General features: G+C 31.4%; 6 protein-coding genes across 8 annotated transcripts in view; all 6 read right to left on the bottom strand.

Moving 5' to 3' along the window:
• Positions 1-8,812: 8,812 nt before the first annotated feature.
• LOC146530067 (proton channel OtopLc-like) lies at positions 8,813-20,068 on the bottom strand. The gene is made up of 15 exons (XM_085201079.1): positions 19,809-20,068; positions 18,528-18,698; positions 14,863-14,935; positions 14,499-14,567; positions 14,220-14,370; positions 13,777-13,882; positions 13,546-13,695; positions 13,233-13,386; positions 12,498-12,694; positions 12,024-12,174; positions 11,526-11,657; positions 11,004-11,100; positions 10,434-10,589; positions 10,052-10,301; positions 8,813-9,941 (listed from the first exon to the last, which is right to left on the bottom strand). The coding sequence occupies exons 1-15, from the start codon at positions 19,971-19,973 to the stop codon at positions 9,621-9,623; spliced, it is 2,343 nt and encodes a 780-aa protein (XP_085057205.1). The 5' UTR covers positions 19,974-20,068; the 3' UTR covers positions 8,813-9,620.
• A 1,887-nt stretch (positions 20,069-21,955) lies between these two features.
• Positions 21,956-25,647, bottom strand: LOC146530066 (uncharacterized). Its single transcript, XM_085200979.1, has 8 exons — positions 25,425-25,647; positions 24,917-25,084; positions 23,812-24,122; positions 23,464-23,635; positions 23,263-23,358; positions 23,009-23,107; positions 22,715-22,926; positions 21,956-22,182 (listed from the first exon to the last, which is right to left on the bottom strand). The coding sequence occupies exons 1-8, from the start codon at positions 25,578-25,580 to the stop codon at positions 21,957-21,959; spliced, it is 1,440 nt and encodes a 479-aa protein (XP_085057105.1). The 5' UTR covers positions 25,581-25,647; the 3' UTR covers position 21,956.
• A 1,145-nt stretch (positions 25,648-26,792) lies between these two features.
• LOC146530065 (solute carrier family 22 member 3-like) lies at positions 26,793-28,933 on the bottom strand. Its single transcript, XM_085200587.1, has 2 exons — positions 28,816-28,933; positions 26,793-28,587 (listed from the first exon to the last, which is right to left on the bottom strand). The coding sequence occupies exon 2, from the start codon at positions 28,491-28,493 to the stop codon at positions 26,868-26,870; it is 1,626 nt and encodes a 541-aa protein (XP_085056713.1). The 5' UTR covers positions 28,494-28,587; positions 28,816-28,933; the 3' UTR covers positions 26,793-26,867.
• Positions 28,934-29,550: 617 nt separating this feature from the next.
• On the bottom strand, positions 29,551-33,997 carry LOC146530064 (uncharacterized). The gene is made up of 8 exons (XM_085200738.1): positions 33,696-33,997; positions 32,963-33,086; positions 32,503-32,608; positions 31,246-31,390; positions 30,885-30,977; positions 30,700-30,798; positions 30,329-30,543; positions 29,551-29,826 (listed from the first exon to the last, which is right to left on the bottom strand). The coding sequence occupies exons 1-8, from the start codon at positions 33,846-33,848 to the stop codon at positions 29,601-29,603; spliced, it is 1,161 nt and encodes a 386-aa protein (XP_085056864.1). The 5' UTR covers positions 33,849-33,997; the 3' UTR covers positions 29,551-29,600.
• Positions 33,998-37,541: 3,544 nt separating this feature from the next.
• LOC146530063 (uncharacterized) lies at positions 37,542-39,458 on the bottom strand. Its single transcript, XM_085200328.1, has one exon. It carries the CDS (start codon positions 39,456-39,458, stop codon positions 37,542-37,544), a length of 1,917 nt encoding a protein of 638 aa, XP_085056454.1.
• A 10,063-nt stretch (positions 39,459-49,521) lies between these two features.
• LOC146530062 (delta-sarcoglycan-like) overlaps positions 49,522-60,948 on the bottom strand; it is a 25,600-nt gene continuing 14,173 nt past the window's right edge. For all 3 annotated transcript variants that reach the window (XM_085200978.1, XM_085200977.1, XM_085200976.1), the window contains 5 exons: positions 52,866-53,091; positions 52,297-52,486; positions 51,739-51,931; positions 51,403-51,526; positions 49,522-51,119 (listed from right to left, as the gene is read on the bottom strand). In XM_085200978.1, coding sequence (XP_085057104.1) covers positions 50,925-51,119; positions 51,403-51,526; positions 51,739-51,931; positions 52,297-52,486; positions 52,866-53,091 — 928 coding nt within the window. In that variant the 3' untranslated portion in view covers positions 49,522-50,924. The remainder of the gene's footprint in view (positions 51,120-51,402; positions 51,527-51,738; positions 51,932-52,296; positions 52,487-52,865; positions 53,092-60,948) is intronic.

Raw genomic sequence — 60,948 nt, 5'->3', positions numbered from 1 at the left:
TTGTTTATGTACTGTTATTTTACAATATTTACTTTCCTTTAGAAAGCATATGATGGCCACGATATTTCCAAGCGTAGGTTTGTGCAAACACTTAATACGAGGTCGAAAGTCTATCAACGGGCGAGCAGTACGCGGAGACAGTGCGCTCTTCGTGCCTCGTTTACTATTATTGCACCATTAGAATCGGCTGGCTTTGCGGAGATTGAAAAACATTTAAGAGATTCAATTACAAACAATAGCAGATAAAAACATTTATTTTTACTTAATATAAATGGATTTTGAGATATTAAAATATTTCTTTTTATTCCTATTACTTATTGGATATTATTTTTTTAAAACATTTTGTAAAAGTGTATAATATTATTAATATTTAAAGTTAGTAGTACTGATAAATTGATAGGATCGTATCAAATTTTAATTTTAATTGTAACCTGTTTTAAAGCAGTTAGATCTAAGAAGTATACACTTCTTGAGTACAGATACTTTCGTAATAAGAATTTTTTACTCATTTTTCCAACTTGGATGACATTAAAATAAATTAATATATGATATTTCATCATTAATTTACTGTAGTCGTCGGGTACTCACACTTTATCTATATATATAAAAGAACTTGTCCTCACTGACTGAGGTAAGACGCACGCACAGCCGTAACCGCTGATGGTAGAAACGTGAAATTTGGACAGATGTTTACTATCGTAATCTGGACATCCACTAAGAAGGGATTTTGAAAAATTTTAACGCTAAAGCGGTGAAATAGGGGTTGAAAGGTTGTATAGAAAAAAAATTAAATCGGCACCGATTTTTATAAAATTTTAAATTTAGATTTTTAAAAGTATTTAATTGAACACGTATTTCATCGTTTTCTAGAATTCACCCCCTAAGGGTGCAAATAAGGGGTTGAAAGTTTGTATGGAAAAATCTGTAAATCGCCACCGATTTTTATAAAATTTGAAATTTAGACTCTTAAAAATATTTCATTGAATACGTGTTTCATGGTTTATTAGAATTCACCCTTAAATAAGCAAGCGAAGCTGCGCGCGTCCGCTAGTATACAAATAAGTATTATAGATAAAAATAAAATAGGATTAAAAATAATTTTAAGAATTGCTTAGACTCCGTTCTCATTAAGACACTTCCGTTCTCCATATTCCGTTGAATTCTGGAGGCATTGCGTAAATATTTACCATATAAATATTTATTACAAAAATCCAAACAAATTATATAAATATGTTAAATGTTATAAAAATGTATAATTATAATTTTTAATTAAACAAAAAATATTTTACAACCGTACTTTGCATTTGTTTAAGAAATAAATAAAATTGAATTGCTATTAATTTAAAAGTAAAAATACAAAAAAAAATATTACAAATATTACTAATTAAATTCTCCATATTAATATCAGATTATCACATCTAAAATTTTATTAGAAAAACACAAATAACAAATAAAAACGTCGAAGTAGTCACTATCAAAGTAAAGTGCAGTGGGACGACAAAACGGTGCCGAACACGCCCGGAAGCGCCGTTAAAGGCATTATTATCCGGACGGTCGCGCTGCAAATAAATCGTCTGCCGCTCTTTCGATTATCCTCAAATCTTCATTACACCGACATATGCTCTCGCCTTATAGCTAGCTCTCCAGCTTACTTTACACTGTTTTTTATTCGTGGAACGTTTTCAGTCTGTTATTACACAATTTTTGAAGAAAAACACTATAATAGCTTTGTAATTTTTACTCATAACTATCTATTGTATTATCTAAACTATTGAGAGAAACAAAAAAGTACTTAATTGGAATTTGTTACATAAAAACATCATAAGTTCTTTAAAATCTTATTAATCTTATTAGTTACTTTAATATTGGTTCCATGTTACAGTTTGAACGTTGAAAAGAAATTTTGCCAATATCGGGTATATGAATCACGGAAACTTCTGTTGCGTACGAAACTTTTAATGAAATACAGTCGATGATGTTATTTAAAAATAATATACGTACTTAATATTACCCCAAATATGGCTTTATATTTAATTTTCAGGGTAAATAAATAATTTAATTTCTTAATTTTATTTTAATTTAATTTTCTCAATAATATGTATAACATAAACATTACAGAAAGTGTATTCATTGAACAAACTATACCTAGAACTGCATTTTAGATAGCAGCAACGAGGGAAAACTATTTAGGACTATGTGGAACTTGAGGTCGTAGTTAGTGCGATATAGTTAGAGTTTTATTCAAATGGAGGCAAAAGCTTGTGACAACCGCGCCCACCGGATATTGATTTACTGGAGCCAATGGAGCTCGGTTCCGTTGCAGCCTCTGATACACCACGTAAGCTTTGTGCCGCGTTGTGGGTAATTAATTTTCACGAGGTCGCCGCTAATACGATCACGTGATGTACTTAAAATATTCTATTATTATATGTCGCTGTCATTTTTTTGTGGTATATTTAATGAACGTGTAATTTTATATATTTTTTACATATATAAAAATATAATAAAGTCATAAATGGCGTTAAACAAAACATTATCATATGATCAACATGACTTACTGTGATTTAAAAAAAATAACTTCATAAAGGCCATCGTGGCGCAGCGGCACAAGGGTGTGTGTTCCGTGCACAGCAGGGTAGGCAGAAGAAACCCAGTGTTAAGACACTCCGTTCGTTATTTTTCTGTACTAAATTTAATGATTATCTTATGAACACATTTACTATCTATGTTTATTTTGTATGCTGTGATCAACAAATGAATTAGTGTAATGCTTCCTAAACGTTTGATATGGTATGAATAACATCAGAGGGTGATACGAATGGATGAGCCGCGCGGGACACCAACGCCGGTGTCGCCTTTATACCTTACAAATACATGGATGTGGTACTTTATGCATTCTAAAATTTAATTTAGAGATTTTAAGCTTTCAAAAGTTTAAAAAGGCTTAAGAATGTTTCGTTAAGCTTAAGTTATACATTTTATAAGGTCCCACTACTTATAAAGTCCGGTTAATGCCGCAATACAGGTATCCTAGTACGGCAACAGTGGCACCCATTATAATTGTACGAAATGTATAGTTTAGCTATAAATTACCATGTATTTTAGAAAATGTAAATGGTGATAAATAAAGTTATTATTATTATTATCGTAACTAATTAATGAAAACAAAAGTTAAATGTAATTCATGTTTACTAAAAATAACTATTACTGAGATTTATACTTATTCAACTTATTTGGGACCAGTCATAGTGCAGGGGCACAAGTATCTGACTAAAAATGCTACTGGGTTCTCCCTAATTGAGGAAATGAAATATTTAGATATTTCTTCGCTCTGGTGTCGAGACAAACTGAGGCGCTGAATTTCGCCTATCAGCGCACAATTCCTTGGAATTGTTTCAATTCAAATTGTCGTAGTGTCTTAACACTCTGTTCCTTCTGCCTACTTGCTGTGTGTGGGATACAATGTGAAGCTGATTGAATTTGATTTAAAGGTAGTACATCGAAAGCCACAATAACTTTTATAATATCAAAACAGTTTCCTCTTTTGTAGTATAGCGACGATTATCAGTGGGAATCGGGTCGGATGGGGACGGGGCGCGATTCTCTCACTCGAGAGATCACCTGAAAGTGTACCACTTAATAACTCACATCCTCTCTCGGTTCACTGGGCATCCGCTGGATCGTCACATATCTCTAAATATGAGCGGCGGAGCGTGCTACGGTACAGCGCATGCCGTCGCTCGCGCTTAGCAGACGAATTAATTATTTTTTATTAACAATATTATAATTATTATGTTGTTATAGATGTTATATATTTTGGAAGGTAAAAAACATTTTTTGGATTTATTTAAAGTGTTATTCCATACAAAATTAACTAGAATTATAGTAAACATAGAATTGTTAACGTAGCGGTAAAGTATTTTAGGTAACAAACAGAACAAACATTGCGACTAAACTATCTATTGTTAATACAACATATATTCACAATAGGTAATTTATTAAAGGAAATGAGCGCGCAGCTACGGGCTACAATTGTAAATTTATTTTTCAGCTTCACGCTCTTTCCCGCATGTTGCTACAAGGTAGGTAAGGGGAGCGCAGTGTTAACACACTCCGCACTACACTTTCCGCCTAATTTTGGAATATTGCTTATTCAACTAAATATATCAAAATATAAACCATTACATTTCCTCGAGTGGAAATCGAACCCACGACCTGTCGCGTTTACAATCACTTCCTTGTGCTCCTACGCCACGACTGGCCTTTTAATCGTATATTGTAAATTGAAGGCATAAGACAATAATTAGCTGTACGTCATAGTAGTCTTAGTAAATAAAACATGTTGGATCTATTTAAAAATTAGCATAACATTTTTTATAATATAAAATATAGCATCGCGTGAATTTGTCAACTATTTCCCAGTTCGTTCAGATTGTGCTTACACAATGTTTTCTTAACAAGAATAAACTACGTGGAACTATTGGAGAGTTTAATAATATTCATTGGGTTCTGGCAATTTTACGGACGAGCGGCGGCGCGTCTTTGATCAGCTTCGACTAGCTCGAGAAGTCAAATTGACGAAGCTGCAGCTTAACAAATCCTAAGAGCTGTTGCCTATGTATCTCGTCTAATTTGATTTCTTTATATTATATATTTTTCTTGAAATGTATTCAAAGAAAATTGTGACATGGGAAATTGTAATAAGCTACGCAATTTTCCTAATAACATTTTACCTCTTGTCACTTTGTCGCAAGCCTGTTTTTATATAGTTTTTATTGAACTCACTCGTAACTCAATTTTTCACCCCAAATTTATCGATATAAAAACACGTATATTCTGATAATTGTATTGCTCTTCCAAAGGGAAATAAGAAACTTTTAGTGTTTAGTTGACGAAATCATATCGTTCAATAGATATTTCTTTTTGACGGTAATTAATCATGTATGTATATGCAATATTTATTTATTAAATAATCTAATTTAATATATTACGTTTGACTTTATAAAAATAAATGATAAAAAGCAACTAGAGTTTACATTAAACATATATATTCTATTGTCATTTTCTTATACAAATTCTTATAGAATAAAGCAAAATTTTACCAAATCAAATAAGTAAGTAAAATGTTTTTCTTACTTTTCCCTAAAAGCAAAGAAAACATTGTTGATTAGACAGCTTGAATGAACACTTACCTTTCAATAACGTCAGAACAAGAAGCTAAACGATTGCCTTTCCACGTCAATCGTAGTTCAGGAGAGCACTAATGCTTACTAATAGTGATATATATATTAGTTCAAATTAAGATATAGAAAATGAACACTATTTTTTTGTGAAGTACACTTATTATTTTTTTTAAATTCACTATATATTATTTTTAATCGCGTGTGTCATAGGTGGCTAACAATGCGCGTGTGCGCTTGTCACGGGTCGCAGGGGCGATGTTGTCGCGCTCTTCCGGTGCGCGGGCGCAGCTGAAGCGCCCACCGTGACTGTATGTAGAGTAGCATGCTCTAATAAATGGTCACTTTAACATTAATTTGTGATACCGTTACTATTTTGATGAGTTTCATGTTTAATCAACTGTTATACTAAAATAATCATTATTGGTATTTAATTAAAATTTATGTATTTAACTTTTGATATTTCTTTATATTATCGTTTATAAAAAAAAAAATATATAATATAAATCATGTATAATAATAATAATAATAGAGTAACTGTATATTCATTATGAAGTATAAAATTAAAAGGTTCATTTTATAAACTAACTAATTAGTAGATAGTACATGCTGGAGCGGCTTTTATGATGCAATTAATGGATACAGTTTAAGTGTTGTGAAAAACAAACGGGGTATTAATTTAATAGTGACATGCTAATGGAGGACAGCCACCTGAGCTTTTGCTTTAAAATGTTTTCATTATAAAGTTTACTGATACAGGAAAATGTTTATAATATGGTTTATCCCATTTCACTTTTGAACCTTTTAATGGTAGGATTACCTAGTACCTGATTTTAAATAGATAGAAAACGTTATGGTAAGATGGTATACATACCTTCTATATACTTAGTACCTATACTTACCTTAGAAATTTAAAAAATAACTATGAAGTTTTTCTTTTTTTGCTTCTCGCAGTATCCCGCAGATAGCAGGCTAGGCAGAGGGAGCCTAGTGTAAAGATATTCCCCATTTCCGCGGAATCCTGGAGGCATTGAGTGTTGAGTCGCAAAATTCAGTACCGCCCTTTGCCTCGGTAACAGAGCGGGGACATAAAAATAGTAAGTCATTTCCTCAAGTGTGAATTGAACCCACAGCCGGTCGCGTTTACAGTCATTTTACCTAGTATTTCTTAGGTCATCATATCGCAGGGGGACGTGAGTTCGATTTCCACTCGGGTGCATGATTATTATATTCAAATTCTTGTTATTCCTGAAGTTGCGGCAACTAATTATAATAAATGTGTATATTTATGCTCGTAAAGATAGATTATATACTCGTATGTATTTTCATAGGGATTAACAGAAATACCTATAAAATTACATTAAATTGAAGTAGCTCTTAAGAATTAAGTAGGTACACTGATTAAAGGATATAGTGAAGTGAGCACATTAAAGTAGCATTTGTGATAGTTTCATTAAATTATGTGAAGCTATAGAAAATGCAATGAATTGTGTTGTATTGTTTTTCTATAATATGTATTTTAAAAAAATAATTAACTTAAAACTTACTCGTATATGTTTATAAGCTTATAAGAAGGATTAGTAATAGATTTTTTTTGTGGCAGGGAATGATTGATATCTATTATTTAATTATTATATTATGCATTTATGTTTTATGTTATTCTAATAATTTATGATATTTAAAAATATGTATATTCTTGTATTCACACGTACATTTATAGGATTTTTTAAAAATTATATTCGCCTAAATGCTAATTAATATTCTTAATAATCTATACAAATAATAAAACTGTAACTGTTCGGCGTGTGTTCATTGATGATATATGAGAAAAACAATGATTGGAGGCATGTATCAATAAAGTAGAACTCAAAACAATTCTTTCTCAAAATTTTATCTATTTGTCAATTTGTCTGCTTATGGGTTAACGTGTACAACGCACGCTAATCTCAAAAACGGCTTGACCAAAATAAATGAATTTTAATAAAATCATTTAAAAAAATACTTCACTTTAATTATGCATTAAATGTAATATTAAAATATTTACATACGATTCAACAAAAAATTGTTCACCAAGGGGATCGTTGGAGCAATCGGACATATTTTTCGATCGCCATTCATAAATGCTCGAATTTTGTCAATTCAACGCTGGCAGTGGTTATGTAGAGAAGATCGGAAACAATTAGACAACTGTGGCATTGGTCAGCCGAGCGCATATCCGCGCTGGCGTTCTGCCCTACTGATACAGTGAGCCTCACCTCCGCGATCGCACTAATAATACCTTATTATGGCAACACACAAAGTTCACATTAGTATAAACGAATGGATAAAATGTCCTATCGCGATTTTTTTTCTCATTTCAAGTAAAGAGAAAATATTTGAGCGCTCATCATTTTTTATTCGCTTAATTGTGTTGAGCTATAATGGAAATTTTATATCTATTAGAAATTTTATTTAAATTTTTATATTTGTGTTGTATTTTACGTATATATGTAGTTTTATTTATAATATTTTTGTAATATATATTATGTGAAATAGAAACAGTTAACATAAAATCGTATGTTTATAACAGACACCATAGTGTATATTTAGCTATAATATAGCTTCTAGATGTCTTAAATACATTATTTACAATACTGTGGCAAAGAGCTTTGACTTCCTATATACAATGCTTCTTCAAAATAAACAAAAAATATATTAATTTCTATTATTAAAAAATTGATGTTTCAAAAAAACATTTATTGGCATTTTCATCTTAACAGTGCAAAAGCATCAGTGCAAAATGTATATATACAAGTAAAATGATTCTAAAATCTAAATTGACCAGATAATATTTATTGAACATCTAAAAATAATTTTAATAGCTTTCAGTATACCGCATGAACTATATTAGTTTGTAAATTGTGTAGGCAGGAGACGATGTATGTCCCGAGGTTGTTCAAGTAACTAGTTTGTATCTCCGCTAAGTGCGTCCTGCCGGACCGTACTACTTAACCTAATATTCGGTAATTGTGTTAAAGGGCAGAATTAATTAACTGCCTCTTGGACTTGGTTAGCTAAGACGCCGTGATGATACGTGCATTGTATGCAACGTATATACATGCATATGTATGTCTTAGCCTAATAAAGTTGCATAGACTATAATATATTTGTTAGAAATTCTCCGTACACAATTTAATTGTTCTCAATTCAATGTTCGGATATTTTTTTATATTGTAATACTGATTTTATATTCTTGAAAAAATGGGGAAGAAGATTAGGATTTGGCCGATCACTTATTCTAACTGATCTTGGTCTGAGAAGGTAAGTCGCGATACTCAGGGCGGGTTGGTGAAGGTAACCCAATACCCTCGACTCCGTATCGGTCCTAGCTGGCTTCCGCCGCCGGGTGCTACGGAAATATCCTTTAGCATCCTTCGATCGGTCAAAGAGGAGTACCGTTTTAGTGGTTAATATGGAAAATAATGGATGGAAAATGACTATAATAATGCATGAGTTCTACATAGCCCGCAGTAGTTTCCACTGGAGTAGTGTAAGAAGACTAAAGTTTTAGAAAATTTTCGAATACGATTTAATAACTTGGTAAAGGCAGGTTTTTAGGTATAGAAATAAAGACAATAAATAAAATAAGCACATTCCTATTAATAATTATTATTTATCTATCTATTCTTAATATACAACATTATGAAATATTTATACGATAACAATTTTCTATTTATCATTTCTAATTAATAAATAGTTTTATCTACTACTTAAATGAATAAACACAAATAAAACGAATTAAATAATTGTCTTTATAAAAGATAATATTTAAGTGTCTTTAAATATATTCTAAAACACTTCTTAAATCTAGAAATAAATGCGACCTATCGTTGTACAATTTTTACAAATCTCTTTTAGTAACAGTGAGTGAGAAACCTACTTATATTTTACTAAAATATACCTATTAATTTTTTTTATTATTATTGTTCTCGAATTTCATATAAATAAATTGCTTACAAAAATTGACTTATTTATAGTGATATTTGGTGATAGTAAAAATAATATTTTAATTATCTTAAAGTAAAGAAAATTGAAAAACGAAACTATTCTTATATTATTTTTGTTTTGTAAACCATAATTTTTCTAGTTTCTACCAATTTGGCTAACCTTTTTTAAATTAATTTTATTATGTTTAAAAATATCCTGTATCCCGCACACAGCAGGGTAGGCACAGGGAACCTACTGTTCAGACACTCCGTTCCCCACTTTCTGCCGAATTCTGGAGGCATTGCGTGTTTAGTGGCAGAACTCAACGCCGCGCTTTGCCTCGACACAGAGCGAAGAAATGGAAATATAAACGTAAATACAAACGTAAATAAAAATATAAATTATTATCTTTGTTACCTATAAATGCTATTTCTGCCTTACATGGTACTAAGTAACAAGTCGCTATTTATTATATTAATGATCTGAACCAGGTTTATATGCAGCATCCCAAATATCAGCAAAGCAAACGCTCGAATGGAACCTATAAAACATTATGAGAGGTAGACTGATATGACCTAATATACTCCATACCACTTTACCATAAAACTCATATCTTTCATCAAGGCTTTCTGGAGATTTGTAAGAGAATGTATTAAACAGCCACATGGCCACATTACTTATTATAAGGAACATCAGGACCTCACGTCCTGGTTTCGTCCGTCTAAGTTTTCGACTGTTACTGCATCGCCGAAGTCCGTCCACTAGCAATGCTGTCTGTAATATAACTTGTATGACCTGCAAATTAATATTATTTTAAATATTTTAGCTATAAAATGTTTGTATATGTGTTTGATGGTTAAATTATTTATATAAATAATATATAACTATAATAGAACTATAATTACCATTAAAGCAACATCTATTGTTTTTACAATGTTCAATATGCTAATGGTTGCTATCATAGAAAATACTGTTTCCATGAAAAAGGCCGGCAGACATATAAATAGCAGTATATCATCTAAAAGAGAGATAGGGTGTTCATTGATATCTAATTTCCTCGTTTGATTGTATGCAATCACTACTGAGATGAGCAATATAGCATGCAAACCCAGTTTCGTACAGGAATTCAAGAGGTAGCTCAGTTCTTGGAAGTCCCTGAAAAAAAAATGCATTTAATTTATAACTGAAAACATGAATAAGAAACTTTTATATATTTTTTTCAAAAATGCCCAAATTAGCATGAAATAAATGTTATATCATTATAAGTATATATAATTTTTCACGTACTTGCCAACACCATTAAAAACGAAGCCCAATATTAATATACCAGCTGTTAAAACAGTCAATATCATCCCCAGGAACAGCCCCCTGTTAGATGCGTGACAATCTGCATAAATTACTATATTACTTGTATAGTCATTGTCTTCACTGGCTGTTGGTATTCTGTAATAAATATATATATATATATATATATATATATATATATATGTATATCTTAACTTGGCTGTCGAGTCACAGTATTATGTTATTCACGAAAGTGAATTATTTAACATTTTCATTTACTCAATTTGGTAAAAAGGCAAAGCACGGCGTTGAATTCCGCCATCGTGAAAATTCAGCGGAAAGTAACGAATGGAGTGGTTTACTAGGCACCCTCTACCTATAGTGCTATCAAGTGGTGTTCAGTAATAGAATTCCACACACATTTACTTATAAGTTATACCCGAGCGGGAAAAAATAAGTCATTCCACCGAATGGAGATTGAACCCACAATCTTTGCGTTTTACCGTCAGATATAGTTTTAATGGACCTCATATTTATAACTGAAGGTAGGTATATATTATTTGTTCAACATACTTGCAAACAGTATTATTGTCTTCTAAGCTAGACGTGCCGTCGGACTCTGTGTTCGAACACGATCCAATATGGCTCCAGATAATGTAGTATACAGCAACTACAAGTAAAATCAATTTTATGAATGGGCATAGTAAAATTAATTTAAAATATTATAATTTTCATATATAATATTACATATATGAAAAAAAATATATTTATAATGAAAGTATTCTTAGTAAGTAGTATGTAAACATAATAAAATTTATTTGTCAATAAAAATATACGACTAAACGTTATCATTTAATTATAAAACAATTGAACAGAGCATAGTGACATTCCTAAAATATTCGTTAAACAGCTTGGTTTATCAGAGGTTGTTTTATCAAACACCGAATTCCGTTAATATCAGTTAATTATTTACTTTGATAATAATTATTAATAAAATTTACTTTATTTATTTAATTTACAGATTTTTTAAATAACGAAGGACAAATTGGCAAAAGAATTACTTATAATACTTTTTTAAAAATTTGAATTCCTTACCTATAAGAATGTTGAATTCGACACCAAAAGGATATAAATATGGTGAAAGATTTTCAACGATGGTAGTGATCGTCGCTGGACCTTTGCAATTTTCATTATAAAGTCCACTTATATTCAAAAAACTGCGTGTTTCTTAAAACAAAAAGTGTTAATATTAGAGTAATATACCGGCAAGTGCGAGTCGTATTATCGATAGTTCCGTTTCAATTTCAGAATTGTTTGTCAACGGGAAGTATAACTTCTAAAAGTTGACAAACTTAAGTTTGCACTAATTTTGTATGAAATGAATTACTATTAAAATAATTAATAAAATAAATAAATATAATAATTAAAGTTTACATTTATTTGTATAGCAAGTTTTCAGTTTCTGCCAAATTTCATAATTGTAGGTCTTTGATTACGCGGCTAAAAAATCTTTTTCTAACTTATAAGTTCGTGCGCGCTATATAATCATAGATACATATGTACTTATTTAAAATAGTACATTATAATACTTACCAGTTTCAGAATAAGTTTCCGTTTTATTCCTATTACCGTATATTGAGTTTGCATAAATAGTTAAGGCTAAAATTATTTCACGAACAATAGTAGATATCCAGAAACATAAGCTGCTCCCAATCATGTGCATGAAGCCGAAGTGAGCTAAGCCCTGTTTACAATAACCATTTAGTTACAATTTAGTGGTGGTAAAAAAATAAAAAAATCAACTTTAGGCTGTACCTATCTCGCACACAGCAGGGTAGGCAGAGGGAACCTAGTGTTAAGACACTCTGTTACCCACTTTTTGCCAATTTCTGGAGACATTGCGTGTTGAGTGGCAGAGCTCTACGCCGCGCTTTACCTCGACACCAGAGCGAAGAAATGGAAATATAAATTTAAATAAATATTTTATCTCTTCGAGTGGGGATCGAACCCACAACCAGTCGGTTTTACTACTATAAAACTAAAATAAAAATAAAAAAGAAAACGTACCTGAGCTCGTAATATAAGAACATTTGAATATTTGAATATGAAGTAAAGTTGTAAAAAACAATATAGTGGATTGCACACGTCGAGTATAACTTGCGCTATGTCGATACAATCCTCATTATTAATATCGTCATCAAAAATATAACTTATTTCTACCGCGATCAGTAGAACCGAGTGTACTAAGTGTCCTAGTGCGAAACCTGAAAAGTATTGTCAAATTTTAATATTAGACTGATGGGAATATTCCTTCAGGCTATCCTCATGCAGTAGGTTAGTGTGTCTTATTTCAAACGCGATGGTTGTGGTTGTAGAAATGAATTATTTACATTTTCCCGTAAACGCAATGCGATGCTGAAATTCGCTTCTTAACCCGCTCAATTTCGGCTTTGCTAACGCAGAACAGTGTCTAAACACTAGTTTATCAAATAAGCTACGAAAAAAAAAACATTTAAGTGGTTAGTATTAGGTTTAGTTTAAGGATAGTGGATTCTATTTCAGTTCAGAACAGTTTCTGTGTTAAATATATATCCATGTTTTGTAATTTTATCATTTGAAGAATGTAACTAATTATAATTAACAATACAATAATTATTTAATATGATTATTTATAACTCTATAGTCTCTACAAGTTTGTGATTTCAATGTTGTTAAGAGATTAAGAATAAATGTCTGGTGACGACTTCAGTGACATTATTATTTTTAAGCTTATTAGAAACTCAAATCTAGATCTTCACTCACCAGCGGCCCCCAATTTTAAGTAAAAACTTCCAGAATGCCTTCCGGTGCTAAAGCAGTAATCGTGTCTTAAAGGTATTAGGACTGCCGACGGAAACCCACGTGACAATGTGCTCTGTGGTGTGCGATCACCCGTGCCGTTGATGTTGTACTCTTCCTGTGTTTTTTTAAATAACTTGTATCAGTAAAATAAATCTTTAACTTATTCATAATTAATTTATTTTTCTCTTTCATCACTATCAATTATGTTTTAGTTACAGTAACTCGGCCATGATATGACAATATTGTAAAAATATGTATAATATAGGTAATTTACCTCTTGTTTCCGGAAAAATTCCGCCAACTTATCATTATGGATACCTTTTATCTTTTGATTCTTCAAAGCAATTGCTTTATATCTATTAATGTCTATTATTAAATATAATAAATATAGAAATCCGACAGCGAGTAATACGATAGAATAAATCTGAAAAATAAGCAATATATTACTGCTAAAAAATATTTGCTCATAAGTTTAAGATATGGTGAGAATCCAGAAAATAATTACCCTGGACGGTGCGAAGCTTATGAATGGATCAGATACGTGTATTATAATTCCAAGAGTCACCAATAACACTGCGTACATACAGCTTACCATCATTGTAAAATATTTACTGGAAAAAAAGATAAAAAAATCTGTGTAATTATATAATTTTGAAGACATACATTATATTAAATATACATAAATATCAATTTTCTGCAATAAAAAAAATATCGATTTATTTGACAAAAAACTAAAACTCAAATAGTAGTATGTACTCTAATAAAATATTTCGATAAGCTAGTATGATTGTCGCGAGCGCCATACTTGAATTAGATATACTCGAAAGATATGAGTATATTTTTAATGCAAGTTTAATAGAAGACAATAAGCGATTTATTATTAGCATTAATATAAAATTAAATATTGGTATAGTAAAATTAATAAAAATATAGTATTTAACTAATTACGTGGTGAGACGTGCGTTCTCTTTGGGGCTGGTGGGGGGAGGCGTCTGGGTATCCACAGAGCGAATAGACTGTGCATCCATTGTCGTCACTGATCTCTTCCTGGGGGTCGATCCACCACGTAAATCAATAGCTGCTTGGAGACGGTAATTGTCTGTAATAACAAAAAATATATAAGGTATGATAATGTTGAAAATATACTTCATTCAAAAACATTTAGAATTTTTAGTAACTATTTTGGCAATACTAATTTTTAAAATTTATAAAATAATGTAAACTTACTGTTCGATTTGATATCTCCATTTCTATAGATTCCATTATAAAAAATAGGACTCGGTGTAGTTTCAGCAGCTGTAAGTGTTGATAAATACAATTAAGTTTATGTTTTACCACTTTTTTTGATAAATTTGACAATAAGTGATCGTGCCAGTAAAAATAATCTAATCGATATAATAAATGTTCTATAAATAAGAATTTTCAAATGTAAAAAAATATATGTGTCATTGTAAACTTTTTATGCCGAGATATTATTATTTATAGCTTTTGTTTATGCTACATATATTATAAACTAACATATTATATACTAACATCACGATGAAAATAATTGTATATGATTATAAATATATAGAAATGTATTTATACGTACTGAGTTGTGTGGGTGCAATTGGATAATCATCTCTATTAGCTAGCGTGAGGTTTGGCAATCTGTCCGGAGAATCCTGTAATCAAAAACTCTATAAGAGAGAGGCCAGTTGTGGCGCAGGGGCCAATGTGTGGTTTTAAACTGGTTGTGGGTTCGATCCCCGCTCGAGGTTATAAAATATTTACTTTAATTTATATTTTCTTACGTTCTAGTAACGAAGCAATCGGCATTGAGTTCCGCCACTCAACACGCAATGCCTCCAGAATTTGGCGGAAAATGGTGAACGGAGTGTCTTAACACTAGGTTAGCGTGAAGTTGGTGGTGGTGAAGTTCATTTAATTTTTAAAAACTCTACAAGTCGTAAAGAACGGTCCTCTGCAACTCATAGCTTATATTTACATCAAAAATCTATACTAAAAATGGTGCGTGAATGTCGAAAGCCGTACAAAATCGGATTAATAACTTCATTAGTCGCTTGTTTCTCTCGATCGACAACACCCCGTATTTCACTATAATCCCATTACAGTGTTCCTCGTTTTTGAAACAAATTTTTGGTCGTCCACTGTCAGTTGTAAAACGGTCTGTGCGATGACATTTCAAAATATCTTTTTTTTTATTTTGTTCTTATGCAACATTATATTATTCATAATATTAAAGTATCAACGTTCTTCATATAATAATAATGCCTTGAAATTTTAAGCATTGATGGCATTTTTCTGTGCACCAAACATTTTGAACATGATATGAGGTAATTTCTATTAAAAATAAATATTTCCATTCATTTAAATGCATGCTTTGAACATTTGAGTAGTTTTAGATTTACTTAAAGAATTGTTAAAAAAAGTTTATTTACTTTGCAATGAGTGCTACAAATACAATAGCGGGACATAATTAAAAATCTCATTTGATATCAAAGATATTGACATAGCTTTATTTTATTATACTATTAAAATATAATTAGATGAAATAAGACCTCACACGGAAAAATAAATCAGAGTCCATTGCTAAAATAAAAAAAAAATAGACGAACGCGAGTGGCCGCGATGCCATTAATGAACATTTCTACTGAGCATTTATGACGCAGCCAGTTAACTGGTTGAAAAAAAAAAAAAATATAGAGATTGAATTTTCATTAGGCGAGGCGTTGGGGCGGCACGATGTGTCCGCAGTCGGTATTTACAGCGGGGTGCAGGTGGAGGGCGTAGGGCGAGGGTGGCGAGCGGCTGGACTCAAAAGGTTTACAGTTGGCTGCGCGAGAGTGACCCGCCTCACAAACACGGGCCGCGCTCGCCGCTATGGAACTGTGCGGCTCCTTTATAACAAATCCCGCACATTTTATTTTTACACTTTTAACTATGTTTTTCTTTCTTTTTTTTTTTAATATGGAGTAAGCTTAAATGTTTATTATGTAAATCTTTTCCAAAAGTGAAATCTGTTATACCTACATAAATACAAACTGATAATATTTCTTCTTACTACTACTACTTAGTAATAAGACATTCCGTTCCCCACTTTCGGTTTTCGGAGGTATTGTGTGCTGACTCGTGAACAACGCTCCGCTTTTGCCTTGGTACAAGAGCAAAGGAATTATTATCGGCCTCAATATTTACATTTATACGTAATGTATTGAAGTCAAATTTTTATTTTAAATTGTATAAAATCTTTAGAGTTCATATAACTACAAGTTATAATTTTATGTTTCTTCTTCTATTTATATTCGTATAATATTACGTATTTTTTCTACATATAATAACTACAGCATAATGGACTTATTTATTAATACTGGTAAAATGTAAACTAACAATATTTACAGTAAAGCGAACATATCCACATTATTCTCGTGGAAAAATCATTACAACCCATTGCGTCCATATATATGAATTCGCTGTTTAAACTACGGGCGGCGCTTAAAATAAATTTACTTTGAAAACAGGACAAAACGACATATTTGAAACAATTTTAAAATAAACTTTCAAAGTACAAATTACTCAATAATTATTTCATGCAAAAAAAATAGTGATTAATCACTGTCAGACTTACGTAGTCACGAGTTGATATACGTTATAAGGTAATTATTATTAGTTTTTAGATTTATATGATTAGAATCAATGTCATGTCGTCATCGGGTTTTTACTATTTAAAAGATTTTTCACAGATAATTAAGGCAAAAATAGATTTTGCTAATAAAATTATGTATAAATCTATATTTCAGTGAAAATATTTTTTTATTTGACAGATTTTGTGTGTTTTTAAAATTAAAAAGAATATTACAATCTTTTATTACATAAGGTAAAATTATAAATTATTAACACCTTTCGTTCGGTCTCAGTAAAGATTACGCAAATAAACATACTTAATCTTTTAATCCTGAGTTTAATGCCACTAGATAGCACGCCGAATTTTATAATCAAAATTAGCGCTTCCGTTATTATTCCCTCATTTGAAATAAAAAAAGTTTAGTGAAATAAATTTTATTATTATTATAATATTATTTCTTATAGATTCAAGGGGTTTTTGTATCCATACTACTACTACTACTATAATATCATAGAGCGGAAGAGTTTGTTTGTTTGTTTATTCGCTAAGATCTGCGAAACCACTGATTATAATACTGATATAAGATTGCGTAAATATAAATTATGAAATAATATTAATATACTCGTAATAGTTCTTTAAAATATGATATCAAAATTAAATAAGAACAAAACAAGATAAAGACTTTATTTAACGATTTTTTTTCTTTTAACTAGCTTCTTAAATATTAATTTGAGTCCTCGTTTACACAAGTCCATAATTAAATTAAATTAATTAAATGTTTTATAATGTTTTTAGGCAAAGCGTGAAGGTTTTGCCTAGCATATATGTAGAAAGAAAGGCTGAGATAACTTTGTGTTAAGTCACTCTTATATAATAATAATACTTATGAGATAATATTTAAAACTGGATAATTGATACGTAAATTGTCTTAATTACACATGGAAAATTTTATCAATAGCGTTTATCAGACATAAATCCGTTCTAAGAATATAATCCATTTACTATATCGTCCATTTTCAAATTTAAATCAAAAAGATATTTATTTAATTACATAAATATTTTGTATGGTAATCGACACTATATTAACTTTAATTTCAAAATATTCGTATCACACTATATCAAACAAATTGCAGGAATTTACACGATAATATAATTTAGATCAACAATTTTTACGGTTAGAAATTAATATGTAACTTGTATAATAAGAAATGTCAAATCCCTTATCCCCCCTTTTAGTAATTTTAATAATAATAGTAAGTATAACGGTTTAATAGCGAAAAGCCTCGACCAACACCTTAAGAGGCTATCGCTTAGCTGTTGGATCAAGAGCAGGATACAGAAGGCAGGAAGGCATTACTTGAGACGGCACGTATTGTGCGGAGGTTCCTCTCTCTGGAGCCCTAGCCATCGATGGCTTGGACCCTTGTCCCGCCCTCGGAAGAGTGGTTTTTTTATATTTTTAAATGTATCTTTTTTATAATAATTTATATTTAAAAATGTAAAATTGATTAACTAATTTAATAAAAGTATATTCTGATAGTAAGTATTAGGTAGTAAATAATTGAATATAAAATAATTAAATATTTAACAGTACGAGTGATTAATATAAATGACATAACACTTTTACTTACGACACTCTCGAGGTCTGCATACATCACGCTGCGCGGAGGGCGGCGGCGGCGGCCCGCGGTGGCGGTCACCATACTTCCTGAGACAGGTCCTGGCTGGGACATCGTCCTCCGACGAATTGGTATATCCGCTTCCGGAGCCACTGACATGGTTTTAACTGACGAGTTGTGAACCTGAATTTGGTACATCACTATTACATTAATAGATAATTTTAAAATATATAGAATTATTAATATTGTTTAATTTTTCTCACTTCTGATATATTTGTAATGAGTAAGGAAATGATTGATTAAAATTCTATTTTAGTTCATTTATACGTCTAAACTTGAGTACCACTTGCCATAGCCATTAACAATTTAAATAATCAGTCATTCCTTGTCTATTGTAATAATACTTACAGCTTACATTTTACTATAGATATATTATTAGAAAAAATATTTTTAACATTTTTTAAGTGTTATTCCACAATAAGAAATGAAAAATACTTTAAAGAAAACTTATAAAGTCTTCTATGCTTCCCATACCTTCTAATTTTTTTATTGTTCCTAAAAAGTATATTATACTACTTGATAGTCAGTTTTCGTCCTAAACTGCAAGTAACAATAAAATTCCTCAGTGTATGTTAGGCATAAATGGTATTAAGAAAAATTTGTAGTGTTAAAGTTTAAAAAAACAGGCTGTAAAGTTCAATAAAAACAATGATCGATTCTACATAAAACAGGTTCTCTTTTAAATGGTAAGCTCTACTGTGCAAAATCCCAAACGTAAATTTTGTCATGTTATTGGATTGGACTGCGAGCTGCACACCGAATATTCTAGTCTAGATAAACTTAAAAGAGAAAAGCGACGGCAGGTCTACCTATCCGTTCAGAAAAGTGGTTTATGTTACCAAGCCACGTTATTCTCTATGTAGATATGGTGTAAGTATATCTTTTTTTCGTAACTGATATAAAATGCTGAATCTTCGAGGCAATGCGTGTCGAGTGGCAGAACTCAACGCCGCTTTTACCTTGGTACCAGAGCGAACTAATGGAAAATATTAATGAATAATATTTCTTTCCCCTCGAATTGTATTCGAACCCACAACCTGTCGTGTAACACTTACATACTTGAGCCCTTGCGGTACAACTGGAATATTGAAATTTACAAAATATAAAATGCAGATTCCTAATTTGAAACATTTTAAACGTACGCCAGTATAACTTTTTTTTTTCAGGATTCACTAGCATAAGTATTATTACGTGATATATCATAAAATAATAAGAGCAAAAAAAAATACACACCCCAGGGTCATTTTCATCACTACGCGATTCATTTTCAACTTCATTTTCTCCGTCTTCTCCGAACTGTTGCAACGATGTTTCAGAGTGAAACTTTTTGTCGCCAAGGTTCTTCCTGTTTACAATCTCATCAAGCATTTCCTTCCTTGTTGTATTTTGTTCCGTCATTTCACTAATTATATATATTCAATTTATGTATATTTAATAAAAAAAAATTTTTTATCTAATCATATTTACAATACGTATGTGTCCTTTGTATAAACAATCAAAAATGTGCGATTCTGATCGCAAGGAATTAAAGAAAATAAATAATTTCAGTTATCTTGTGTTATCGTTTGTGATACACAAATATATCAATTATAAAAACGTAATTACCCTATGACTACACGCTGCTGCACTGTTTCCTATATAATAATCATTTCGTTTCAAGTTTGTCTTTTACTATATTTTTTGGGTTGCGTACCTCAAAAGGTAAAAACGGAACTCTTATAGGATCACTTCGTAGTCCATCTGTCCATTTTTCAAGACGATTTATCTCGAGACCACAAGGAAGTACCTATTGAGTAGAAATTAATATGAAATATTCAGGTCTCTAGTCCCTTGAAACAGAAAAAAATGAAGCCTCTAAATAAACGCAATCAAAAGATACGAGCAGTCATGAAACGATTTTGTTGCATTTTGTATGAAATTCCCCGCGTTTTGGCACAATATCAGAATTTATGCTATGTGCTTGTTATAAAGGAAAAAATCCGAAAAGTAATAATTATAGGTATGTCAACTAAAAAAAAGATTAGTTAATTAAGTTATTACATACAAAATGAGACAACAAATGGTACAAAAGCCTCGCCCGGTCAGACTCGCACTTAACCTGTTTTTATTTACAATTAGTTATAATTAATCATGAAAAAACAAATATCGAAAGTAAATCTTAAAATAATAATATTATGTTGTTTTATTCCAAATATAAAGAAAATATAACTAACGATTGTGGCGACTTTATATTGTAATTAAATGAAGTAGATAACACCTATAGCGATTAAAATTAGCAATCAGAAAATGAAGAAATATAGTTTGTACGTGGTGTAGTTTTATTCAACGTGTTATCTTCATAAAAGATCGCATCGGGTTATCAATGATACGGGGACTAACCACAATTTTATTATCGTCTACACCTTCAATCAAATCTAAGTATTACATTAACAATTACTCAGAGCATGCACTTCTGATGTCAAACTAAGAAAGGGTGAAGTAATGAAGGGGAGAACTTATTAGTTAGTGAGTAAAATAATAATTCACTAACTAAAAAGACAACAACATTTTCTTATAAAATAATGAACTATATAATAATACTCAGTGGATATAAATAAATTATTATAATGAAATGTTATTGGGTAGGAGAGGTGGTAGGGTTGTATTGCTTTTGGTGTCCTTTAACCTTAGAAGATGGAGAATTGAAATTTAACATCAGATAATTCGAAAAAGTAAAGGTGTACTAAGTGAGGAAATGACAATGGTCGGTACATGTAGATAGCAAGGTAAGAGCCAATAACTCTTAAGTCACACAATGTGACAATAAAGTACTAAACGAGTTTGTAGAAATCGTTTGACTCAGATTGATAAATGAAGGATGAATGAGCGTTCGCAATTAACAAGATAAGCTTGAGTGTGTAGTTAAAGTTACCAAATATTAAGAAATAATTTTATTTACTTTAAATAATATAAAATTAATATATAATAACAAAATAATATTTATCTGTTGAATGGATTACTCTAGTTAAACTTTTAACTTAAAACAATTATTATCACTAGAATCGGGCTTTGAATTTATATTTCTTGCTTCTCAGATTCAAAGTTGAAGTTGGTGTCATCCACCATCATCGTTATTGTTCAAAAATTAGTGGTTTAATTACGACTACATATAATATACAAATAATTATTTAATAGAACCAAAATAAATAATTTTAAAAATTATTATTTGTTTGTCTATTCGTTACCGACAAAATTATATTAAATTTTTATTTTTTTTTATTGATAAGGTTAATAATGAACGCCGGCTCAATTTTAACTGATTAATGAATAACTAAAGGCGGCCCTCGGAATGTGTTAGAACTTCATATAGTAAATCAGGAGAGTAGTAAAAGACAAGAAAATTTATTCATTTAAAAGTTTACTAAGCACTTCCTTTAACTCTAGTGAAAATTCTGAAATAGGTAATGCCAATTCTGCTGCTGAAGAAGATGCTTTCAATTTGACAAGATAATCAGATGGCACAACAAAAGGTTGCTTCTTGTCTCCTGGAGCTTCGAGAGATTTTAAATACGGTGGCATCGCTAAGTGTGGTCTCTTTTGCAGCCATTCGTGGAAAGATTTCGTTGATCTAAAATATTAAATGTTTAACTGTTATAGTTATTTTTAATGAAAATTAAGATTCTCATGGAGAAATAACCAATAAACAAAAAATAGAAAACAGATAATCGATATCCATTCCCAATTATATTAAATACACACGTAATTAAGTGTATATTGTATGAGAAAAATGCATCCCTCGATAATTTCTTAAACTGTGATTGTAGTTGACAAAAGATTATGTGCCGTATACGCACAAATTGCTTAATACGTTCAATTATCCGAAAGCCAATACAACAATAGTCTAATTAATCGAGTTTCTACTGTACATAATAATTATATTTAATTTAGAAATGAATGTACACCCAGTGTTCATTGCTAGTTCAATATTATGAGACTGAGAGAAATGTGTGGTAAAAGTAATTAAAGTAACAAAATGGTAACGATATCTAACTCTTGTATACATGTTTGACTAGGATTTAATTCTTTTTATATCTTATTTTATTATTATAACTAAATATTTATATATCTAACAATATTTATGTAATTTTTAAATTACTCACGTAAGGTGCTGAATTTCATCCCACACGCAAGACATAGATTTTAAATCTTCAGGTATTTTGACGCAATGCCACATTGCCTTTGTATTATTTTTAGGTGGTATGTGTTTCATATGTTGCGGAAGGCATGTGCCAAATGCTTTGGAATGCAACGGACTAGTCTCTGCGTGAATATCAAACGCGATCTGCCGCCTGAGTACTTCAGGACAAGATGCCTATCAAATGTATAAAAGTAAAAATTATTTAATTTTTATTTAAATTAACTATTTGAATAAACAAAATTAAAATATTAGTTACCTTTTTGACATCAACATAATTTGCAATGCTTTTTAAAACGCAAGTAAGCATTTTAGGGTGTAAAACCAGACCTCGAGAAGCGTGCTCGTCAAACCAAACCTGAAAAATATTATTACGCAATCCTTTAGCAACTGCTGGTACTGGTAAAATTGCTTTAGCGCAGTAATTTCAATTAATAAGATATCCACGACGTACCTACTAAAAATGTCATGATTCAATTTTAAAGAAAGATTACAGACGAAAGAGCAACGTACTTGAAATAAGTCCTCAATGTCTTCTGATCGTTTTATTTCACTCTTGAATTCCACAATTCCTAAGCTGACCCACCAATCATAGAACTCTTTTGCTATCTAGTAACATTGCAAAAATTATAGTGTTTATTTCATCCTATGTATAATTATTTGTTTTTAAATAGATCCTACTAATATTCTTCAGAATAAAAAAAATAAATTAACCTTTTTTGTTATAATTTCGATCTTTTTACTAAACTCATCAGATGCAGATACTTCAAAAACTTTCTGCTTGTATTTAGAATTCCATTTTATCATGTCCGTTTCTGATTTACTACAATATAACATGTCGAAATGGGGATTCCTCTTCATTTTTTGACTCGAAAATCGCCTACGACTATCAATATAAAATACAATAAGTATGTTATCAATAATCTAATTTCGACAAATTGGGTTTTACGACTGGATATTTTTAGTGTAATAGTAAATTAAGTCATAAATGAATCATATTGATATATTTACAAATGAAAATAATTTTGTACAAAACTATTAGCAAAAGTAAAACTTATCTACGTTTTCTGTTTAGTGCTCATCTGTACTTCTAAATCATCTAAAGTCGATGCAGGCTCAGCAACGGTAGAAATACCTTTAAGAGTTCTAGATTGTCTACTATATGATTTTTTTGAGAAATATTTTGAAAATGATTTTGTACTGCTGAGAATTCTAGATCTGACTAAAGATTTAGATCTGGTCGTCTTTTTCAAATCCGAAGATGATGATGATATATTCCAAACTTCAGATTGTTCTCCTACTTCCTCTACATCTACATCTTCATATAAAGACGGATCAAAATCACTCATTGAAAATGATGGTGGAATCGCGCCCTTAAATTGTATAATGTAACTGTGGTATTGTTAATTTCTTATATCTTAATTATTATTCATTACTAGCCAACCGCTCGCACCTTCGCCCGCTTAAACTACTAAATTATTTATTTAATAAGTATACGGAATTACATTCCTGTTTTAATATATGATGTTTGCAGTGCACTTAAGATTTCTAAATTAAAAATTATAAATTAATTTTAATTAATAACAATTTTGACAATTCCGATAAGGATATGCAATTGTTTCGAAAAAGAAATATATAGGTAAGTATACTTAATACTTACAACAAAACTGTACATAAAAGATATATTAGAAAAAAATGTTATTGGTGGCATTTCAAAATATAACATTTAATGTAACATAAACAATAATTTTTATTTTTTTATCTTTTTGTTGGTTTCTCTGATTGTTATTTTTTGGGTTTTATAATCTCAGAAACGGCTTAACTGATTTAAATGCAGTTATGCACTATTGTATTTTCGCAAATTTACCTTAACATTTAATGTTTTTTTTTTAATTTTAATGGTTTTATTAAAGCTGTAAAATGATCGTTTTATTGAATTTCAGATTATTTAACATAAAAGCTTTGGTTTTTGGTGTAAAGATATTGTCTTTGAAATACTAATGCTATTAGAACAAGAAGGTTATTCAGAACAGTTAACAAATATAGTGTATATAGTATAGAAATATCTATAGTATAGAGTACTTCAAGCGGACGAAGCTGCGAGGTTCGTCAGTCTCATATATATGGATATATGTATAAATAACATAAATAATATAATAGCATTTACCTCAATAATAGATGTTTGTTGGTAAAATTGATCTGAAGGAACAATTGAAACTTCTGATTGTGGCTCGTAAGGTTGCTTATCCATGGTTAAGTCAAAAATTTTTGTAATTCTTCTAAATATTTTTGGCCCAACAAGCCCACGAATAGTTTCAGATTGTGATTTCCAAAACTAAAATTATAAATAAATAAATAATATTTATTAAATACATAAATAATTAAATAATATTTGAATATCAAAGAATAAGATAAAAAATGCAAAGACGAAATGAAAGACTTTACTTTTGTAGGACATTTCATGCTCCATAAGAGAATTAGAATATTACATTTGTTCAAGCACTTGTCATATTAACTTAGATTTTCGGCAGATTCGATTGGCAATGAAGAGATTTACAAAATGTGAAAGGAAGAGAACCAATGGACTCTCCGCACCGACGAGGACACCAATCGTTTAGTTTCTTTTATTATCTACTATATGACACTAATGATAATAAAATACATGTTATATCTACTTTTTCGTCTTTATAAGATAGTTCCAGGTCTCGGATGACATTTTTCCAGTGAACTTTAACCGATGCTTCATTTTGTTCGTAGCGAGATGGCTTAACTACACGTAATTCTTTAGGTTTGTCCCACATCTTAACTAATGGTCGTTTTCCACAGGACATATTTAATATAGTTATTAGAAAAACTGTGAAATATCTCAAAAAAATATTGTAAAATATTATATTTATTCATCAAAACTTTCTTTCTGATTGACACAATGTCAATTTTAAACTTTTTAAGAGGTAATAAATAAGTCTTCTAGGTTAGAATTCTTTTCATATAATATTTTAATTATGAGACTTATTAGTAAATGTGGTTTTTATATTAAATTGTAAAATAATTGATTTATAAAACTTATTACTTTATTATTATAGATTTATTATTCTATTATATTACTTAGTGAGTTAATACGCTACCACGTATTAAAGACGTAAAGCTTCTTTTTTTTTAGATAAAATAATTATTCTTTAATATTTTTTTATTGCCATCTGTCATGAGAAACTTGAACTGCTTTCTGTTTTGCAACAGCTCCTGAAGTTATGTGAGCAATGTAGATGGCAGCACAATCCCTAATATAATGCAACTAAAAACAAAAGCATCACTTTAAACGCATGAAAGGTATAAAACGTGATAAAAATACTGAAAATTTAACTCAAAGAAAACAGTTATTTTATATAAGTGTTTCTGGGCAAATGTTTAAAAAAGTCTTTTGATTTCTTTTCAAAAGTTTCATATAAATTCTATCAGATGACAATCAATTCTATCCTTTACTTTTCACAGGGCAAACAATAGTAAAGTTATATCAAGCAATATTGTAAAGCTTGTATAGATGGCGTTAACAATATATCTTTAATTGAATAAAAAACCTTAGTTTAATATATGTATAAATAGAAAAAATAAATAAATAAATGTAATAAAATAAGAAAAATATGTAAAATTGTATTTTATAGTTTTTGTTCTTTATATATATTTTTGCTAAAATGCTATTTTAGCCTTTGAGATTTTTATGTGTATGTAAGTTTTGTTTTACAGTAGATTATCTGGAATTAAATTATCTTCAATTTGTAATTTTATACATTCCTATTGAATGCTTATTACAAAATATTGAAAATGTTTCAAATAAATAAAAGATTTAACAATATTTTTTAACAATAATGTGATGGTATGAAATAATAAAACTTAGATATATTTATTTACCTACAGAAGAACGTCAGCTAGAATTTTTTCAATGTAATTTTTTTTTTAAAAGCCACAATAGACAAAGTAATTCAAAGTATTTTGAGATATGGGGCAAATGACTACTACTATTTATTTAAAAAAATATTTATTTATCATTATATATTTTTTTATTTTGGCAAGCCCTTAGCTTGCTTTAAAGTAGGGTGCCTTACTTAATAGTATGATCAGTATTAAATTTCATTTTTCATTCGTTTTCCAATTTGTTCCGCGTCTTCAAAAGTGTCTGGTACTTTTAATCCACGAGTCTCAGGTTGGGTTAATATCAGAAAACCAGCTATGGCAGCCATAGTTGCAAAAAGCATGGATGGTATACCTGACCAATAAACCATTAGTGGAGGGGTCAAAGGTGATACTACTGAACCAATACGTCCCAACATTGAGGAAAATCCTAGAAATGAATGCCGATGTCTCGTGGGATACAATTCTGAGGTAAAAAGGTATAGAGATGTAAAAATAACTCCTGTACTAAATTTACCTGTTAAATAAAGGAATAAAGATAGTCCGTACATACTTTTGGGTGTAAAGGAAAATGCAAGACAACATACAGAACATAACATGTATCCTGTAAAGAGAGTAACTTTCCGTCCTATTCTATCCAATACCAAGTAAGCAGTCCAGTAACCTGGTATTTCAATAAGACTTGTCAGAGTATAATTTAAATAAATATTTCCAGATAAGCTAACCGAATTGATAGATAAGCCATAGTAGATGAATGTCGTTGCTATCCAATATACGGGAGTAGTACAACACCTACGTAACATAACAGGAGATTTTAGGACGCGAAAAAATAAAAATGTGCTGTTTTCATTTGTGTCCTTGCTATTCTGTGGGATTGCAGTGAGTAGAAAATTCATTACATTGTCAGATATATTCCGTCCATTTAACCTAGCGGCGTGTTCTAAAACATTTTTAGCTTTAATATTTTTGTTCTTGCTTAGTAGCCATCGGTGGCTTTCTGTTACGATCCAATAATAGGAAAGCAATAAGAAAACGGGTATAAATAATGTCAGTGACAGTTTTCGCCATTCAGGTACAACAGATGCAATTATTCCTAATAAAGCTTGGCCTAAAGCGAACATAGACGACATTGTAGCGCTTGTTGGAACCCGAAACTTTGCACCAACCAATTCAGTTGCCAATATATATGCAGCACTATACAGCCCACCTCCTAATGCTGTATGTAACAATTGTAAAGTCACATACATAGCATAATTAATAGAAAAAGATTTTAATGAGCCTATTAAAGCGACGTTAAACGCGAAAAATACAATAGACATACGACGTCCAAAATGATCGGATATGTAGCCTGCTAGAGGAAGAGCAACCATAGCACCTAGACTGTTTAACGTCCCTGCTAGAGCTCTGAGCCACTCCTGACATTCTAAGCCAAAATCGTAAACTACTGTGTTCGTTCTCTCGTATACATAACCTTCACATGGAATAATCGTACTTGTATCAAACAGGTCAGCTGGGCAGTTATTTCCTGATAGTGTTATATTCAATAATATTGCGTAACGGGAACAATCATCGAATCCGGTGGATGTTCTTGGAATAGCGTTTAATATCCATGCAGGCGCATACTCTGGAGGATGCTCGTCACAAATTGGCACAGCACAGCGATACGGAAGTTTTCCAGCTGTAAATATGTAGTCTCCAGCCATGAAACCCGAAGCAGCAGCAGGAATTGCGATCAATAATATATTTAACAATTGATATTTTCCAAACTGTCCTATTGCACTGTTTAAAACATCTTCAAAGTTCGCTTTTTTATCACTATCACCGTCACTTTGCTGCATGTTGACTTCAACCAATAATTCATGCAAAATGAGTATATATTTATTTTTTTATTTGTCCGCTATTTTCTATGATGTCAAGTGTTTCAATTTGCACCTACAAATAAATTATAGAGGAAGTAAATATATACGTATAATCCATGTATAATAAAACGCGGCAATCGTTATCTTTATGCTGCTAACAGAAGTAGGTACTAAATAAAACTGTGTGAAATTTTAAATGAGTTGATGAATTTTATCTTCTATTTACAATGTTTGAGTGTCGAGTGAGTGTGAGTTTTGTATATTTTTTTATAAAATATGGAAAAAAATATGTTAAATATACTTTTTTGTCACATTAATATAAAATTGTAATAAATTTTAGTGCAGTATATTTATAATTTTTTCACTTTTTCATTTCACTTCAAGAGCAGTAGTATGAGGGAGTGGTTCTTGGAATGTTTTGTATAAACAGAATGAAGGCACAATGTATTATAAACATATAGATAACTGATAACAGTTGTTTGTAATCAGATATGAATGAACTGACACGATTACTTATATACTACCATACCACACTAAAAAATAAAATAAAACTAAAAAGAAATACACTAGCCCAAAATTGTACTACACTATTGGACTTGATTTTTTTTCTTTATTAAATGGTTATATATTTTAATATTTAAACAATCTACATCAGAATATTTAAACAATCTCTAAATTGATTTCGTTGCTGGAGTTAATATCGTAGAGATTTGAACCCGCTTTCACAGTTTATCATTCCATTCGTAATAATTGTAGGCTAAACATATATTAAAATATACATGTCTGTAATTATAACAATAACCAATAATGGTTATTAAAACAACCAGTAATTGATAAATACACCCTAAACAGTTACTTACAATGAAAAAAATGGAAGGGACCTAATGATCATTATTTTATATCTTCGACGACTTTTACTTTTTCATTTGGTCGCTTTGGTAATTTTAATACTAGTTTTTCAATAATTGTTTTCTAGATTCATGTTTTCGAGTATAGTCATATAATGATGATGATTGATGGTACTAGTCAAAGGATTTTACATAAAGTTGTTTTGAAATTGTAAAAACTTTATTACACAAACAGCAGTCAACCTGTAGATTCACTGTCAGCTAATATTGACAGTCTTCTGCGAATATGGTCAATAGGTGCTGGAATATCCGTTGGAGACACCATGGGTGATAGTTGTTGCTGAACCTCGAAGGTAAGCCTGGCGTCTAGTAATGCAGAGTCGAACATGCCGAGGCTTCTGAGATATGGAGCTCTTCGATATTCTGGGTGTTCTATCATCCAACGGCAGTACTCCTTAACACTTCTAATAAAAAAAATGAAGATGTAATAATATTACCAAAATACATTATAATTTTGAATGAAATTAATGAATAGTCGACTTTTTAAAGACGATGTTAATAGCCATATTATATGAATGAAACTTTATGTGTTCTTAAACTAATTGGGTATAATTATTTTGAAGACCAGCACGTCTCATGTACCATAACAGTCCAGCTGCAGCAAAAACCAATTAAATGCTATCTAAGCAATAGTTGTATACGAGGCAGTTTCGTTCACAAAAGTGTGACAGCCCTCTGACTATCTTTAGTTGTTTCTCTGTTTGAGGCAATCATTCTATTTAAATTCTTTTGACTTCTTCGCTCTGGTACGTCAAATACGCAATGTAAAAAGCGGATTCAGGTAAAAAGCGAAACGTGGAGCGTCTTGATATTAGGTACTAGAATGGAAATGACGATGATGCTAATGAAATTATGAAGATATGGTAAATACAAATAATAAAATTCTAGTAAGATTAATAATTTCACCTAAGATTGGTAATACCCTCCCAAACAGTTTTCAACGTTACGAGATCCTGTGGTACGTGACGTGCTGATTGCCACAAATTTTTGGTGTCGTTTCGAGGAGCGCGCCATTGTTGCTTGTTCGGTAGACTGCGGTTAAAGGCACGTATATTGTCTTTCTGACGTTCCGCTTCCATGTCTTTCGATATTTCACGAGCTAGAGCCGCATATCGAGATTTCTAAAATATTGATAGTTGGAATTATTAAAGTCTAGATTAAAGCAATTTTCATACATTATGTCACATGTCGTTACTATTTAAAAAAATCTATTTAAACTTCTCTCGATAGAAAGATCGTAACATAATTGAAATTATGTCGAAAGAACAATAAACAACCTCAGGATTTTCTGTTACGTTAGCAATTCGTTCTTCTACAGTTGGCATTTCTTTGGGCACCACTTGTAAACTTCTTGCCACGTGAGTGTCAAATTCGATCTGCACATAAAACATTTTGAAATCAGCTTTGAACCTACACCTACTATAGAAGCGTCTCAACATTATCAAAATTATTGTGAAATTACCTGAAAAAGTTCTTTTATAGCTTTTGGAGTAAAAAGTTGTGATTGTTGATCGCCACCTAACTGCTTCATGTAGTCACAAAAATTATGAGCTATCTGTAAATGACGAAAAATTGTTTCTTATAATAATAAGGAAAATTCTATCATATATGTAATATTTTTTTAATGTTATTCCTCACTTAGGAGAGAAACATATTTTTATAGAAAGAAATAAATAAGAAATTGTATGAAATAACTTTTCCAACAAAAAATATACCTCTAACACAGTAAATGCATCAAAATTCATATATATCAGTAATGAAATTAATTAATTTTCAAATTATCTATATAAAATTCAAAAACGCCTGATTAAATTTATATATACTTTGTCCGTAAGATCATCGGCTTTTTTCACTAAGCTTTTTTCACTTTCCTTTTCAGGCTCCAGATAATGTGTCGACCACGTGATTTGCTGCCTTTCTGGTTTCTTTAGAAACTCTTGATGTATATTTGGAGCCACTTCTTCATCACTAATGATAGAATAATAAAATATAAGATTGTGATATTATTAAAACATTTCTTTTAATTTGATAACATAAATTAAATTTCATAATATTAATTTTTAATTACCGAATTCTAAATAACCGATATAATAAATAGGTATTTAATTAAAAATAACGCATCTATCTAAATTCTAATTAATACAATATATAAAATATTATACATAATATGGACATAAAAAATACATTTATTTAACCTTAACGTCGTACGAAATTATACGATAGTAACAAATACAAAAATAAAAAAACATATTTATATATATTTCTAAGGTATAATACAAGTAAAAGAAATAGAATAGGCAACAGTATATGATATCATATGATGTTTATCACTGATTAAAGTGATAGGCAATATACGAGCACGCGATAAGATAAATTACTAAACACTGGAACAGGTGTTAAAACAGATTCACGGTTAAAATGTCTAGTTCAAATTCAAATTCGTGTTAAGTGGCGAAACTCAACGCCGCGGTTTGCCTAGACAATAGAGCGAAGAAATCAAAATATTAAATATTTCCTTTCCTTGAGTGGAAATCGAACGTCACACACTCGTGCCCCTATGCCACTGACTACCCCGACTGACCTCATAATGTCACAGTGGGTTGAAATCTAGCTTTCATATTAATAATATTGATTTCATAAAGACTTTAAATATCTCTAAATTGGAAAAGGGTAGAGCAATTTTAATACATATGTTTTCATTATCTATTATGCTTAGAAATAAAAATTTAATACACACATATCTACGTAATTACTTATTAAACTTCAAAATAGCTGCAATGAAAAAAGAGTGTAATAGTGAAAAGGTTACTGGACAGCGGACATTGTCCCAGGTGTGTAGTGCGAGTACTCGAGACTACAGTAAAGAAGAATTTACAATAGAATGGACAAAGTACGACCGCTCACGCAGTGATAATGTGTTATGTTGACGTGCTCAGCTCACCTTTATTTATTTCAATATTTGAAAACCTACTTATTAGCTCTATAATCTTACTAATTAGTTAATAAACTCTTAATTTTTTTTATTATTATAATTATTAAAAAATGTATAATATATTTTAAGTGTAATATTCATAGCTCACCTTGAGACAAATTCAACGTCTGTATCAGAATCGAAATCTCTATTGATGTTGACAATTTGTCTGCGTGATAAGAGTAATTCTTTTACTAATTTACGTGGAGTTTGTTCTGTAAAAATAACATTATAACTAAAACTAGTTATTACGTCAATTTATTATGTCGTTATATTAGGGAAATACCTAATATATTGACTTAATAATTTGACACCGTAGTGGCGCACTGTTGCATTGTTTTTGCACGAGAATTTGTGGGTTCCTTCTCCACTCAATATTGAAATTAATTTTTGCGGCCATGAAATTAGCCACTCAAAAAGCGTTGTCCTAAAATTTTGCTTAAAGTTGAGAAAGATCTTAATTCTACTTCTTTACTTATTACTCTCTTGTTATAATTATAGGCGGAAGGTGTGGAAAGCTAACATAATTATATGTAGCAAATTAATTTACTTTATTTTTGATTGGGTACCTTGAATTTCATTAATTTTCTTTATTTCTTTTGACGGCATATGAATGTCTAATATATTGCAAACACTTTTGTAAAGATGATTAGGGAGAATCTCTGGCAGAAGATTCATTTCTTTTTCTTGTATCTGTAATATAATATATATTAAAAAAAAATAGTTATAATTTAATCAATAATAAATCTAAACTTTATTATTTTAAAATATTTGATTTAATTATTGGTTGAGGCCGTGGCGGCGCAGAGGCACAAGAGTGTGACTGTAAACATGACGATTGTCTGTTCGATTCCCACTTGGTAGAATGAAATGTTTTCTTTTCTTCACTCAGGTAACGAGGTAAAGCGCGGCGTTGAGTTCCGACATTCAACACGCAATGCCCCGAGAATTCGTCGGAGAGTGGGAAACGGTGTCTTAACGGAAATAATGTATCCCGCACACAGCAGGCTAGGCAGGGGGAAGTAAGTAGTGTAGTGTGTTAAGACACCTTTTCATTCCCTATCCTCCATTTTCTGCCCAATTCTGGAGGCATTCCGTATTGAGTGGCAGAACTCAACGCCGCGCTTTGCCTCGACATCAGAGCGAAGAAATGGAAATATAAACGTAAATAAATATTTCACTTCCTCGAGTGGGGTCGAACCCACCGTCACCGTAACCGTCGCGTTACAGTCACGCCCTTGTGTCGCCGCGCCACGACGAAAACAAAACGAATAGATGACAAAATAAAATCATTTTACTCACTGGTCCAACACTTGTACCGGAGAAACTCTTTAATATGTTATTCCAGTACATCCTACTATCTTGCACAACTTTAGCTCTTTCATACTTAGATGAAGTCACTTTTAAGATCTTATGTGGTTTTTTCGTTTTCCGTAAATTCTTAATTTTATCCATCACTTTCGAATTATAAAGGAAATTTAATTATTTTGATCACTTTATTTACTGAACCATATAGATTAAATGTCCGTGAAAAAACACGCCTGCCGATATGCAGTGCGAACGTCGCGTAAATCTATTCGGCGTTGCTACACTACCGATCGTATTGTAAATAACTGTACGGAAATACCTGGAAACGTTGGTTACGATACAAGCAGGACGTATACTGGTTTTTATATTGTGGAAATATACAAAGCACTTTGCAGCAGTGGATTTCATTTTATACTGTCCCACAGAATACCAGTATGTTGCAAATAATGGGTTTTGCATGAAAAAATAATTATTAGGCATATGCAATTAGACATTCTATTAGGTATATATTTATATGGAAAAAATATAGACACTACATATTGCGAAAGTAAAGAAATATTTTTATATAGCCCTTTGTGCTTTGTATGAGGCTTGGCAAGATATTCCAACTTAAAAAGACAATAAAACCAAATAGGAAAATATGCGGCCAAAGCATCCCAAAACGTGGGTTGGTTAGAGTTGAGGGTGTTTGATCAATAATCGTGATGCGTCTACTATGCTTTGAAAATTCTCTAGTGTGTACAATGTGCATATTATATTTATGTACATATATTTTACATTAATTCTATCATAATTTTTATAGAAGTTTTGTGGTCTAAATAAATGTGGAAAAATATTTTAAAATGTAAAAAAATATTTTTAGATCACAATCTTAAGTTGGCTAATACATACAATCTCTCGTATTATAAAATTATATAATGTAGATCAGTTGTAGAGATAGTATATATCACCAAGTTAAAGGCAGCCATACTCGTAGATTTTACTAGTGTATTTTGCATGGAAATTGGCAATATTTCATACGTTACATGGTATTTTGATTTTCAACAAAAAAAACTATATCCATATATAAAAAAAAATTGCAAAGACGAATGAATACTTGTCGACTGGACATAGTAAGTTTATTCAGACAGTACAGTTGTGACAGATTTCACAGAGACTCCTGCTTAACACAATATTATGGAACGGCGAAACGTCAAGTTAACATAACACTGCTTTTACTTCGAAGGAAATCTATTTAAAGCTTTTATTATATTCGATAGATTTAGATTTTTGAAACTTGTACTTAGTATACTAAGTATATATAGAAGGAAAATAAATATGCACAAGCATTTACACACACCATATGGTTATTTAAAACTTTACACTGTAAATAATGGACATCTTGTTAATTAAATTATATTATTTACTAGCGGACGCGCGCAGCTTCGCTTGCGTATTTAAGGGTGAATTCTAATAACCCATGAAATATGTGTTCAATGAAATATTTTTAAGAGTCTAAATTACAAATTTTATAAAAATCGGTGGCGATTTAAGAATTTTCCCATACAAACTTTCAACCCCTTATTTGCACCCTTAGGGGGTGAATTCTAGAAAACCATGAAACATGTGTTTAATTATATATGTTTAAGAGTCTGAATTTCAAATTTTATAAAAATTGGTGACGATTTAAAAAAAAGCTATACAAACTTTCAACTCCTTATTTGCACCCTTAGGGAGAGAATTCTAGAAAACGATGAAACACGTATTCAATTAAATGCTTTTAAAAATCTATATTTTAAATTTTATAAAAATCGGTGCTGATTTAATTTTTTTTCCATACAAACTTTCAACCCCTATTTCTCCCCTTTAAGATTAAAATTTTTTAAAATCCCTTCTTAGTGGATGTCCAGATTACGAAAGTAAACATCTGTTCAAATTTCACGTTTCTATCATCAGCGGTTACGGCTGTGCGCGCGTCTTACCTCAGTCAGTGAGGACAAGTCCTTTTATATAATATCTAACTAAATGTGTTGTTAGTGTTGCTGCATTGCAGATCATTAGAATTTGTATGTTTAAGACTATGGTTGTGAGTTCATGTAGGTTGGCAGAAGAAGTTAAGACACTCCGTTCCGCACTTCCCGCCAAATTCTGGAGGTAGTGCGAGTGGCGAAACTCAACGCCGCGTCTTGCCTCGAAACCAGAGCAAAAAAATCAGGACAATCAGACAAGTCTCTACCCGAGGAGATCGAACCTAGGACCTGTCGGGTTCACAGTCAAATGCTTGTGCCCTGCGCCACGACTGGCCTCAAAGCCTGCTAGCTTTAATTAATTTACATAAAACAGAGCACTAATCTCAAAGATGTAATCGTACGTTGCGAGAGGAATGTCATAAGTCTCGTCTCGGCGTTAACACGGCGTCGGGACACGTGACGACTTAATAAGTTAGGTTGTTACCGGCTTGTGTAAATTTACCTTAACGCTCGATATACCCGCTCACACCCGTCCCTACATTATTCTTAGCTAAGGGTGTAATTTATATGATCGTATAGAACACGCCAAATATTTTCACTTGTCACCAATTAACTTTATCCACATTATCTATATATATAAAAGGACTTGTCCTCACTGACTGAGGTAAGACGCACGCACAGCCGTAACCGCTGTGCGTAGAAACGTGAAATTTGGACAGATGTTTGCTTTCGTAATCTGGACATCCACTAAGAAGGGATTTTGAAAAATTTTAACCCTAAAGGGGAGAAATAGGGGTTGAAAGTTTATATGGAAAAAAAATTTAATCAGCACCGATTTTTATAAAATTTGAAATTTAGATTTTTAAAAGCATTTAATTGAATACGTGTTTCATCGTTTTCTAGAATTCTCTCCCTAAGGGTGCAAATAAGGGATTGAAAGTTTGTATTTGTTTTTTTTAAATCGTCACCAGTTTTTATAAAATTTTAAATTCAGACTCTTAAACGTATATAATTAAACACATGTTTCATGGTTTTCTAGAATTCACCCCCTAAGGGTGCAAATAAGGGGTTGAAAGTTTGTATGGGAAAATTCTTAAACCGCCACCGATTTTTATAAAATTTGTAATTTAGACTCTTAAAAATATTTCATTGAACACATGTTTCATGGGTTATTATAATTCACCCTTAAATACGCAAGCGAAGCTGCGCGCGTCCGCTAGTTTATTATATTTTTTCTAATATTAATCGCATATTTATTTTCTGTATAATGCTGAAAATTATTAATAAAAATATTGCTCTTATTCTATGTGTTAGGTAGAAATTTGGATTTTTTTGTGCAGCCAGTAGTTATGGTAGTCAGGTTTTTTATATTTGCTATGGGATATCAATCACTTGTTTAATGGGAAATACTTGAGAAGCACGGCTTACATAATTATGCTCTCAATTAATTTTATGCAATATTTTTTTTAAATAAATGTATAAAACTTTCTTTAACTGTTCAAGGTGGTGGAGATAAAATAAAAAGACAATATTAAATTTCTAATTTTTTTTATCTTCTACCAATTTCATAAAAGCTTCTTCCCAAAATTTAGCACATACTACGTTGGAACTTGCGTTCACAAATACAGTATAGCAAACAAGAACAAATGAATATAGTTTAGTTGAGACCGCGAAGACACTGCAAGTAATTTGTGATCTCCGGGACCGGTTAACGTCCTCACCTGGTTGGAACGCCTAAATTACTGACTTGTTATGTGGAAATGTTAATTACAACCATCTATTAAATGTAGGCCTAAACGATTAATCGTTTTTCTTTAATTAAAATGAAAATGGCGTAAATTAAATTTAATTTTGTAATTTTTAAAATCTTTAAAAGATTTCTTAGTGAAAATTATAATTTATAATCAAAACATTCATCAGTGAATATTTTAAGTAAATTTGGATGTTCTCTGACTATTCTTTCCAATGATAATTTACGTTTTGACTCTAAATTTTCAATTTGGCACCCTTTAGATGTGCTAGCATGTCTTATGAATAATTGTTCCGTACAAGGACACATCGGTTGCGAGAATACAATGTCGTCTTGGCTCGAACATTGCGTACCCATTGTGTGGTGCGATTCTTTTGTTGCACAAAATGGTAATTCACGATAGGCTATAGTTTTAGGGCTAATTAAACTGGGTATAGAGACTTGTGCAGGTCTTTCTTCGAGTATCGCGGTAACTCTCCTAAAATTTTCTTCAGTATAGTCTACATAAGAACTAAGAAGAGGGAAAGAAGGGCTCTCTAGCCACTTGGTGCATTTTCTAGTAGGACATTCCTGAAGTCTTGGAACTTCATCTACGAAGAGTGATTCGAATGATGATTCACTTGTCATCGCTAAAGATGGCGAAGGCAATCTTTCATCAGTTGTTTCAATTATATTTTTTTCCGAATCTTGCATTTTATGACATTGACATTTTTGGGATTCTAAAATTTTTTTTATGTTTTCAAATCCATGGCATTTTGCATAGATGAATTGTCTCTGTACTCTAAAATATGGTAAATCTACATCTGGAGGTATAGTTTCTCTACTACCATATTGATAAGGAATAGGATCTGACATATCACCGTACAAAACGAATGGCTCATTTTCACAATCCTTTATTTCTTTATCAGATTTTTGAAATTTAAAAATATTTTCTTCAGATTTATCATTAATTAAAATAGATGTATTTAATTTATTTCTTTGTAATTCCTGCAATTGTAATGTCATCATAGTTTCTAAGTCAAGTAGGAATCGTGTTTGATCCGGTAACAATTTCAAAGAAAAACTAATAAATTTTAAGAATAGATTCAGAATATTTTTAATATTATTTTGCCATTGAATATTTATACTTGAGATTGTTGCATCTTTCTTTTTTAATGAAGCTATGTCTTCCATTCTTCTCTTAATTTCATTTAACTTTTCTGTTAATATTCCTGTATGTAAGTTATCTAATCTCATTTTTTGCACTTTGCATTTCTTTCTTTCCATAGTCATAACATACATTGTGCTAGTAATTTGTTGTGATTCAAATTGTTTATAAAATATTTGAATTGCTTCGTTACGTTCAGCTATCACTTTTCCAAGCAATTTATTATATCTCTTTTGCTCATTATTGATTAGGAGCACGTAATATTTTTTTATATTTTGAATCTCATTGTCATATTTCTTACGCAATATATTTTCTAATATTACTTTTTCTCGCTTAAGTTTCAGATGTATTTGGTTATTTAAGTCAGAAATTGTACTTGAATAAGCTGTTTGCAATATTGTTTGCATTTCATTTTTCAAATACTTGTCTAAATCTTGTAAAGACTCCTCATAAAAGTTTGTTAATTCGTCTCTCATTATTTCACTTTTATTTTTAAATATATTTTTATAAATTTCTTTAACTTTTTTGATGACTTTTTCTTGCTGATGGCTCAGTAGATATTCCCATGAATCATTATTACTATTTAATAATTTTAACAACGTTTTTAAAAAATTTTTCCTCTCATTTTCTAAGACTATATTCCCAATAGTTAATATACCTTTGTGCGTTTTTCCTCTAGTAATTTTTGATGTGAACGGAGGTTTTAGCTGTATTTTACCTATTAGAAGGTCACTTGGTGAAACCCATTGATCCTTCATATTTTCATGCAGTGACTCATATCTGCAAGGTTCAATGTCATAAGTTTCGGAAGCTGTGTCTGCACTATTACTATCTCCAAAATAAATTTCTGAATATGTACTAGTCACTCGTTTGTCATGTTTTTTTGAATTATTTATATTGTGTACTTCCATAATGTTTATAAGTAAAATATATAGCAGTGAGCTTTGTATAATTTAAATAGTTAAAATTGTGTTTGACATGTGTCAAAAATCTTATTTAAAGAGTTTCATTGTGCAAAAGTAAAATATTTTTTAATTATTTTTTTTTATTAGAAAAACTAGCATCCCCCGAGGAAATGAAAATATTAAATATTTCATTCCCCCAAGTAGGAATCGCACCCACGACCGCGTTTACAGTCGCAAACTTGTACGACGGTGGCCTCTAAAAAAATTTAAATTAGAATAAATTTTAAAATATTTTCATAGTATTTGATTATCAAATAAAGGCGATGGGAGTTACAAAGGAAGAGTTAGGTATTCAAATGGGCGTACGTGTCAACGGCCTACCTGTTATTAGCGACGGCGATGTGAAGTGAAGAGACCTCGCAGCCAAATTTAATTAAATACTTCTTTGTGACACCCACTGAGAACTTGTCCTATCTCTTTGCAGACTCCAGAACACTTTGTGAATATTTCCTTTAGATTAGAATGTTATAGTACTTCGTATAATGTAATGTAATATATTATAATGCTGTGTACCGGATATCTAACAAACGTCGCTCGTTTAGGATAAACAGGACAAAAACATTCGACTTCTTGCTCCGAGCTGGTCTGAACACCAGCATGTGATAATAAATTATGGACATATCTCGACTCCATTCTCATTACGGATGCGGCAATGTCCGTTGGAGTTTTGTCATAACTCAGTCCCGGTTAAAATTATTTCCGTTGGGTCTGATGAGAAAACTAGAGGTGGAGAAACTGGAAATGTAAGTATTCGCGCAACAAGCCGTGGAATAACGACGGGACATATTTCATTCTTAACGAAGTTAAATTTCCGGGCCGTTCTCGAGGAGCGTGCGTAAGTCAGATAAAAATACAAGTGATGCAGTTACAATAATGCTTTTTGCATTTCTCATTGATTTGTGGTTAAAGAGTTTATTTATTTCTCAAAAGAAATTACATTTCACTTAAAGAGAAATACAGAGTTATCTTAAATAAATACATATTAATCAATATGAGCGTTGGAATCAGCAAACATGGTAAATAACAAAAAGAAAACAATATCAAATACTCAATTAACAAATGTAAGTGAAAGGGGGTACATTGACATAATTTAAACATATTTGACCATGACCGTTTACAATGAAGTTAGGTTTACCCACATTTGAAGAAGTCATAATACAGGGTCGGATTCTATTTAATTTTAATTAATAAATAATAAAACTAAAAAAAAGCGGAAAAACGTTAGATTAAAACATTTTTATCCAAAAGCTGAAAGTTTGACACATCCTATATCTTATAAAACAAAGTCGCTTTTTGTGTCTGTCTGAACTTTCTAACTCTTCTTCTTCTAAACCACCAAACGGATTTGGATGCGGTTTTCACCATTAGGTCGAGTATTTCTCAGGAAAGGTTTATATATAGTTTATTATTTGTACATTCTTATGTAAACTAACATAAATACGATAAATGTGTATAAAGTCCTACCCGCTGAGACACTTTGGCGCATGCGCTGCTTTAATGGTAAATACTACATGAAAAAAATGTACTGGAGTATTGTTCCTCTTAATAAGATCTACAAAAATGTCCGCGAGTGCATATTCGTATCTTTTAAGAATAACGTGTAGTGATCATATTTCTGTCTAAAAATAGTAATTTCAATATATTTTTTATTGTGAGGGATATTTTTCCATAATTGTATTAATCCTTATCCTTTAAAATACTTTATTAAATTTCTACGTTAAACGAAGATAAAATTTGCTTTTTAAACTATTTCGAAATTGCGAATAGTTTTAGAGAAAAATGCATTTAATTATTGACACATCACGCCGTTCACACATCATCTGTATCCAGTCAAGTTTCACTTATCCCTTATTCTCAGCATATAAATAAGTATATTAGTTACGTTGGCCATTTAATGTAGATCAAAACTGTCTTTTACTGTTTTTCATTTTAATAAGTACTTTAGAAGTTGTTACAATATCAAAAAATCCTTGATGCGAAACGCGCCTCGCGACATTATGCTTATACAAGCGAGTCCGCCGCGCCCGCCTGCCTTACACGCATCGGTGGTTCAGTGGTAGAATGCTCGCCTGCCACGCGGGCAGCCCGGGTTCAATTCCCGGCCGATGCATTCTATTTAATTTTCGTCACAGGCAGCCACGTAGTGCTTGCTTTTCATCAGGGACAGAAAACCCTCTTCAGCATTAACCACAAGCTCGAAAAAAAAAACCCCGCCTGCCCTGTCTATAGCAACGAAGATTTAGACGCGTTTGCACGTATTGTATAATTCGAGTTGAATGTATTATTTAATGTCATTTAACTATCTAAAAATAGTAATTTAAATATATTTTAATAAGTACTTGAAAAGATTAGTAGCACAGATTTAAAATTACGGTGCCTACTAAAAAATCCTTGCTGTGTAAAACAATTGGAAAATCCTTATTGAAACTACGAAAATGCGGGTTGCATTAGGGTTTAATTAATTTTCACATTATCTTAAATGCTTTGCAAACATACATTATATGAATAATCCAGTAGTAAAAGCGGGCGAAGCCGCAATAGGGTCGCTAGTTTACAATAAAACAAAGGCCATATTTCAGAAAGTGCAAACAACTTGAATTGTTTTCTACACATCATATCGACTAATAAATCTTTCCGTTGCTTATCTGACGTCAAAGTTAATTCCCATGCATAATTCATCGCGCTGATTCCCTGCGAAAAGGAAACTTTCTAACTCCAAACACCGAGCGTTTACGACTGACACCGGTCGATTAGTTTGTGAAAACTCGTCGATACTACGAATAGTAAGTTTTACGCCTACATGAGAAGTTTCTAACAATGGTTTTGAAATATTAAAAGATATTTCCTATTATTTATTTTATTGTACTCTACACTTTTATTTTATATAATACTTAAATTTAAGAAATCTTTCTTATATGTAAGAATAAAATCGTAGCAAGGAATATGACATGTGACGTGGCATACTATATTTCATGCTTACAGAAACAAGTTGGCGTAGATTCTCCCCGGCAAGGACAGAGCGTGTTACTCTTAGATAAAGTGCCTCTTTCTTACATTGCTGTCTTAGTAGATTTGCTCTTTAAAAATTCCGTCAATCTTCAAAATAAAATATGTATAATTAATCTACGATTAAATATTATTTAGAGGCTAATCGTGACGCAGAGGCACAAACGGGTGACTGTGAATGCGACAGGTTGTGGGTTCGATTTCTACTCGAGGAAATGAAATATTTAATCTTCATTTGTTCGCTTTAGTGTCGAGGCAAAGCGTGAAGTTGAGTTTCGTCACTTAACACGCAATGCCTCCCGAATTAGTAGTGTCTTAACACTATGCTCCCTCCATACGAGTACGTATTGTACCTATATATAATTATAATTCGCTTTTACGGATAGATATCTTTCTATCGTTTTACATCCGAAACTCGTAGCACTTGATGCACTCGTCAACATGAATAAGTTGCCATCAATTGAGTGCGAGTCGCAGAATTGACGCTGCGCAAATCAATTTTGTGTAGCACCTGCCTGACTCGTCGATGTGGAGCACTAACGTACATAGCTTGACTCGTAGACGTATTTTGTAAAAATTATATTTTTTGTTATTGTAGCTATTTCTTATTTTCTATTTTGTTATTAAATTGTATTTCCCTTTGTCGTTTACCGTATAACGTAAACTACCGAAAATTACCAAAAGAAAAATTAAATGTTACAAGTATTATAAGATAAAAGTTATTTAAGTGAATAACTTAGAAGTTATTTAACATGTGAACGAATATTTCAGATATGACGTGAACAGAATAATAAAAAATAGTGTTTTAAAATTTAGATTGATTGTGAAAATTGAAGTGGAAGGTGTGCGGCGCAGCGGTGCAAGCAAAAACTGAATGATAAACAGAGTTTGGCAAATAGTTGGACATACCGCGCGGTACCTACGTACCCTATATATATATATATATATATATGTATATATAGGTACATGTTGTTCGTGTTGTTTGTTTACGACATTTAAATTCAGTGCAGCGAGTTACGGGAAAGAGTTTTAGCATTTGTCCAGTGCAGGTGAGCTCACATACAGAATTGTAAATTCATTCGTAGTTTTCTTAACGCCGATGTCGCTGCTACGCGACGTTGTGGTTCTTTAGTCCAATTTAGTGGAAACGCGTTTCTCTATCTTATGTTTGTTAATAATTAATGTAGATATGAATTTAAATAATGTAAACAGGGTAAATTGTTATTATTTTGTTCATAAAGCTAAATATTCGTAGTAGGTAGTTTTTAAATAAATAAAAAAAATATATTTTTTTATAAAAAAATAATATTCTCTGTTATTAAGTCGAATACATAATAATTAAAAGTCTTATTAAACATTAAGGGAAGATTCTAAAATTTGAAAGCACAGAAATTTGAACCTTGGAAACCATCCAAGTGCTCTGACCACTAAACCAAACGTTATCAATAAATCTACGTCGAAATTAATTATTAATTATTATTGTGAGACATTCTAGTTTTGCTCCCAAAAAATAAGTGCTTGGAATTAACATTTGGCAATAGAGAATGCTATTTTTTATTATACTTTAACATAATAATTACACAGATATGCTAATAACATAAATAAAATGTCACAAACCATCACTTCTGATATAAGAAATTTGACGTAGGTTGCAGAGAACGTATGGCTTAGTGGTCAGAGCGCTTGGCCAATTTACCAGAGGTGCGAGTTCAAACCCCGCTACGATTTTAAACGTGATATATTGTGGGTTCAATTTCTACTTGAGATACTTACTACTTTATTCCTCCTTTGAAAAATATTTTCATAATACTACAAAATAATTAAAAACAAAGCAATTTTCAAATGTATCGTGAACAATTTCAGATTCCACAGTTATCTAGAAGTTGCCTGAAACTGATATGAAATATTAACAGAGACGGCGTTCGTTCGCTTATTGCCAGCTCGCAGTCGGCACGTGTTACTTCGAGCACGGCATAAGAAGGTGTTGCTTATAATTTTCCCGGTGTAAGATTGCGCTGTAATGGGGGGTAAGGGCTGGTTGAATTGCTGTATTTCCTTAATAGTTTGCATTTACCCCCTCGCCGACAATTCGTGACGAGAGCGTGAGCTAAATTGTCGCCTGAAGGAAATAAACTAATTTACTTATACATAACATTTGTAAAAGCGTTTTGATGTACAGCGTGTACAAGATGAAGTAAAATATCAAGAGATATATTTTTTTTCAGTTTTTTTTATTAGGATAGGCAGAGGGGGCCTAGTGTTAAGACACTCCGTTCTCCACTTTTAGCCGAATATTCGTGGCCGTCCGTCCTTCTTGTCTTGGTACTAGAGCGTAGATATAAAAATATTAAAACCGTAGAGTTACTGACACACGCTTGTACCATTGTGTAAAAACACAATTTATTAAGAAATATAAATAGTGTACACCTTATATACCAACACAGATTAAACATAACATACAAAATATTTAAGTCAAATTAGTTCTTTTTAATCCGCCTTAAATTAGAAAAGCTCCAGAACAGTAAATCACCTGAAACATTACTTCTTCCTCCAAACGTGCACGTATTGCGCCTTAAATCCTACTTAGCATTACACAGACAATTGCAGGCTGGAAAGCAATTTAATAATGAATTCTTTTACATAGCACTTACTTATGTAATATATATCCATGTTTTCTTTGTCACTTAATGAAGTACCACAAAATATGTCATTTTACACCAATGAATGATTTTTATTATCAGCTTCACGATGTATCCCGAATACAGTAGTATAGGTAGAGGGAACCTAGTGTTAAGACACTCCGTTCTCCACCTTCCACCGAATTTTTAGGGCTTGGGAAGAATTTTTAGAGCGGGCTTTTGCTTTGCTTTTTATAATAGTCGCACGCTTGTGCCATGCGTCACGAAGGCTTTTTCTATGAAATACCTATATTTATATGTATATTTTTCTACATTTTTTTTATTTCTATTGTAAGATCTCACTTCCTGCTAAATTTCATAACTGGGGTCCACGGGAAGTACCTTATAGATTTTAATTACATGGCGAATTTAATAAAAAGCAACAAAAAAGATGCATGAATGTTCGCATCTTTTAATTGCGTTGATATAGAAGATAGATTTGTGATTTGTTATCATGGGCTCCAAAGAACCGTAGCTTTTAATATTTGATATTCATTTCAGCTTCATAGCTTCACGCGATCTGGAGTCAAGACCATGTACTTGACAGACGGAGTTATCCTATAATGTTTCCACTTATTCATATTGAGGCAAGGAACTCTAATAAAAAACCAAAATAACGACGCAAATAAATAACTATATATATAGAGCAAGTAAAGTTTACGGGTTAAGCGCTTTTAACATAATACATAGTTATTGATATCCAGAGCCAAGCTGAGATGATAGGAGCTAAATGCTTGCTTGGAATCTAGTTCTATCCCATTGCCCAATGTTCGTAGTGGAATCGCATTACATTAGACCTTGCTTGCATTCCGACTGTTCTAAATGCAGCCGGGTGAATCTATGTAGTTAACTAAGATGTATAAACTTATTTAATAAGTTGACGATATCTTATCCCTCATATATTTATAAAATTAAAAATCAAAATTAAATCAGCTTCACGCTGTATCCCGCACGCAGCGGGTTGGGCAGAGGGAACCTAGTATTACGACACTCCGCTCCCAATTTAGTTTGTTGAGTGGCGGAACTCAACACCGCGTTTTGCCTCAACACCAGAGCGAAAACATGAAAATATTAAATATTTCATTTCCTCGAGTGGGGCTCGAACCCACAACCTGTCGCGGTTAGAGGCAATTGCCTCTCCGCTCAACAGCACGCCTGGCTCCAAATCTTTTATTTGTTTTTATGTATTTAATCTATTCTTTTATTTTTACCCTAATCATTTAATTTATTTTATACTCTATTTATTTATTTTTTAAAGTACTTAATAAGCCCTCCGTTGAAATTATAAGAATAAAAAGCCATGGAATAAAAGAAACCTTATTAAATACATTAAGGAATCAATAAAACGATATGTTACTTCGTTTTCAATGCTCACAGACATAAAAAGTTTATTGAGACTTGTGATTTAGATTTCTTCATTCCCCAACAGTAGTTTGGACTGAAAACACTCACGTTCCTTTTAATATCAACTGTACAACAAAAAAACATTATGGTGTCGTTTGTATAAATAATTGATGAAACACAAGTGTTCTGCTTGCGGGTTCGCCTGCTCAAACAACGCTAATGTAATATGCATAACTGTTCCACTTGAACCACTCTGTCTATTAGTCAAAGCCACATTAAAATCTGTTAAGAATATTGAAAAATAAAATCTGGATACGGTATAAAGCAGCATAAGCAGAGACAACTTTGTCTTACTAGAGCGAGAAAAGATAATTAATTCATTTTTCCAGGTGGATTTCAAACTGTCCCAGGCCCACTGCGCTACGATGACCTCAATTTTATTCTACACGAATTTGAAGAAAATGGTAAATATATCATTTTACAAGCTATATTTACATTCGTTTGTAAATCTTTTCATATTTTCAAATTCTATAAATGTTTATATTAACGTCGACTTGACTCAGCAAAACGTTATCAGAGGTCTAAACGTTTTAGCAACAGTTTTGCTTCTGTGGGTGGACCCTGTGTACGTGTTAATTTTATTGGAGAGCGTGACATTTCGCTTGGCAGTCGACGTGACGTAGGTCGACTTGAAGACGGTCAGTGGCGGTTAGACAATTGAATCATACAGACGCGTGATTTACTCTTAACGTTTTAAACAACAAAAGGTTATTTCACTACATTAGTTTGATATATTTAATATAAAAAATCTTCTTATAATATTAGCTTTATAAAAATAAGTACCAACATATGCTAAATTACTCTTATCAAATACATACAGCATTCCTTTAGATTAAAATTTGAAATATACATATTTCATTCAATTTATGAAATATGTGGATGATATCTATTTTCATATCAATGAATGCAAATATATATTAAAGGAAACCCGTACGATATAGATACAGTACGTCTCGCTATAATAATCTGCAGTCGGAGTGTAATCAAATCCGAGCGGGACTAGCGCTCTAATCGAGGCAGGCCACGCTCGACCTCCGTCAAATCGAGCTAAGAACATGACCTGACTGTCACGGCGAACAGATAAATGCTTCACTTTCTATTTTCTCTATTTTATATGATCGTGGTCTCTGAAATAAAATATAAACTGGTGATAGATATTGTTTAATATTTGTGTTAAACAATATGTATCTCATCAAACAAAAAAGTTTTGTTTTATTTTGTTTTAATAATGTTTAACTTGGTAAATCTAAAAGGGTCTGATAAGTTTCTATGAATATGACAACGAAGTGAACAAACTTACCTATTGAAAATGCAGATTTGTCTATTATAGAAAAAAAATCTATATTTCGTAATAAAATAAAATAAATTAAATATAATTCAAACTAACAAACAAAATCGTATATACGTAGTCTAAGCAAAGAAATATAAACAAACAACGTTTTTACATTATTTTATTTGTATACTGTGTCGATTGCCTGCGTACAAAATTTACGTCCGTAACGACATTCCGCGTTGAGAATGCTTAGGACGCTTTCTCCGCCTACATATTTCACAACATAAATCATAACTTTATTTCCTCTCGCTCACGGATAGCGGCGCGAGGCGGGAGGTGTCTTTGAAAAGGCTTCGAGACTTCTCAGCGTGCCACAACAAAAGCGCACAATATTAAATTAGGCGTAGATACTCTAGCTGCACGATCACAATAAAATATCTTAATATAAAATTTAATAAAATGGACTTCTGTCACGTCAAGTTTTTAAATATTTTCAAAAATAAATTTTAACTCAATATCTCAGCAATTATGCAACGTATATATATATGATGGGTTATATCCATTTAATGATAATAATGATAGGAACACCAGCTCATTTGAGACGTTTTAAACGGTGCTTCCTGCCAATTAGCACGCGGCGTTCCCAAACAAAAGGAATGCGCGGAGAGCCTCATGAATTTATTGTTAGGTTACTGGCTTAAGTTATTTAAGTGTTCGCGGAACGGACGTTATTCACGTGCGAGACGCGAGAGGCGAGACGCGGCGTAGAATGCAGCTTCCGGCGACGATTTATCATGAATCTTTAATTAAACTTAGCACTGACTGTTCACAGGCTTATTGTGCCTCGTAATATACTCGTATTAAGTGTAGTTTGCAGTTAGCTATAGTCATTGATGGTAGCAATAATTAAGACATTATTTGTCTGGCGAACATATTATATTACTGCTTTTACTGCTTTATCCTGTCCCTAGAATATTTATTAATCACTAAATTTATTAATCGATTTAGAAAGAAAAAACATATGACCGTTAAGAACGTTTATAATTCTTTATTAGGATAAAATTTATTTTTAATACTTTTTTATTACAAAATGTAACAGAAAAATATTGCTAAGTTAGTTTATTTTATGTTGGTGGTGCTAGATAATTTAATGATATCTAACATAACAGAATTTAATTCTAAAAATTTTACTAAAAAAAACAAGATACGTTATTAAAGTAAATAATTATAAAGTAATATTTTTAAATAATTAATCATACATATACAAAAATGAAATGCACATGATAAAATCAAAAATAGTAAAAAAACATCAAAGAAATATAGAGTAAGAAGCTACTGACATGCCAGACATTTTCATGCACAGCGTTTATTTTGGACCTTACCTGTCGCTTGAGTGTCACATATAAGTAGAAAAGTCGCTTTAGTTTGTTTTAAACTAGAATGAAATGACGAAGTTCCGAAGTTATTCTCAGTTCGTTTATAACACAATTAAGTGTTTGCGGTTTGCAGATATGACTCAATTATGAAATTTGTGCATATTTTATACCCCCGACAAAATGAGTCTCTACTTGTTTAAATATTAATTCTTAATTCTTCTCTTAACTCTTCTTCTTAATTCTTAAGGAAATTAATGAACACAACGTTGTTATCTGTCACAATAATTTTATTTTCATATCTAGTCACTGTTATATTCCTACCACACTATAGAATATTTACAATATTATCAACAATTGTCATACATTAAATACATTTGGGTTATACGCAACATGGGTATAGCTTTGTTTTTCATAATTAAAGAATTCTACTCATACTTGTTTATATATTGTTGAAAAATATGTTAAAATTATATTTTTTGGATATTAAATATATTTTGATAAATAAATGATTAGTATACATTGTCTTAGAAGCATCGAAATTGGAATTAAATATTTTCTACATAGGATTATGCTTGAAGATTTACAATAAAATTGAATTATCTCTTTTATCTATGGCTTATTAATTATTTAGAATGCATTTCTACAATTATTATATATTTTGATGTATGGCAAAAACAGCTTTTGAAAAAACTGAAATTTCAACTAGAATAATTAAAACAGTTAACAAATATAATACCTAATACGTTACACAATATTTTTCCATATTGATCTATGTGAAAAAACATAATGTATCAAAAGTTAATAATATAATCAATGTATTTCTTAGTAAAATCTTTTTAGAATTGACTCTCCCAATTATTATTTAAAATAAATAGATTACTTTGACAAAAAAAAATTTAATATATACAAACGCTATTTATAAATTTTAACAAGAAATTGGAATATGTTAATTGACTTGCTATAATTGATAAATAATTTTTTAAGGGATTGTTTGAAAATTATTTAAAGAATATAAAATTCTAAAGAACTATTCTACCTAAGGTCTATCACAACATCGCATTAAATGTACTAATGAAACAATTCCATGCCACACATTCCGAAATTTTACTCTTTATCCGTTCGTTAACCTAATTGCGACTCCAAAAAGGCACTAGTCTTTATTCATATGTAAATCTGATATACTTTAAGTCGTTGTAAGTCGAATATGATAAAGGTTATATAATATTTGAATAAATAACTGCTTGCGGCAATTTCTACATAAAACATAATTATTTATTATTTAATTAAATATTTCTTTGAGAGACCAAAAATAATTACTTCAAATTATTTTAAGACCGATGCTAAACAATTAGTACTGAAATATATCTCGCAATTTTAATTTAGCATTTTTTAACATAATTAATAATTACTTTGTATTTTGTGATGTCAGAATTTATTGATTCAAGAAAATAATAAGATCGATAGTTTAAAATGATAACCATTATCTTTATACGTAAATTCGACTGTAAATTTAAAATATAGTAAATTAAATATTAAAGTAACATTACTATCTTGTAATAATTCTACGAAGCATTTATTAAAAAAAAACAGTATAAGAACATCGATATTCACGTTGATATATAGTATAATTATGTATAGTATTCTACAATCTTACATGTAAACCTAAAGCAATGCATCATCGGCATATTAAGCTCTCTTCCCTGGCTGCGCACACGCCGTGTGGAGGCGCGAGAAATAATTTACCGTTAGCGCATGCGCATAACTGGTAAATGTTCGAATGGTGGGGATCGTGTCCGTGCGGGGCTGAAGGCGGCAACGGCAACGCTGACTTCAATTTAGGCATGAATATACTAGGAGCATCCAATCGTATCTAAAAATGTGTAAAATTACTATATTATTTATGTACTTATATGTTATCAAAAACAAAAACAAAATAGAAATATGTAAAGTCGTTTTCTTAAATAAGATAAACAAAAAATCAATAGATTAAAAATAATAAACATGTATGAGTGAAGCAATATCAACATGTATTAAGTATTTTTATCTACGAATCAATAAAATGTATAAAACATACATTATTCAACAACATAGAGCAATAAAATATAGTTTTATTCGTGTGGCACACGAGTAGGTATCCCCGAGTCAGCGCTTACCGAGCCGGCGACGGAGCGGAGGCGGAAGGTGGACAGACAGCTGGCGCTGATGTCTCCAGCGCGCGACTCCATTGAGATGCTCTGCGCTGCATGCATTTCTAATGACCTGGTTGGCGATTCCAGCCTAACAACGTTAAGGTCATTACAAATAAATAGTACTCTAATATAAAGTTATTTCAAAATTATTCTTAAGGTTCACGGGGTCCCTATATTTAATAAGCTAACTCTGATATTATAAATGCGAAATTATAAAACAGACATTCAGAATAAATTAATAAGAAAAGAAAAGTTCTACATAGTAACTTACTATATTTCAACGAAATAAGATTTACTTACATCAATTGTTTAGAAGGTGGTGCCTTAATAAGAGGTGATTGCACTGCTGTGTTGAAAGTAGCTCCAGCAGGGCTAGCGACGATGAGGTTTTCTGCTCCAATCGTCACTGCATCTTGACCAGCTCCCAAGAGGAGAACACCTCTAGCGTCGCGGATATCAAGCCGGGCTACATTGGCTTCTAAGCGGTCGTGGCCTAAACACAAACTATTAATTATTAAATTAACTACGTCACTATATTGAACAACTATTTTTCGCCCGGTTTCGAGATATTATGTGATAAATAACGGCACCCAACGCCACGCCATGCATTAAAATATACATATGTTAAAGCGGCATTGCAAAAAAAATTTATTTTATGTGCCGGAACTCTGCTTCTGCCCCCAGAATTTGACGAAAAGTAGGGAACGGAGTGTCTTAACACTAGGTTCCCTGTACCTACCCTGTTGTGTGCGGAACATAGCGTGTAGCTGATTTTTAAATATTAAGTGGCTCTCAGCAACTAAGCTAGCATTCCTTTTTATTGTTTACATTTATAAAAAATAATATTATTATACTTGCCTAAGAATAATCTGCTTTTCATCATTCCTTGCGCATCTCGGGTAGAAACAGTAAAGTTTCTTGATGATTCTATAGATATAGGTTGGCCACGTCGTGACTTGATGCTGGATGCAAAAAGGGAATCTAATACGAGCGCCTGTCCCAACAACTGTAAGCCTCCAGGAACGATACGAAGCTGGCCCATACCTTCCTGCATAATAAATATATTCTTAGATATTGCTATAAATAAAAAAGACAACTCTGAATGTTTGCAGTCTTATCTATTCTTAAACTTTAATAGAAGCACGTTATTCTGTATATTTTGATATATTTAAGGTTTCACATTAACATAGATTTTACTTATAAAGCAAACTTTAGTAAGCTGTTACTTTAGTTACTCTCTCAACTTGCTAAGTTAATGTCTAAGCAGTAAAAATATAGTGCCGCGGTGAACTTTATGGCCAAATTCGTATTATTTTAAAATAGACATAATTATGCTATTATTTACATATACTAATATATACATTATGAACAATATATGATATATTGTATAAAAAATATATATTTAAAAGTTACAATAAGTAATTTACCGAATTGAAATCCAAAACTTTCAGAATCCATAGCGTCAGCGCGAGATTGACAATCATCATAAGCATGAGAGCCATGACAAGAATGTAGAGACATTTCTTACGCCAACCGTAAATGCCAACTTTGAATTGGCTATTATAACTGTTCCTGATCGAGTCCGCCTTTGTGTCTCGGCCCGCATTGTTGTTGAGGATCGGCTCCGGGGTGATCTTGTCAGCGTAAGGGATCCTGAAAGAAAAATATTGCTTTAAAAATCACGACGTTTCATTACTCTTTATCGATATAATGGATTTTCATTTTAAACTTTCATGAAGATGTTTTATTTTGATGTTAAAAGAAATATATTTTTGCTATGAGTGCTTTATATGTGTTTTAGTATTAAATTTGGCATTTTAAGATATAGAATTTATTAAAAATAATTAAAGTAAGCCTCTGCTAAGATAAATGCAGTTCAAATGATAGAGATAAATGCAATTCTTGATTTAGTTTAATCTCTTCTACAGAATTATAATTAATGTAAATTATTGAGTTTCAGGGCATTTGTGTGAAATAATATTAAAGCCGTGCTCTACTAAACAATTTGAAATAAAGAATAAAATTGGCGCCACCGAGCTCACATTGATATTAGAGATTTTCATTTCACAGTGAAGATCTGCCGTTGGAACGTTGTTTGAAACACATTTCACTTGCATAAATCATAACTTTATTTCCTCTAGTCCTACTGATCGCAGTGAATTCAGCTTTATACTACACAAATGTTTTACATGTATCTTACATATTCGTTATTTCAACAGCATTTACTTTTGAAAAGTCTCCGTGGTTTTTGTGCATACATATAAAAATATGTTATTTTATTAGTATTATATTGGCGCTACCACAATTACCACAATTCAGTGCCTGGTAATCATAACTTTGCTAATAAATATAGAATAATCATAATAATAATTTTTAACGTAGTAGTTCACACATTACATTTTTTTTTAATTAAAACCATACATTTCGAATTATCCGAATACAATCGCAAAGTAGAAAAGAAATACACTTATATCAATCGAAGGTATGTACACAAGATATAATGTATAAATAATCTGAATTACTACATTGTAATATAAAATAAATTCATTTTGTATAAAAGGAAAGTTTGTTTTTCCGATAAAGCTGGACGACATTAGTAGCTAATTTACAAGTTTTAAACACAGGTAAACTTGCTAATGTGGTTCCGTTCAATAAAATACGAGTAAAAATTGTAGTCTCCGCATCAGTCCACCCGTCTACGTAACACGAGTTGGTCACGCGACGTAGTTTATTTTTAAATCATTATACCCACCATAGAGTTATTATTTTCCTAAGTATTTTTTTAAATAAAACTTTAAGTTTCATTATCATTTTCATAGGTATCAAAAATGTCAAAATCAAAAATCTTGTTTTTCAAAAATTACAACGATTGCAATTACTTTCAGATCACGTTGTGGTTTAGATACAGTACTAGTTGTATCAATTATTAATAATAAAATAGCAAAATATATAACTTTACCTAATATATTCTCTTAAATGACAACAACTCTTGAACATAATATGGTCTAAATAATAAATATTATGTATAATTAAAAAATTGGTAATATGTGTAAAGACCATCTTACCACTTGTTTAATTATACATAATATTTACTATTTAGACATTAATTTATTTTTTTCTTAAAAAAAACTACAATGTACTTTATAATTTTAAATTTTAGTTTGAAGTATACATATAAGATTTGTACTCTCTCATTACATAAATATGGACAAAACATTTTCATACATCATACAAAACAGCATAATGATAGCGGCTCAAAATAAATTGCCCTAGCTAGCTAAACCTTTAAAAATAAACCTGCATAAGGTGAATGCAGATTCATATTTGGAATTTATATTTGTATGGCGTGCAGAGCGGCGCAGTGCAGCGGGGGCGAGCGCGGTCCCGTGCGTATTATTGGCGTTAAAACACGATGTTTTTACTTCCGAAGCGAATGTAACTGCACTTTCATATTCATAGATTGGCTTTATAGTCTTGTTAAATTCGATATTTTTACGGTATGTTTGCATAAATTTTAATATTTATTTTTTTAGATATCGTGCGCTCTACTGGAACTACTGGAACTGGAAAAATATGTCACTCATTTCTCCATTTTTTGCATATTTGATAAAGTTAATTTATAACAAAATTATAAACTGAATCTAAAACTATATAAAATCTTTTAAAAAATCATAAATATTGTTTTAAAGTAAAGATAATAATAAAAACTGCCTGAACTGCTTCATGAAGCTTGTTTAACTGAAACCGACTCAAAAAATTTAAAATAATAAAATGTACAGCTTATCTATATTGGCGAATATGTAATTTAAAAATATTTGATTATTTTTCCAAATGAAAGTTGGAAGATTGGAATGACATAAAGCTAAATATATAAAAATCATATTTTAAAATCAGAGTTTCAATTAAAAAAATATACTTCATAATTAAAATGTTAAGTACTATTGTCATGTAGTTTATACTGTTTTTGTATATATTTATACAAATATTTCAAAAATAAAAGTTAATACGATTTGTACGGACAGTACAAGACGTCAGTATAGATGAAAACAAATATCTCATTCATGCACAATAGGGGGTTACAAAAGGTATGAGGAAATGTTTCACCGGTCGAACACCCAACTATGTCATATACGAAGGTAATCAAAAGGCACCCACGTCCCATACAATGATGCACAGGGAACTGCCAAGTGATTCTAAAAGTGGTCGCCAACGAGAGGGGTCATAAATTTTGTAGGATTTAAACACGACTGGAGCATTGCACGATGAAAAATTCTAACTCGTGCTCTTACCGCAACATGTAAAGATGTGTTGTCCCCATCGCTTGCATATCAAGTGGGCTAAGGCGGATATGTATAAGGAGAAATATGTTGCAAACTTTAGTAGGTGATTTTAAATTATTTTTATATTTATTTTAGTGGACGTTTTCATTTTTTTTTCATAAGCAGCTAAAAGTATCTAAAAGTGCATAGTGATAGAGCCCGGTGCGCTTTTTCTTACTAAAACTGGATAATAAAGATAGTAACCATTATTTTTCTATATATACGTATAATTTTTTTCCGATATCAACAGTGGCATACATAGATACAGATATCACACAGTCCACAAACTACTTGGCGAAGAGAAATAAAACTTGACGCGTTGATTTCTAGCGGTGTAATATTCATCATTACATCTTTAAAAATAAAAAACTTTATATGTTTTAACTTTACGCAGAACCGTCATCCTATATCTTATAAAACAAAGTCGCTTTTCGTGTCTGTCTGTTGTTTCTAACTCTTCTTCTTCTAAACCACCCAACGGATTTTGATGAGATTTTCACCATTAGGTCGAGTATTTTTCGTAGAAGGTTTATATATAGTTTATTATTTATACATTCTTATGTAAATTAACAAAAATACGATAAATATGTATAAAGTCCTACCCGTTGAGACACTTTCGCGCATGCGCTGCTTTAATGGTAAGTACTACATGAAAAAAATGTACTGGAGTATTGTTCCTCTTAATAAGATCTACAAAAAAGTCCGCGACGGCATATTCGTATCTTTTACGAATAACGTGTAGTGATCATTTTTCTGTCTAAAAATAATAATTTCAATATTTTTTTTATTGTGAGTCATATTTTTCCATAATGGTATTAATCCTTATCCTTTAAAATACTTTATTAATTTTCTACGTTAAACAAAGATAAAATTTGCTTTTTACAATATTTCGAAATTGGGAAATAGTTTTACAGAAAAACGCATTTAATTGTTGACACATTCCGCCGTTGACACATCAGCTGTATGTTACTCAAGTTTCACTTATCCCTTACTCTCAGCATATAAATAAGTACATTAGTTACGTTGGCCATTTAATGTAGATCAAAACTGTCTTTTACTGTTTTTCATTTTAATAAGTACTTTAGAAGTTGTTACAATATCAAAAAATCCTTGCTGCAAAACGGCTCGCCACTCGCCATTCGTCCGCCGCGCCCGCCTACCTTACACGCATCGGTGGTTCAGTGGTAGAATGCTCGCCTGCCACGCGGGCGGCCCGGGTTCGATTCCCGGCCGATGCATTCTATTTAATTTTCCTCACAGGCAGCCACGTAGTGCTTGCTTTTCATCAGGGACAGAATACCCTCTTCAGCATTAACCACAAGCTCGAAAAAAGAAAACCCGCCTGCCTCTATAGCAACGAAGATTTAGATGCGTTTGCATGTATTGGATAATTGGAGTTGAATGTATTATTTCAGCGCGATATATTTGGTTTCATATTTTTTGTAGTAGTTATTAGTAGGTAGATTTTTGTTTATAATTTCTTCCGTTCAAAAATAGTCATTAAACTATCTAAAAATAGTCATTTAAATATAAGTTAATAAGTACTTGAAAAGATTAGTAGCACAGATTAAAAATTACGGTACCTACTAAAAAATCCTTGCTGTGTAAAACAATTGGAAAACCCTTATTGAAACTACGAAAATGCGGGTTGTATTAGGGTTTAATTAATTTTCACATTATCTTATGTGCTTTGCAAACATACATTATATGAATAATCCAGTAGTAAAAGCGGGCGAAGCCGCAAGAGGGCCGCTCGTTAATTGTAAGAATAAAAATAGTATAGTGTATAGTGTAGTGTAAAATAGTATAGTCTATGCAAATGAACTTGCGCGTGAAACTGTTTAATAAATATTAATTATATAATTATTATACAGGGTAGTACACAATTGCAATGTGCCTTGTTTGTATATATGATGCTATTTAATTCCCATTTGGGTATATTAAAATATATTCTCTTTGGAGATATCATAAAATAAAGTGCAGTATGGGATCCCACATATTCCCGGAGAATAGAGATTTCAAAAATCTTAAATGAACTCTGATTCTTGATTAATTCTGAAATAATAACTCAATTCATTTATTTAAGATGCAATTTTTCTTTATTATTTCTATATTTTCTAACAGTTAACCAAATAATATCTATAATTAATAATAAGCTTTAATAATTATGATATGTTTCAATATTTTACTAGCTACTCTCGCAATATAAATATTTTCTATATTGTTAACTATTTTTAAAAGAAAAATAACAGGCACTCGGCAAGCGGGTGCACTTTATCTCCGGGTCCAGTCTTCCAACACGTTTAGGGGGTTTAGGTGGCATTAGAAACCAATTACAACAATAATATCGCTTACTTACAAGTCTCTCGTCTTTCCAATTTAATCAATAATCACCATTTGAGCCAGTCATATAAAGTAAAATATAATTATAAGATTCATCACATTATAGCTCGCAAGGAGTACCATTTTTTTCTTATATCGCTTATAGAAACTACGTACTTGGATGTAAAACGTAGAATTCTTTGTATACAGTGTATCTGTATAAAGGGCAGTAGACTTATTAGAATACACAAAGACCTAGATTAAAACCTAACTTCTGCAATATGCTCTATCTACATACATATATAAATACCACGCTCAAACGAGTATTTTATATAAAAAGCATTATATTTCAAAGATGCACCAATAATTAGTATAAATGACTTTAAAAAATCAAGAAAAAAAATGACATTAAATATATAATAGAGATAAACAGTATAAATGGGGTGGGATCTAATAAATTTTCCGCGCGGAAGCGTAAACGATGTACGTAGTGGCACGTAGCATCGCAACGTAGCTGGGAACCGTGGCCGTAGCCCGTAGCCCGTAACGTCCTGGAGGGAGGCGCGTGCCGCAAATGAGCCATATTAATCATTCCCATCATAGCAACTGAGCAGCTATACTGATATTTTCTAATAGGGTATCATCATTCTTTCACCTTAAAATATTGTTAAGCATTTACATGTTTTTTATATATTTTTCAAATACTATTTTATCTATAAAAATATTAAATTCGTTCAATATTAATGGAGCCCAGGCACAAGCGTGTGACTGTAACGCGATAGGTTGTGGGTTCGATTGCCACTTCAAGAAATGAAATATTTAATATTTTCATTTTCCTCATTTTGGCAACGAAGCAAAGCGCTTCGTTGAGTTGAAGAATCTTCGTATTTTAGCGGAAAGGAGTCTCTTAGGTTCCCAGGTTCCCTCTGCAGCTAAAAAATATCAGTCAACGTAACAACTTCAGCGTCGTCATTGTCATTTGTAAGTACTTACATTGCGTGAAATTAGTGACGTTTTATATGAAAGTGGAGGTAGAATAGTCGAGTAGCGAGTGTGTGTGCTAATTGAGCGTTTCACCGCCGCCGGAATGCGCGGCCGCTGCGCATTCGTTAGCAATATTCCACTAACGAACCAAACTAATAGCCATTAAGTTGAATAACGTAGCACTTTGCACTGTGAATTCCATACAAGTGACACATGATGCCTGCCTGATCTCTACAAGCAACTTATGATTTTACATTCGTTAGCTGGTAAAAATCGATAGCGTTTGTAAGTCAAAGCGGAAATATTATATTTTAAATAAATATACTTGCGTATAGTCTATATTAATATATTTTGTTTAGAAACGTGTAAAAATTTTAACGTAGCGGAATGTAAACCCGCGCGTCTTGGACGTTTTCCAAGGGGTTTCTAAAAAGTATTTTTTCTTTCCTAAGTGTGAATAATAATACTTTAAAAACATAGAAAAATGTCTACATTAATTTATTGAATCGTAAAAATATGTTGACATTAGTATTTCAAATGCTATATGTAGGATATTGTCTAAGCACAAGCCAATTTAGCTATTCGTTTACATCTACTATAACTACTTTTGTTAACAGTTTGTAAAGACGGTTTTTATTAGCATTCTCCTATTGTGTAATTTTATCTTTTTTCCCACAAACCGTGTTTTCTCCATACAACACTAACAATTGGCGAAGTGATTTTGTGCTCAACTGGTGCGTTCGAAATGCCATAATTAAAAAATTTAACTCTATATTTCAAAGATACTTTAGTAGTTTATTATTTTACTATAGCAAAAAAAATAGTATTACAACAATAATGTTTACTTCGTAAGAGGGGTCAAAATAACAATTAGATATTTTAACGATACTTTTCTAATTATTGATACTTTCCCATCAATACAAAAATAGTTTTTAACGTGACAATAAAAAAAATTGACAAAAAATACAAATATAACACTAAAACATCCATCATCGAAGAACTGTTATAGAATGGCTCTACGAATATACTATATCAATCGTCGCTCAAAACGCTTACGTACTTTATCTTTATGGTAAACGTGGCACGACTCAGACATCACTCTCAATGGGTTTTGCATGTTGCATTTCATACAAGACGCGATGGCAGCACTATATTTCGTACTGAATTCATACGTTATAACAGTCTCGGCTGTCCAACTTTAGAGTGAAAAAAATTAAAACTTTTCAACTTTCGATATTTACTTTTCAATTTGGACCTTTCAAGCTTTCTTTTAATGGAATGCAAATTATATTAGTGCTTTCAGTTCGATAATTGATTTTATTTACTCTTACCGTTTGCTCTCATATACGCTAATTGGAGGTACTTTGAGCAACAAAATCATAAATGCGGTTGTTTTAAATATTAGTAACTTAAAGAATAGTTTTTTTCTTAATATATAACTCTAAATTGAAGAGATACAAAATCAAAGAATGTAGTAGAGATACGTCTTCTTTATAACATATGCAAAATTATCTTAGCTAAATGAATTCGCAATGTTCGCGTCAGTGTTTTCATGTTGAAAGCATAGCTGCGGGCTGCGGGTGATGGTGGTGGTAGTGGATCTCAACGAGTGGTTGTGATTGTCCTATGTAAAACTTCATTTAAGGTATTATTTTTGTGCAAAGTTACATTTTGGTATATTAACAAGAACATACATAAAAAGTATTCGGGCGAATTGGGAATCTCCGTTCTTTGAAGTTGGTTGAAAATGAGAACATCCTCTTTTTTGAGGTTGGTTGAAAAGAAATGCAACCATCAGGAATCTCACTTCTGACATCAATTTAAAAAGTTTTTGCTTGTAACTATTACAGTATAATCAATTTTTTACCAAAAAAAACAAACTTTC

The sequence above is a fragment of the Heliconius melpomene genome, chromosome 17, assembly GCF_056956725.1.
Source record: "Heliconius melpomene rosina isolate 202511_hmr_F chromosome 17, ASM5695672v1, whole genome shotgun sequence".
Classification (NCBI taxonomy): domain Eukaryota; kingdom Metazoa; phylum Arthropoda; class Insecta; order Lepidoptera; family Nymphalidae; genus Heliconius; species Heliconius melpomene.
Note: the sequence above shows the minus strand (reverse complement) of the source record. Positions and strands in the feature narration are given on the sequence as shown.

Coding starts and splice junctions, on each gene's coding strand:
- LOC146530067 (XM_085201079.1), bottom strand. CDS start 19,973: ATGACGGAACAAAATACAACAAGGAAGGAAATGCTTGATGAGATTGTA. Junction 13,696..13,776: donor TAAGCTTCGCACCGTCCAGG/GTAATTATTTTC, acceptor CTTATTTTTCAG/ATTTATTCTATCGTATTACT. Junction 10,302..10,433: donor GTTTTTAATGGTGTTGGCAA/GTACGTGAAAAA, acceptor TTTTTTTTTCAG/GGACTTCCAAGAACTGAGCT.
- LOC146530066 (XM_085200979.1), bottom strand. CDS start 25,580: ATGTCCTGTGGAAAACGACCATTAGTTAAGATGTGGGACAAACCTAAA. Junction 24,123..24,916: donor AACAAACATCTATTATTGAG/GTAAATGCTATT, acceptor ATACAATTTAAG/GGCGCGATTCCACCATCATT. Junction 22,927..23,008: donor ATTATGTTGATGTCAAAAAG/GTAACTAATATT, acceptor TACATTTGATAG/GCATCTTGTCCTGAAGTACT.
- LOC146530065 (XM_085200587.1), bottom strand. CDS start 28,493: ATGCAGCAAAGTGACGGTGATAGTGATAAAAAAGCGAACTTTGAAGAT.
- LOC146530064 (XM_085200738.1), bottom strand. CDS start 33,848: ATGGATAAAATTAAGAATTTACGGAAAACGAAAAAACCACATAAGATC. Junction 33,087..33,695: donor CCGGTACAAGTGTTGGACCA/GTGAGTAAAATG, acceptor ATTATATTACAG/ATACAAGAAAAAGAAATGAA. Junction 31,391..32,502: donor GACGTTGAATTTGTCTCAAG/GTGAGCTATGAA, acceptor TTCTATCATTAG/TGATGAAGAAGTGGCTCCAA.
- LOC146530063 (XM_085200328.1), bottom strand. CDS start 39,458: ATGGAAGTACACAATATAAATAATTCAAAAAAACATGACAAACGAGTG.